Source organism: Pelecanus crispus, chromosome 6, assembly GCF_030463565.1.
Source record: "Pelecanus crispus isolate bPelCri1 chromosome 6, bPelCri1.pri, whole genome shotgun sequence".
Classification (NCBI taxonomy): Eukaryota; Metazoa; Chordata; class Aves; order Pelecaniformes; family Pelecanidae; genus Pelecanus; species Pelecanus crispus.
Genome location: NC_134648.1, coordinates 28,318,663 through 28,390,064, shown reverse-complemented (window position 1 = coordinate 28,390,064; position 71,402 = coordinate 28,318,663). Strand labels below are relative to the sequence as shown.

General features: G+C 46.6%; 2 protein-coding genes across 3 annotated transcripts; one reads left to right on the top strand and one right to left on the bottom strand.

Moving 5' to 3' along the window:
• The first annotated feature begins 2,833 nt into the window (after nt 1-2,833).
• Nucleotides 2,834-16,869, top strand: SYT13 (synaptotagmin 13). 2 transcript variants are annotated; one of them, XM_009481105.2, is made up of 6 exons: nt 2,834-3,016; nt 8,088-8,310; nt 10,163-10,297; nt 11,705-12,018; nt 16,165-16,294; nt 16,565-16,869. In XM_009481105.2, the coding sequence occupies exons 1-6, from the start codon at nt 2,834-2,836 to the stop codon at nt 16,867-16,869; spliced, it is 1,290 nt and encodes a 429-aa protein (XP_009479380.1). The 2 variants fall into 2 exon arrangements, with proteins under 2 accessions (XP_009479380.1, XP_075569125.1); XM_075713010.1 differs by having other exon boundaries at nt 10,157-10,297.
• Nucleotides 16,870-34,331: 17,462 nt separating this feature from the next.
• On the bottom strand, nt 34,332-60,496 carry PRDM11 (PR/SET domain 11). Its single transcript, XM_009477787.2, has 7 exons — nt 60,381-60,496; nt 59,693-59,796; nt 58,466-58,728; nt 57,408-57,475; nt 41,112-41,299; nt 37,337-37,987; nt 34,332-36,496 (listed from the first exon to the last, which is right to left on the bottom strand). Exons 1-7 carry the CDS (start codon nt 60,494-60,496, stop codon nt 34,332-34,334), a joined length of 3,555 nt encoding a protein of 1,184 aa, XP_009476062.1.
• Between the last annotated feature and the right edge of the window lie 10,906 nt (nt 60,497-71,402).

The window sequence follows — 71,402 nt, the reverse complement described above, 5'->3', positions numbered from 1 at the left end:
TTGAAATACGTTTATGGTCCTTTTTTTTTTAGAACAGGATGTGTTAAAAACAAGCAACCATGATAGATAGATGCAGTGAGGGTATGTGCCAAAGCTACAGTTAAATTATGTATCTGTACCACTTACATGCCTCAGTGCACACACAAAATTCCACAAGCTTTGGCCTGTCACTTGCAGGAGCTCACATACTGCTAATATCCAATGTTTAGCAAGAGATGTTTTGTTTTCCTAGTAATAGCAGTAAAAGGCTGCTGCATGACTATTATTATTAAAATATGATATCTGATGATGATTCTGTACATCTTACATTTCACAGCATATACAATTTCTGGCAAGGAAAACAATTTTCATATATAAGCAGCTAGAAAACATCTTGGAGAGGTATACTATTAAATTATTGTCTTGCAGAGAGATTTTGATGTAGCCTTCCTTCCACAGCCTGTTGTAAGCAGTTTTTATATAATTCTCAGAACAGCTTGTAGGAAACACATGAAGATTGCATCTCATGGATGGACTGAATGCCTTCTCCATTACAAATCTCTGTCAATGTATTCTATTCTTAACAGCACCTTCTTCCTTTTCATACGGTTTCCAAATCTCAAGGGCCTGTGATCTAGCTGTGTTAGATTTCATTAGCACCTTGAGGAAGAACCCATCCTGCGGAGAAAGACAAAGGCATCTAAACAGTGTTTCTGTCCTTTTTGTCCTCTTTCAGACTCTCCTCTCTTCTGTTTCTCTTGAGTGGTGGTGGAAGTCCATAACAATATGGTACATTCTTTAAATTCAAGATAAGACCTCGTGGACCTATGATTATGATGTTACCTGTTCAACTACAGGCTGAATGAGGTAGTTGTTAGGTAAGTCAGCAAATGGTTGCAACAGTCTACCTGTGGCAGAGGAAGTTCAGCAGAGGTAAGCACAAGGATGCTGCTCAAGACTTTGGAAGCTCCTGAGCCATGAAAAGCAAGAAGCAAAGGGAGCATTTAGTCAGATTTCTCAGTCCCCTCTATGATGTTCTTCCCATTAGTGAGCACAGTGGGATGTGCCAGTGGTCCAGCCTGGTGTGGCCACTTTTATGTTCTTGTATAGACAGAAGACAAAGCTCAAGGTTTTCCTTCTGTGGGCTGAGCTGAAAGGCCAGTTTCCACGGGCTCAGCAGTGTATTGGGGAATTGTCTCTGCTTAAGGAGTCTATTGTGATTCTCTTCTTGATGAGGGGTTGAGAGTGTTGGAAGTGAGGGGCAAGACATGTGTCTGACAAGCCTGGTAGGGTGAGGAGAAGGCAAGATGACGGAATGCGTGCTGCATCCATAAGGATGCTGCAGTATTAAAGAGGAATCTTTAACAATTAAAGTGAGAGTTGGGTATGTGAGGGAAGCTTTGTGCCAGGGAGGTGAACATGTCATCTATAATGAAACAAAGTCTGAGTGAGTTGTCATGAGTAAGATGTGAAACATCAAAAAAAGGTCAAGAAAAATCCATGGCATAACCTGAGGTGCAGAAAGGTAAAAAACCCCCTGAATTTCTAAACATTTCTGTGTACATGTTTCATTTTTTCATGTTCCACAGGCATCAACTGTATTCCAAAATAGAAAGACAAAGAAATTCCCAGCAGAACTGGGTATTTTTCCCAGAGCCTTATAAGGAATATTTTGCTTCTTCCTTACTAGTTCCACTCTGGCCCAGATATATAGTGACCCAGAACTGTAATCATCTTCTGGCCAGTAGGTACTCCTTATGAAGTACCCAGAAAATCTTTGTATGTGTCACAAGAAACACATTGAAATATGGCATTTATTCTCCTCTTCACTAAGTTGGGTGGTCTGAGAAATAAGGCAAAAATAAATGAAACAGAGGAAGTTAATCACTCTATCACCTCAAGACAAAACTGAGATGGACATGTAGCCCTTCAGGTCTATTTATGTAGGTTCTTCTACTGTGCTCACCAGCCCACCACCTGACACCAGTGTAGTAAGCAGTATGAGTAATACCTAGCATATGTTGTTTGCTCTCTCATCCTCTCCAGAGGAAGCAGCATATGCACCACTGTGTCTTGTTTGATAGGATTTTCTGCTCTCTTTTTAAATAGAAGTGCTGCTCTGCATTGATGCCACAAAAAGCAGCTCCAAAAGATTCAGACCCTGCGCTATGAGGGGAAGCTGGTGAGGTATGGGACAGTGCTTAATTCTTGCATGTGTTTGTTCCCCAGACTCTGAATAATGAGAAAGTTTTGCCTGACTTACACACAGTCTTTACTCTGACTACAGTGCTATCATGCAATGCTATCATAACAGGGCTTCTGAGGCCAGCATCTTTCGGCAATCGTTATCTTTGCCTTAAGACAGAAAAATTCGACCTCTTGAGCAAATTAGCAAGCTAGCTCTCAGAAATATTGCTAGAGAGCTGATCAAACACTTGGATGCACTTTCTGTGAGTTAGCTAGCAAGGCCCAGCCCCTTCTGCTGACGTCTTTCCTCTCTATCACACATCAGACTTTTCCCAGTGGAGCTGGAGAACAGGCTTCAATGAAAACTGCCTGTTTGCAGCTATATGGAGATTGCAGGCACCACAATCACTATTTCCTCTACCTGACCTGGAGCAGAAACTCCATCATCAGGATAGAACGGTAGCCTTGTTGCCTAGCAAAGGTGGGATGATTTATCTCTGTCTCTAGATTGGTCCCTTTTCTTTGCTGCACAAGAGAATTGTTTTCAGACTTCCAAGGAGAATGAAGCCAGGCTAGAAATCAGAGTGGATGTGTGAGAGCTGCTCTCCCAGGGAGGAGAAGGAGTCACAGGGTTTCTGTGCTTTTTGTTCCTGTGCAGCATAGGACAATGGTTTTGTCTGCCCCAGTTATAGCCCTGGGGGCTACCTTAGGGACTGCAACTAGCATCCTTGCCCTCTGCGGTCTCACCTGCTTCTGCAAATGCAAGCAACCTGGGAAAGGACTCTCAGAAAAGGACCAAGAGGAAGACACGGAAAATACTAAGCCCAGTGTGCTTCAGCCAGTCCAGCAAGTAAGACACAGTCTCTAATTTACTCTGTGATTTTTCTTTAAATGCAGAGGGTGGGAATGCAACTTCTCTGTTAGGCTACTCAGCATGTGATTTATGCTGCCTATTTATCTGCTTACTGTGTTCAGGATGTAACAACATGTTAATGGGAGTAGGAGTGAGGGAAAAACAGAGATGCACTGGGTGACCCACAGAATTACTGGAGCAGGAGACAGCTGCCACATTGCCAAAGAGAAAGCTGCTAATGGCAAAAATAGGGGAGGATGACTGGAAATGCTGCTTAGCTGTCAAGCTAGATCACAGGGGAAATCATTTCCTGAGGAGAGAAGACTGGTCTTTACCAGGTGGCATGCAGTGTTGTAAAGAGGAGATGACTCCTGCTGGGCTCTCCTATAGCAGCTATTTCTCTAACTCTATTCACAATATCTTATGTTTCCTGCAGGATAGTTCCCTGTCAACAGATGATTTCCTGTGAAAACCATCCCTCCTCCTCCCTCTGCCCCTCTAACTGAGGGGATTAATTATGTGTGAAGTTAAAACAAGGCACTGAAATGAAAATAAAATGCAAGTGAGAATCTAGAGTGTGATGACTGGACAATCTCATCACACTGTGAATTGCTTTTTCACTTACTATAAGAGCAATGTGGAGTACGGATAATGTCAGGCATCCCTGTGTGGTCTTTCTTTCTTTTTAGAATCCAAAACCCCTGATTTACTCCTCGGCTCAGTGCAAGAGAGAGCAAGGGAAATTGTAGGACCCTTCTAATATACTTATCAATGCGAAGCGCTCCTTCAGAGAGAAATGTTTGACAGATTTCCTTGCTTGACTGTGGTCTTTAGCATGAGCTACAGCACTGGTCAGTCTCTGAAAGTATTACCTGTTGGCTGTTGCTCTTGGTGTTTGTATGTGCCAATGTCCTTTTCACTTTCATCTAGCCATTCAACCAAATGTTATGCCATAGCAGCCAATTCCAAAGGCCATTGATCCATTGTATAACAGTCTTTCTTTGCCCTTTAGTTATCTGAGCTGCCTATTATTTTTGTATTCTTAAAGAGTGTAGCAGGAGCCCTAATTGAACTTCTCTGTAATGTTTGTAATTACATATTCAGTCTCTCTCTGGCTGCCACTCTTAGGCTTTTAATAGAAAAGACCCCTGGCATCCTCATGCTCCTGGTGCAGTTCATTCTGAGCAAAGATGACCAAATCTACTAACTGTATTGTAAGATCTGGTGTAGATACACATAATCGCATTACCAGAGCTTCTGGTTGATGAGGGGTGGAAGGATGGCCCCACTGACCATGGATGAACATCTGCACTGAGCTTAGGACTTCTCAAGAGACTGCTGCTAATTCTGAGTGTTCATCCATGAGCACAGTGAATACCCCCTAGTACCTGTTTGGATTTTCCTACGATGTATTTCACCCGTTTGATAGTTCTGTCATGTCTTTTCCAGGCTCCTTTCTTGTCTTTTCTAATCCATACTGGGGATTTGCCAACTGCTATATATAAAGGTGTACAATAATGCTGAGATTTTCCAAGTTTACTGTTAAAACAAATGAGAAATGTGTAACTTTGACAGTCATATCACTTTGCATAGCATTTTTTCTAGCTGTTGTCTGGAACAACACTACCCACAGATAACTTTACCATCAGTCTCTTTCTACAACACTTTTCGTTTTTGTAATCTTCTAGTTCAGAAACCTCCCAAATCTTTACTTTAACTCCATCCTTGGACTGGACATTTTTCTTTCATACAGCTTTTTGGGAAACATCTTGGGAAAGTGTTAATCCATCCTGGAGCTTGTCCTCCAGGGTGTCATCCTGCTTGCATGACTGAAATAAGCACTGTCACCGTGAAGTCCAATTAAGCCTCCAGTACCCAGCAGCTACTCACAATATTTCTACATTCATCAAGTTTTACCATAACTTAATCCAGTATTTGACCAACAGGGGATCAAAATATTCAACCTGCCCTCAGTGTATCACTATTACCTGAGTGATTGTATTCTTTTAGCATTGTAGACTTTCTAATTAGAAGTATTATTTGTAATGTTACTGGTTACGGGTTTTTTTAAAGAAATCTGGCCAAATTATAGCAGCCGAATGAACATTCTGTCACAGAAAGTGCAAAATGTTCTTAGTTTGCATATTCCGTATGTTTAACAATTCTTTCCAATTAAAATAGTTTTCTTGCCAGGAACATGCATTCTCCTATGTTGTCAATGATTCAGAATCAGTCTATATACCTTGAAGGAATGAATCTCAAATTGAGTTCTGAGCTTGTGAAGTTTTATTATCTGTGTCTATGTTTATAAATTGTCCTGTCGGGACTTTTTTCCGACTACATTAGCACACTGTATGTCCTAGTCAGTGCTTGACATACTTAATTATTGAAGCCTGTCAGGGACACTGATTCTGATAAACAGAGATGACAAAAGAAAGATGAAGCAAGACTGCATTTTATTCACTTGGCATGTCTCCCATGACAGTGATGCTTGTATTTGCTATAGACAGAGGTTCCCCATGGACATGCCCCACATACATGAGGAGGAAGAGTTCAAACACAAAGATACATCTAAAGAACAATTAAAAACTGCTGTAGATTTGCAAAGTCTCAGCAAAGCATACAGAATGAAGGTTCCTAAACACATCCAGGAATGGCAACAATCTGGTGCATTGTTTGAGTGACACTGGGCAGGGACCCAGAAGGGTCATTTGCAGCCTCCTTGCTACATTTGGTTTCTTTGCTTTCACACATTTTATGCAGAACTGTCTGAACTCTTCTGCTCATCTCTTTATTTAAGATACTGCTGCTGATTTGCAAAGGGAACTTCCATAGGGCACTGCTATGTAACTAGATTAGCAGACAGCACTTGGGAACAGAGCTGGTAGCAAAAATAATAAACAGAGGCAGATGCAGTTGGAAGAGGGGGTGGGCTAGTCCCACTGTGCTTGCATATGTCTCTCATCTCTGATTCTGCAGAGCAGACAGAGAAGAGGAATATTTAGACCCAGTGGAGCTCTTAGTTGCTGTGTGCTGATGGATTTCCTGACTAAATCTCTGGCTTTTAGCAAGTGGAAGAAAAGATTCTACTAGCAATACCTCACATTTGCATGGTGTTTTTCATCCCAAAGGATCCCAAAGTGCTTTATGTGCTAGCAGCACACAGCAATGCAGGCATACTGCTCTGGTGTGATGGTCAGTGACTGGTAGGACAGCAGCCTTATACAGCGGCTTCAGTAGAGAAAGAACAGCAGAGACTGACAACCATGGCAGGCACTGCACGTGTACAGAAGTAATGCATTTGCAGAACAAAAGCGACCTGGTTTTTCAAGCTGTTGTCTAGTGATTCCTAGCATATTTTGCTTGGTTGGTCTGCTTTAATTTTAGAGGAATGGAAAACTCCATTTAAGCTTTGGATGAGTAACTTTGAATTTCCTATGTATTTTAGGACTGATGAGGCTCGCATCACTAAAAGAGGGATCTCACTTACAGACCCACACCATATGACTTACATAATATCTAAACTCAGCTGAATGCTAGGTGAGGACTGCACACAGTGACGTCTTTCTTTCTCAACCCACTTCTCTTTCAGAGCCCTTAGTGGACTTCTGAAACACTGATGCACTAGCTGCCTTGAAAAGATGGAGTCGCTGACCTCCTTAGTTCTTTACCATTGCCAAGTGTATGTAACCATAGTGCTATGATCTCCATAAGCAGAGTATGACTAAAGAGCTAAAGTCCAAAACTGCTCTCTTTCTTCAGCTCTATTTCTTGAGGAATAGGTATGCTCCCTCAGGACATGTGAACTGGGACCACAAAGTCCCAACACAGATAAGTGCTTCAGGGCATCATCTACATTCTTTATTAATAGGAAACAATGAGACTAATGAAAAACTTTAATTACAGTTACGAACATTTTCTGGCTCACCCTCGATCTAAACTTAACACAGAATAGGTTGGCAGGCAGCAGGTTTGGAGACAATCCCACTGCACAATAATCAACCAAAATGGCAGGTTTACTTCTGCTTTTTGTCTCTCATGTTTTGGAAACATTAATAAAATCTGTTGCAAGGGTCAGGGTCATTTGCTAGTCAGCTTTTGTTCTTTCCCATTGATGAATCCAAATATAAATGAATCAGGAATGATTTCAGTTGTGAGCAAACAGGATTCTTTCTTGGGACATAAGGAAAAGAGGACTGTTATATTCCACTAAAATATTTTTCATTGTTTTGGGAGAACAGTAATGCCTTTGTCACAACCTTTGCTTGGGCTGCCTGGGCATTACACCATCTTTCAGGTTCTTCTGCTCATTTCATGTTCATGATTCAGCAGGGAATTGAAATGCTAAGAACAAACTTGGACATAAATCCAAATTGCAATGCTGGTACAATAAAGGGGAAATGTGTGTCTGAGGGTCAGGTGGAACTCTGGTACACAGACCCAAGAGATAGTCCAAGAGGCTGAGATGACCACTGAATCAACTACTCTTGGTGTGCCATTGCAGGGCTCTTTTGTTCAACCAGTTCTCCTTTGTCTTATTACACAGCGGTCGTACTTGCTCCAAGTGACTCTATGATCCATGCCTTTGCCTTTCTAATGCTTACTACATACTCATGTAAAATGGTCTGAAACCTGTGGGTGGCTATACCCTCTTGATCTTGGATTTGACTTCAGACATCAGGGTAGAAAACACCATACCTCATTCATAGCAAAATGAATTTCATGGTTGATTTCTGTGCTAAGATAAAACACAGTCTTATGAAAGGACGATTAACTGGTACAGGAACAGGGGAATAATCAAACAATAAGAACATATCTTTTTCTTGTTGCAACCAAACAACTGTAGAAGAGTGAATCTGAAAAGACATACATGAAGTAGAAGGGTATCAGCTTTGGCAAGAAAATATCTGCACATACAGGCAGTGGTTTCTACTACCTAAGAAACAATGATGATAAGAATGACCAGAGTCACTGTCTTTTCTCCCTTTGTCTCAGCTCATTTAACACTGAGAGAATCAGAAGAATTAGTCTAATAGTGCAAAGTAATAAACAAGGTTTTAATTTTCAGTTCAACCTTAAGAAAACTGCAGAGCCAGTCCAGCCTCGAGCACTCCTGAAGTTTCCCAACATTTATGGCCCCAAACCAGTAGTAACTTCACCTGAAATTGTTAACTACACGCAGTACTCCCTGAAGACAACAGAAGAACCAACTACCGGAAAACATGCTGGTTTGGATGAAAACAGGATGAAGATACAAGTCAACGAAGAGCTGTTTGTTCTCCCTCAAAACGGTAGGAGCATTTGGTCTTCAGACTAACAATTGCTTTTCTGGGTGCAGATATGTAATATTAGTGAGAATAATGTGATTGTAGCTAGAGAAATAAATGTGAAAATGAAGCTTTTTGCTCTCTTATGAGCATTGTGAGTTCTGTCTTCAATGCATGTGTTTAATAGAAAGTAGTCATGGAGCTCATCAGGACATTCAGATAACAAAGCTGTAGTTGTGTCTGGTTGTAAAATTTATTACCTAAACATCTTTTGTGTTGAAGAATCTGGCTCACTGGAAGCAGACATTTTGTAGAAAAACATGTATTTAGTGCAGTTTTACTGAAAGCAGTTGCCAGAGTATGGGTGAAATATCTGGCCAAAACTAGGCAGAGTATCTGCTCCAGGACAACTGCTAACTGACCAACAACTGTCCTTGTCAGGGACATCAGCAGCAGGGGTTCAAGCTTCTACTTTATTTTCTCTGCTACTTTTTTTCCCACTGCTTTGGTGAGATGGTCTTGGCTTGTTGTAATGTGCAGTGAAACCAAAGGCTGACACCTCAGACATTTTTGCCAAACAGAATTTTTGTTTTCCAGCCAGCCCAAAGGGTAACCAGCCAAAGCCTGGAACATAAGATTCCTGGAGCCTGAGAGAAAATACAATGTTAATTATATACATCTGGCAGCATGTCTGGGTTGCTTCCATACTGATTTTTACCTTCACAGCTGTCTTTTAACAGGATAATTGACTCTTACGGCTACCACATTAATAAAACCTTCCTGAAGATTTGCCAGAGACACAATGACATGTCATGATTTTTTTTAAGAGGATTCTTTTTAGTTTTTCAAAATTGCTTGAGATTATATTTTTGTCCTTCTGGGAGGACAATTGCTACATTCACTGTGAGTATGGAAAAGAAAGTACCATGGGAAGCAGCTGCATTGGAGGAAAAGACTGTCTGAGCCACATCATTAGGTGTCAGAGAGAAGATTATAGGGTGGAGATACTGAAGGATGATGGCTGGATGTAGGCTAAGGCTTTATATAAGCATGTTGGTGTAAGAGCCTCTCTGCACTGCTAATGGCACAAGCAAGTTTGCTTCCTGCTGTGCCTGATTTCATAGCTCAAGTGTTGCTGAAATAAAGTAAGAATTGCATTCTCTTTTTGGTGCTGCATTGAACTGGTCTGGACTGTGGCTGAGATTTTTAGGAGGAATTGTGCTGGTCCCACTATTGTTTTCTATCTGAATCAGAACCGACCTTGCAGATAACATGTTTTGATGATAAAAAGCTGTGGCTTCCCTTTTAGTCCTGCAACTTGCTTTATTTCAGTATGAAATATGTACTCATCTTCAAAATCACATGTGGAGAAACTGCCTCACAGCTTCTCAAGCTCATTATCTTCAACCTGGTAGAGCGCTATGGAAATAGATGTCTTCTGCATGACACAGACTGTATTGTTAAAATTAAAAAACGTTTAGAGAGGTCTGAACTAAGCAGACTTAAGTTCTCATTCCAAAGAACACAAGATTTAATTCACCAATGTGAGTTAAAAACAATTTAAAACAATATAACAAGTAATGAGTGCAGTTTAGACACCTAGGCACAAGGTGAAAGAGCAAGTGTGTGAACCATCTTAGAGCACAAGGTGGTAGAGAGCAGAAGGCTTGCCCAAGTGCTGTAGAAAGAGCTGAAAGTGTGAGAAAACAGAGAGAAAAGGAGATATGATGATGGAGGAAGAAGGAACATAAATGATAAGCCTGCATACAAGGTGTAGGTATAGTAAAACATTTAGAGAAGTTGAGTCAAGACAGGGTGGATTTGTTCTCCTTGGAAGGTGAAGACCTGCTTGCTAAAGGGGTTATTTCAGTTCCAGGTGTAGTAAAGGACGTGTGTGTCACAGAGCACTTGAACCCCGAGAGGGCAGCCAGCTGTAACCAGGCCCCTGAGCTGCGCTACTCCCTTGTGTATGATCAACAAAAAGCCGAGCTGCGTGTGGCCCTTCTGGAAGGTAAGGGGCAGAGATCTTCCACTGGTGATTCTCCATCTGGAGGGTACAAGACACCTGTTGATTTTATAGAGAGTTCCCCTTCTGCCTTAAAATCAACACGTGTCCCCAGGACCACTGGATGTTTTACTGTTTCTGGACTTGCAGAATAGAAATACCTGGCAATGTCACTGCTTGAAGTAAGCATGCAGGGCATGGCTTGGGAACAATTGTTTGCACAGCTCAAAAGCAGAAGTCGGGAACCAGGATGGGCTCTTCCAGACCCAGACATGGTACAAAGCAACCTTCTTTTTATTTTTTGCTTTGGGGGCAGGGGGAAGGAGGCTGCTATCTCCTTCCTCTCTATAACGTTCATTGACCCACTCCCTGCTGCCTCTTCCTCAAGTCAAGTCAAAGGCTGAGCTGGAGATACTAGACATCTTGTAGGCCACTGAGGAAGGTCCCTCTGGCTGTGCCTGGCCTGATGGCCAGGTTCTGTGTCATTCTCTGAAGTGGGAACTGACAACTATAACGGCTTCTCCTCTCGGCTGGAGCATCATCAGTTCCTCTGGGAAAGTAAAACAAGCTGACTGAATAATTCATGCACAGTGCAGATCTCTGTGGAAACCTAATCAAATCACACCATCTGAAGCGAGAATGGAAAGGGTGCTAAACGGCAGCCGCTGCTGTGGGTCGCCTGCCAGCAGCAAGCCCACAGCTTCCCTCCAGGGCGGACACCCATGCCTGTGGGCTGCCACCCTGGCTCTCCTGCACGCATACTCCTCCCTGGGTGCACCACTGACACCTGGGCAGGATCTGGGTCTGCTCCCCAGCTCCACTCCCCCAAGAAACCAGGAGACCCCTGTGAACCATGGGACCTGGAAGCTCAGGAGCAGATGTCCTTGGACTGGCTGCAGCAAGGACTTCAGTTTTGCCCACAAAGCCATGCTCTTTCATGACCCCTTGAGGGAAGGTGATCTCCTCTTGCTGTGGAGAAGGCAACGCAATTCTGCTGATGCAGCTGAAGAGGAGTGTGAAATGTCATTCTCACTCTAGGCTTTTCAATATAAAAAGGACATAAAATTAGGGATGAATGTCTCTTGACACAGATCTTTTGGCCTGTGGGATGGCTTCTGAAGGAGTCATTTACCAGAGGCTGGACAAGCAGAATGTAATAACCCTTAGACATATCCCACAGTGGCCTGCAGGGATGGATGTGTGCCAAGAGAGAGGTCTCTCCTATCTCTGATATCTGTGACTGACCATCCCGCATGGGGGTCATGGCTTAGTCTAGCCTGTGCAAGCAGGAACAGGGGTCAATGTCTATGCAGATGTTTTATTTTATTGCTCTCATGAAATAGGCAATTTAGCCACAGATATTTCAGGGCTGTCTTTTGTGAGAGGTCCTTACAATCAATCTTTCTTTTCCAGCTATGCATGGCAGAATGAGTGGGGACCAAGATGCTGGCTGCCATTGCTACATACTGGGCACACTGGTGAGCAAGTCCGGTATTGCTGAGGCCCAGACAGAGCTGAAGAAGAAGGTGCTTCACACCGTCTGGGAGGAGATCCTGCGATTCCCGTTAATAGAGGAGGAGATACCAGAGGGGACACTGACTCTCACCCTGAGAAACTGCGACAAGTTCTCCAGACACAGCATTGTGGGGGAACTCAAACTGAGCCTTGCTAACATGGAGGAGTCCTTTGGGATGTCCCAGTGGGAAAGGCTAAAGACCCCAGAGAAGGTACGGACTCAGTCCGTGTTGGTAGTCCAGAAACTCTAATGATTTATTGTTAGGACAAGAGAAGCCCTCTTCCAAGTTGGCTGCATGTCAGTGTGTGGCTTTATTTGTTTGGAGCCAGGTTTAGAGGGGTGATGTGTGACTGCAGAGGTCACTCAGCACTGCTCTGTGTTGGTCTGTAGCTAACCATTTCAAAAAGCAATCAAAGGCCCATCAAACCAACCCTTCCATCTACAGCTCCCGGCCGTTAATATGTGTCAAAACTCCCTCTTCTCCTCCCTCAATTACATGACAATCTGACACTGATATCTGTAATTCAAAGCCTATGTCTAGAAAAAGTTACGTGAATTTCTGTGAATTAGCAATGTGGGACTGTGGTGGCAACAGCTGAAATATCATAGAGTGCCTACAGAGCAGGACAGAGGAACTCGGAAGAGCTGGGTGCAGGTAGCACATACGGTGGCACCCCAGGGGGCCTTAAGCTAGGAGCGAAACACATTGTTGGGAATGAAATGTTTGACTGAGGACCCCTTATCCTTACTGGGATCAATCCAGCAGTGCTGTTCATTCTGGGAGATGTCAAAATATCACTGACTGCATTGTGTTGCTTTTCTAAAACATCAAAACCTCCCGTTTCTTCCTTATCCACACCTTCCCAGATGCACAGCCAGGGAAAACGGAGGGAAGGATTCCAACAGTACTTGAAGTAGGTACAGGGGATGCTTCATGTGCACTAACTTTTTGTGCATTTCCTCAGGAGCCTTTTCCCTGCCGTGAACTAGATTATTCTTCTAGCAGCAGCAATACTCTTAACAACATGGTAGCAGGGCGCTCCTATTATTGCTACTAGTACATCACCACAAACAGGTACCTATTGTACTCTTGTATGGTACAGGGTGATCAATGCAAAACAACACCAGCATTGTTGCTAAGCATGCTGAAATAAATTACTGCCTGTCACCATCAGGGGTGAGGGCTCTCCACTGAGTTGGCCACAGACACAGAGTACAAGGTTAACATTTCTGATTTCCAATAATGCAAATCTATCTGATCACCACTTGAATGCCAATAGGGCTGGCCACTCTATAAAATCTCTGGCAGAGAGAGAGGCAGCAGAAACAAATAGGTGGTCTGAATCAGTTTAATAAACCTCAAGGACAAGGCTAAATACTTGCCTAATAGCTGTAAATTGAAATGAGTTCCCAGTCTGCTGCTGTAAAAAGAGATGTCCAAAAGGTATTATTCCAATATAATGATTTAAATTCCTAAACTGAGATAGATGGATCCCCCAACCCCCCTAATCTACTGCAGTAGCTGCTTTGTAAGCAACACCAAAGGAACAGCCTGTTCACAGCAATGGTCAGTTGTCACTCAAGTACACCTGATGGACTCCTGACATACTGGGTACTCGGCCTTGGTCCAGCTTCACAACTATGCGTAGAAACAGGGCAGCATTCATTTCTTTTCCAGGCTGACAGCACAAGGTTAACACTAACAGTACTGCTGAACAGTGCCCCAGTTTGAGCTGAGGATGTGCAGTGAAAGCTGAATTTGCGTCATCTGGGACCTGAGAAAGCCAACCATTGCACAGATAGCTTATACACAGATCCTGAATCATTCATCAAGAACCAGAGCGGGAGGGAGTGAGGAAGAGCTGATCAAAAAAGAGAAGCTATTTTTGACAGCATCCATCCAGGAACAAAGTTACTGGGCTTTGTTTAAAGTCTGACATTTCCTTGAAAAGCCATGAGCTGCAGAAATTTCATTCTTACCTTCCCAGTAATTCTCCCACACACAAGGGAAGGAGCTCAGGGGGCAGCTTACAGCTAACCAGGTAATGTAATTAGTATTCAGGAATTCATGGACTGCTGTGAGCAATGCAAAGCGTAGATATTGCAGACTGATATCCTTATCTTGTCTTCCTTCCCTCCCAGTGCTTTGCTAATGACGGTGATGATAGTGGCTCCTTGCATAGCACCTTCCCTTTTGTGATTTCATGGTGCCCTGCACACGTAATTCATTGATGACCCTCTGATGCTTTTTATCCTTATTGCACAGAAAGGAAGACTGAAGCTCTGGTGGTTGTATGAATTTGCAAGGTTGCAGCACAAAGTGCAGCTTATGGATTTAGTAGGAAAAAGAAAAAAAACCCAAAACCCAGAAGGAGGGGGAAGGAAAAATACCTCTGACTTGGTCTCTTCACACAAAACTCCAGCAGATACCAACCACTGTAGGTTTTGGTTTCATGTGAATACAGGCTGGTCAAAAAGTTGACCAGAATATGAGGAGCTGGAAAGCCATAAGCACAAGATATGACGTGTGTGTACCATGTGTTTGTTTGTGTGTGCGTGCATGCGGGCATGTGTGTGTGCACGTTTACAGAGCCCTGCCACCCCCTATCCCCCACAATCTCCACTGTATCTACCTGTGCCTGGAGCTACAGGAACCAAATTCTAGCCAAGAGCTATAGAGTGGGATGGGGTGAGATGTAGAGGGGATAAATAAACAAAAGGAGCTTATGACTTGCCTAAACAGTGTTTTTGTATTGACATGGTATTTGTATTTGTCCCTCCATGTACAAACACCTATTGTTTTGTAGTGGACATACAACCATTTGAATCTGTCTCTGTTAGTTTTTATGTGTGGGTTTTTTTAAGATCCACTTAGATTTAGCACAGGATTTATGTAAGTGAAATGCACATGAGCCCTTCCTTGCTACCTGAGTGCATGAAAAAAAGATTTACTTCGGCTGATTTGGGATTGAATTTCAGGCTTCCTCGCTAATGGCCTCCCACCTGATTTGTGCACGACAAATAAGTCATTCAAACCAGACAGCGATGACAGCCATGTTTTCTGGAGAGTCAATCAGCTCATGTGGAGTATACAGGGGCCTGTCCTTGCCTGTTGCGAGTAACCGGGTGAAAACTTAATTTGAAATATTTATGGCTCACTTAGAAGCGAGAGTGCAGAGCACAGAAATGGCCTGGAGAAGGGCTTTCTGTCCTAAAGTGTGTAAATCATGCTAAGGAGTCCAAAGGGAGTCTATTGAATTGACATTGGCTTTCTGGGACTCTTCTGGGTCATTAACCTCACACTAAACCAGATTTCTGTCACAAGCTCCTACTCACTGAGAGAATAACTGCTCCCCTTTTGCCCCTCGCCGCAGGCTGGCAGCCCTGCAACGCTGGCGTGGGCTTTCTCTCCTTCCTCTCAGCTCCCGAGGAGGAAACGGCACCGTTCTCCCCTGGGAGAGTGATGGGTGGTGTGGTTATGTCCCTCTGCTTCCCCCTCCGGGGGTGCTTGTCCAGGGCAAGCGGGAAGGAAGGGGAGAAAGGTCAGGAGGCTAAGAGGCCAATCACTAATGGGAAGAAAGGAATAAGAAAAGAAAAGAAAAAAAGAAGTGTGGCCCCCTGAAGTGAATGCCTGATCGTGCAGAGCATTTCCCCTGGAGGAAATCCCGCAGGGGCAGCAGGGAGAGCTGCTCACAGGCCTGAGGGAAGACAGGTGGGGAAGGAAGAGTAAAGTACTGTGTGGAGCTCATGGAGGATTTCAGGTTGGCTGGGTTTTTCCCATACCAAGTAAGGGTGTCAGAGAAGGTTCAACTCCAGCTTCAGGGTCTGATTGTGTGGCACAAACCCGGGTATCGCCTAGTCTTTCCCAGGGAGCCCCACACTCCTACTAGGCAGTGTGGACCAGGGTCCACGTCTGGTCAGAGCCTCCTCACAAAAAGAGCAGCTGAAATGAAGAGTGAATTATGAAAAGCAGTAAAGGAAGTAGGGGACATAATTAAAGGGCAGCTAGATGATCTCTCGAAAAAGGAGTATCTGACTACTTGCATGTAGTTCAGCCCCAAATCCTCTTCTCCCGACTAAATATTCCACTAAAAGTAGATGTTAGGAAGCAGTTACTTTCCAGCAACAAAAGAAAGCAGTAACTCGCATGATCAGGGCCTTATGAGTGGAGGAGCCCTCTCAGACACCTTTGCCAGGTTTATTCTCATCCAGTGTAACTGGAAAGATCTGTACAAAGACAGGGACACAACTCGGTTGGTCCATGACCTTCCACCCATCACCTTGTACTATTTAGTTTTCCTAATGTTATGGCCAAGACTGTATAAAAAATTAACCCCTCCTGTGTCTCCATCTCTAGGAGCCATCTACAGGCCATGGGGAGGTTCTGCTCTCTATCAGCTACCTGCCAGCAGCTAACCGCCTGCTGGTTGTGATTATTAAGGCTAAAAATCTCCATTCCAAGCAGCTGAAAGATCTACTTGGCAATGGTGAGTAGAACAGCAAGAAAACAGAGACTGTTGTTTCTGCTATTATGTAAATCTAGAAAGAAAGTGGGAAGGGTGGTGTTTGGCAGAAAAAAATAGATGTTTGGCTTAGAAAGCCAAAGAGATTTGAATAATTTCTAAAAAGTGAAAACCAAGCCCACCAAGATCAATGTTTCTTATGTTCTCTCTCTCAGTCTGATGTCACCAGTTAAAATTCTCTTGCGTTCATTTTGTTGCATGCTTATTAATATGGTGTCTCCACTTCCTATACAGATGTTTCTGTCAAGGTGACACTGAGGCATCAGTCCTTGAAGCTGAAAAAGAAGCAGACCAAACGTGCAAAACACAAGATCAACCCTGTGTGGAATGAGATGATCATGTTTGAGGTGCCTCATGAGCTCCTGCGTGCCTCCAGCGTGGAGCTGGAAATGCTGAGCCAGGATAGTGCTGGGCAGAACCACGTGCTCGGCAAGTGCAGCCTGGGCTTGCACGTCACGGGCACAGAGAGGAACCACTGGGAAGAAATGCTGAGGAACCCCAGGAGACAGATAGCCATGTGGCACCAGCTCCACGTGTAGGCTCATCATGATTACTGCCAACCAGATTTCCACCAGGCCTCTGAGCCTGGGGGAATAAGCTGCATTTCACTTTCCACCTTCCCCTCCACAAAGTTGCTCAGCACAGCACTCTTCTTACACCACCTTCTCTGATTTTCCTGCCTCATCCAAGCCCAGGAAACTGTCTGGAAAATGTATTTAAAGGACAATCTCTCACCTAATCAAGTGGTTCTCTCAAACAAGGGATTTGGCTGCCTGGATGATTTGAATTAATTTTATTAGCCTGCCCAGTGTCATTTCTGTGAGGTCTCTGTTTCTGTAGAGGAGCAGAGGGGACCAGAGGTATCATGGAAACGTAAGCCACTCGTTGGCATCTGGCACTGTCACCCAAGTCCATTGATGAGTGCTGGCTCCATAATCAGAAACATGCAGCAGATGTTTTACCAGTCACTGTTTCACATAATACTTTACAAGACTGTGAGAAATGAAGATCACAAAACTAACTTTCACTGCAGACCCTAAGTATCAGTATGAAAGAGAAAGTGAAGCCAATGTGCAGTAGATGGATACCCAGAAAAAGATACAGAACTAAGGGAGAGAACAGAGGAAGAAGGGAGAGCAAGACAGTCAACAGTATCATCCTGTGCAGTCTTTGAAGCAAACACTGCCAAAGAAGACGACAAATACCTTCCTTCTCTTTTGTTTTCTGGAGTGTTTGATACCTCGTATTTAGGATTCATGAAAACTGCTGAAAATATGAATGTTTCAGGATCCTGTAGCAGAATATCTATATCTTCTATCTTTCTACAGTGTCACCCAGGAAGACCGTAAACATGGACAAAAAGTTATTGTTGATGTTACCTCCAAAAAATTGGACCAAACCTTTCTGCTTATTGCCATCTTTTCTGTTTGGGTTTTTCTGAGCTAGAAAGTTTCAAGTACTCTAATATTATATTTCAGGCAACATCTAAGACTAGACAAGAGAAGTGGGATCATTTCATACCTTAGCAATTGATTGATGGTTTTGGTTTGACAGTTAACTATCTCACTCAAGTCCTCATACCAGCATTACTCAAAGACAACCCTTAAGAACTGCCATGTATTTCATCACTTCCAGACAGAAGGAATTCACTGACCAGACAGACTCTCCAGGGCTTGTTTTCTTGTGTGCACTTTCAAGATTCGATGTGGCTTAAATGTTACTCTTTACTGTCCTTTTTTTGTGTCTAGATGGACTGAAAGTCTGGCATTGGCAGTGATGATGTTATGACCCCATAAGCACACTGCCTGTCCTACTGCTTTATTTCAAGTAGTAGACACATCTTTAAGGGGCTTGCATGGGGACAAGGCATTGAAAAATCTGAAAACAGAACCATATAGTTTGTAGCACTGAAAAACTCAGAGAACTTCATTTTTGCAGGGTCAGCTTGATCCTCTGTTTAATTCAAAATACTAAGCTAGGCTTTATCTAGTATCCATCCCATTTTGATGACTTAGTCAAACAAGTCTAGAAGACTGTCAAGTGAAGGCTGCCATCCTGTCAGCAAAGGGAAACCAGAACCAGTGTCTGAAAACTGGCTGAAGCACCAGGCACAGAGGGCTATGAAGAGAGGAATGAAGTTCAGATGGAAGCCAGTCACTAGTGGTGACTGGGGCTGGTAGTGGCACTGACACTGTTTAACATTTTCATAAATGGCCTGAACAATGGGCAGAGCGTGCCCTCAGCAAGTTTGCAGATGATACAAAACTGGGAGTAGTGGTTGATGCACCAGGCGGTTGTGCTGCTGTTCAGAGGGATGTGGAGAGGCTGGAGAAATGGGCTGACAGGAATGTCCTGAAGTTCAACAAGGAAAGAAAAGTGCAAAGTCCTGCACCTGACGAGGAACAACCCCATGCACCATTGCAGGGCCGGGTGCTGACCATCTGGAAAGCAGGTTTCCAGAAAAAGACCTGGGTGTCCTGGTGGACACCAAGTTGAACATGAGCCAGCAATGTGCTCTTGCAGCAAAGGCGGCCAACAGTGTCTTGGGCTGCGTTAGGAAAAGCATTACCAGCAGGTCAAAGGGGGTGATCCTTCCTCTCTACTCAGCACTGGTGAGGGCACATCTGGAGTGCTGTCTAATTCTGGACTCCCCAGTGCAAGAAAGATATGGACTTACTGGAGAGAGTCCAGCAAATGGCCATGAAAATGATTCAGGGACTGGAGCATCTCCTGTAGGAGAGGCTGAGAGACCTGGGACTGTTCAGTTTGGTCAACGGAAGGGTCAGAAGGGGAGTTTATCAATATGTATAAATACCTGATCTGGGAGAGGAGAAAAGAAGATGGAGCCAGACTCTTCTCAGTGGTGTTTAGTGACAGGACAAGAGGCAAGGGCACAAACTGCAATACAGGAAATTCCATTTGAACATATGAAAAAAAAAATTAAAAAACCTTTTTTACTGTGAGGATGGTCACACGAGTTGCCAAGAGAGGTTGTTGAGAGTCTCCATCCTTGGAGCCACTCAAAATCTAATGGAATACAGTTTATCCCACTTTGAGCAGGGGTGAGTTTGGACAAGATCATCTCCAGAGGTCCTTTTCATCCTCAATGATGCTGTGATTAGGTGAAGAGACTGATAAGGTTGATGCACACTAAAAACTCTGTTATCTTTACACTGCTATTCCCTTTCTAGGTGGTGTAGCCAGGAGTTAGAGGATCATTCTGAAGAGAGCGTTAAAAACAGCTTTGACCAAACAAACAAACAAATAAACAGAAAAGCAAAGTATGCCAATGAATTTTATACCCTATGTTTTAATCTCTGATATCGCTCCACTGGCTAGAGGGGATTTAAACAAAAAGAAAATTGACTTCTTGTTTTGCTCTATGTGTTTTTGTTTATTAACAAAAACCTGTAGGATACCGTGAATAAAATAGACACAGGGTTTTAGTTGATAGTGAATTCTTAATAGTTGCTGTGTTCATGATTTGCCTGTAGTTATTCCTATAGATTTGGAATCATTATTTCCATTTAAGTGTAAAATTTATTGTGATGTTGGCCTATTCTACAGATAGGTTCCTGGCAGTGCTGTGATTCTTCCTTCTTTTTAGTATAATGATAAGAAGGATAACTTCATGGTATGATGCTATTTGGCTGGCACTGGAAAGCCTGAAGGGCCAAATATTTGCCTTGCTGCCAAGAGATTTCTCTAGTTCTGCCTCTTGCTTATTTTAATGAGCCTTTTATAACATCTTGGTGACTGATTGTAAACAGCATTATCTGCCCCTGCCCCTGGTGATTTTGGCACACCCTGTAATTAGGTAGCAATCCTATAGCATCTAAAGGAATAGCCCCTTGCAATCTGATTTTGCTATGACAAAATAATGTCCTCTTTTACAGCGGAAAAATACACGTATACACACTACTTAACCACAAATATGTCTTAGGAGCAAAGTGGTGCCATCAGTATTCAAGTAGGGTGTTGTTCCCTCCTTTGCTGCAATGGGATTTAAATGGGGAAGAGAGGAAGGGTGAAAATGCATGCATCTTTCCTGGCTCCATCATTTTTGTTGTCTGGCATTTTAGCCTGGAAAGAATGTTTCTCGCATTCAGCGCAGCCTGAACAAAGGCTGCCAGGTGTTTATTTAACGAGGCGGCCATTTGCTGCGCCGGGGCTGAAAGTAAGCGCAGTTAAGGGTGCTGGCTGTCCTGAGCAGGAGGAATGCTGCGTACGTGTGGTACCGGAGGGGCAGGGACGCTCAGCCCGGGCCCTTTTGAACTCTGTTAATAGGAGCTGTTTGTCATCGCATTCCAGCTCCTGCCCAGGGCTCTGCCCTTATCCCTCTGAACCTCCTCTATCGCCTGTTTAGCAATGTTTGTATGTCCCTGAGCCCCAGCACCCCAAGGGCCGGAGGTGCTAAACTGGCCCAAGCAGACAAACCGTGGGGAGTTGTTGTGGTAGATGACAACGTCATGAATATAAACGCAAAGACTATTTGGAAATGCTCAGTGCCATCATATCAAGTGGCTTCAGCACCATGAGCTGTAAAAGTATCACTTAAGTGCAATATGGCCAGAGAACAGAGCCAGACAGCCCCATGGTTTTCAGCTCCTGAAGCTGTAAATACAGGAGCATCAGTGAGCACCACAAACATGGCTTAGATTAAAGTGTGCTGCTTATAAACTGCATCATAAGAGAAGAAGCAAAAAACCAATTATGGCAATTAATGTTCTTAAGCTATATGTGTGATCAAAAATAGCCATTAGATTCCCCAATGGCTATTCAGTGGTTGCACTGATTATTTTTCCTACTATAACCCATTAACATGAAGAAGCTGGAAGCAGACTGTAGGGAGGAAGGGGAAAAAAGGGGGGATGTGGGGGGGTGGAAAGGAGGGCAGTCTACCTGGTCAGAATGAACAATCCTTTTCATAAAGGTCCAGAGAGTTGCAAGTTTTAAGGACAGGGATTCACAGTCCCTCATCCAGTGACAAAAACCAAACAACATGACTACTGCAAAACAAAATGAGAAATGCAGCTCCCATATTGCATCCAACATTGCCTGGGAGAGATGGTCTCCTGCTGTGGCCTCTGTTCAGAGGAGGGGACTGAGAGAACAGAAGAAATAACTTGTGACTACATTAAGGAGATACCTGGGTAAAATGTAGATTGTAGCTGTATGTTGCTTTGCCTCGACCTGCTCTCATAGCTAGATCTTCCCAGAGAAATGATCTAGTTTGATTTTAGGCAATTTGTGCTATAGTAGAAGAGATTAAAAACCACAGATCATTGACAGTCACTAAAACATCGATGTTTTAGACCCATTACTACCCTCAGTCCCCTTCCCCAGTTGTAAGGGGGAGTGGTTGCAGCTGGTCTCATGTAAGGGTAACGCTTTTTCAGTGCACAGTTTTCCCCTCACTTCTTGTCCCAAATATCCTTGCATGGTGGTAGGAACTATGTTTGCTTTGCCAAGAGGTAATATATCAGAAATTAATGCCAAATTCCCTTCAACAGGGCTGGGAAAATTTTCAGGCTCAACTATTCTCCCAGGCACTACTCTGTTTTCAACACCTTGAACGAAAGTACTTTGCATTTTGCTAACACCTGTCATCAGTATTATCTGGCAGTAGTGTCCAAAGACACCCATTTTTTTTTTCCAGAATGGAGGAGGCTGTAATTTGGGCTCTAGAAATACAGCCCAAGGTTTGCCCAAATTTTCCTGATGTCTAAGATGAGTTGAGCACAATGACATTTAGTAAGAGCTGGGAGCTAAGGTGGCTTGGACCACGCTTCTTGCACTCTTCTAAAGGTCAGTTTGAAGTTTGATTGAATTGAAGGGCAGAGCTTTGGCAGCACTTTTTATGTGTTTTGGAATTTAACTAAGTCTCAAAATGTATTTGGTTCATTTGCTGAAAGATAAGCATGATGAGTAAATACCAATACTTGACACTTTATATTGTTTCTTCTGTTGGTAATAACCAAACTGAGCAAGAATAGTAGCAAAGTGAAATATAGTGCTTTGTGGCCTTCCAGCATGAGAAGGCTTTTCTGCTTACTTGGTCCTTTAGCGTCCCAGTGTGTTTATTGTACAGAGCCAGATATTGTTTGTCAAGACTATATTGTTCTCACAGTCCAAAGCACAAAAACAGAGCATGAGGCTCAGGCATTGTGTCTGATGTTACAGCACAACTTGTAAATCACTGCAAGTAAATAATTCCAAACTGTATCAACAGTGTGTCTGCGTTGTTTCCTCTAGGGTAAGTCCCCTCTGCTTGCAGCTCATGTCAGAGGTCCAAAGTACTGGGGTGAGTCAACAGAAGGTCCTCTGAAGGGTGTCATCAAGGGATGAGAAGGGGAGCAGTCAGCAATGGAGTCCTATCCAGGCCAAGCATAGGAAATCTATTGGCTTTTTCAGCAAGGCGGCAGCTAAACAAAGCTGTAAAGACTTTTCTGCAGCTGCGAGGAGGTTAGGGAACGGGATCTGGGAATCAGGTTCCTCCCAGATACTGGCTCTCTCTCCGAAACAAAACTAAGGAGTGAGTTTGGATTCAGTGTTTTTGCCGATCTCAGTACTGTCAAGGTGGTGCTGATGATACTCTGTAAACCGTGCATCTGTAAGGAGGAATACTTACTTAGCTGACCTAATACCATCACTGGAATTAGCTGGTTCCTAACAAGACATAGAGATCAAAAACTGCTCATAAAAGTAAGATAAAACAGATTTTTGGGGCAGGAGTGGGAAGTGTTTACCTCATTGACAGTTTGGGAGCACTCTCTCACCCATCACAATCAGTGTTAAAGCACAAGGAGAAACAACAAAGCGAGTCTGCTGGAGCCCCAGGCTGCTGCTGGCTTCACAAAGAGGGTTGCCACCGGCCTGTCAGCTGCACAGCAAGGCTGATGCTACTGAAGCATTTGCCATAGAGGTGGAGGGAAAGGAGCTGTATTTTTGCAGCACAGGGAGTTGAACATGGATGGTACATTTGCCAGGGACAATCCTTCCCACCTAGTGGATTAGCGCTGGGTTACTCAGTAATTCCCAGGCCAGCATATTGAAAAGTAGCAATAGCCACCGCAGAACCATTCTTCTCTTAACCCTGCTGTTCGTTGTCACTTCAGATTTATTAGAAGCTTCTTCCCCCCCCATGGTACTTAAAAATTTAAATGGGACTGGCCCATAATCCTCTATCTGCCAGGAAAGAGTGGCACCTAATCCAGCAGCTGTGTCGCAGCCATTACCAGTGCTAGCCCTGGAGGTTTGCAGCTGGTTCCTCCGCTTCCCTGAACTCTTAGTGACCGCTGAACTGCTGTGGAATAAATCCAGCAAGGAAGTGGCTCCAAGATGCCCCTGAGAAGACAGATCAGACCTGAAACCTACCTGCTACCCAGTCTTCCAGGACAGCTCTCCCAAGCGTCACGAGGTGCAGCAGCAGCCCGGAGCGCAGCCCTGCAAACCCCGTCCCTGCACCACACACAGCTCCCTGTCCTGGACCCAGCACCTCCACACTGCTCTCCCACTGCTGCGCGCCTCCGGAGGGACCACCAGTCTCCCCAGAAACAGGGTGGCTGACAGCAGTGCAGACAGCACACTTATTTTTCTCCTTGGATCAAAACAACTTCAAATAGGGGACTTCAGAGAGCCGAAAAGTCTCGTTAGCACATATGTTGTTCTGCGGGAGCCTTTGATTATCCTTCAGATATTTTTAGAGCCCCTTGTTAAATGAGCTGAGGCTCCGTTCAGGTGGCAACAGCTCTGTGAGAAGCAGCCTCTGGTCCCCTGTGCCCACTGCTCCATGCCACCACAGAGCCAGACCGGGCACCGCCCTGACACCTGCCCCAGCCCTCCGATTTAAACACCTTGGGGGGACACCCGCTTAAACCCACTGATGTGCTCGGCTGCCCACATTTTCCTTCCCACCTCAGGAGAGGCAGATAGGGAAGACAGCCCCCAGGAAGCACTGCAAACCCCCTCTGCTGATGCCTGCAAGCCCTCAGCACCACAGTCCTCCTGTTTCTAGGAAGAAACAACACCTTGGGGTTTTTTGCTAAATCAAGTTTTAAGTGCCAGCTGTGAACAACAGCCATCTCCGTGGCGCATGTCCAGGACACCAGCAGAGCTGGGGAAGAGTGCGCCAGGCTTTAATGCTATGACAACCATCACAGAGGAATTTTTCAATTTCCTTTTCACTCATATTGACACGAGAATCAGTGGTCCTAAAAATGAAGGGCACCTTTAGCCCTAGATCAGATAAATTTGTGCAAGCTTCCCTTCCTGACACCGGCTCAGATCGTGCATTTTGCTTGAAAGGATCTTGCTTTTAAGTACTTGGTTTGAAGTTATCAGCAAGGAGACTGATCACTGCCAATGGCAGCGGTCAAGTGTCCACAGCACAAAACCACATCTAGGAAACTAATTACAAATCAACAATGCATTTCACATGCCGCTCTTACTCTTTACACACGGTTGAGCTGCTGAAACTGAAGCATTGTCCTGCTTTGTGTGCTGCTAATTGACTAGCAAAGGCAAAACCCCAGAGATGAGGTTTCCACCACTGGCTGCCGGGTGCCCAGCAAACCCAGAGCCTGTTAAGTTGGAGCTAAGCCCTGACAACCACCAGGATTTTGCTGGGCTTGCTTACTGCTCAGAAATAAGCAATTTTAAATCACTACAGTGAAAGCTGCCAGAAAATGGCAAATTGTTTGTAACGCTTGGACTGCTCGATGACTTCGAGGAAGTCATTAAAAGCAACCTTTTCTATTGGATCACTAATTTTGGGCTATTTTCACTTCTGAGTCTGGAAATTGCCTCTTGCTTCCAGCCCCTGTGGCTACTGTCCCTGGTTAGAATTGTGGGGCATTCACTCTGAAACCAAAGCTTCTGCACAGCCCATCACCCGCAGGGACTGATGCATCCGCACGCACGCTTCCCCCAGGCCCAGAGCCCTCTAAGCCCAAACCTCCCTCAAGGCCAGAATTTCCACCCAAATTTCCCTTCCTTTGGGAGGACCAGCAAGCTGTGTGTAGCAGTAGCACCTTGCAACCAGAACAGCCACCAGTGGGACACAGCTGGTCATCAGGTTAAAGTCCAAGTCTATGAGCATCCACATGACAGTGGAGCCCCAAAGGGGGAGCAAAAACCTTTTTATACCATATGCATCCATTGCATTAAATGTTTCCTAGAGGGCTAAACTGCTTGCCTACTTCATGCAACACTGGCTGGCTTATCCTCTGGTATCCATTCCCAGGTATCCATACCCAGGATCAATTGGAAAACTGAGATCCCTCCAGACCTGGTTAAATTAAAGAGCCAGTCCTGTTTATGAGAGCTTTCACCTCTACATTCTGAAGCTCAGCAATACTATCAGTACCAACACTCACAGTACGCAGTGCCAGATACAGGATCCATACAGTCAGCTGCACAGCTTCCTCCTGTGTTTTCTGGTTCCCCCCCACTGACACACAGACACATTTACAGCTGAGCGAGCAACTGTTTGAGCTGGAAGGGGTTTTTTTCCTGCCTATGTCTCTCTCTAGCTGTGGTTGGCACCCTGTAGCAGGGTTGGCCTAAACCTTTGCAATGTCCTCCCTGCTTGCACTGCCGTGCAAACCTGAACTGCAGCAAAGAAAGGATGGACCATAGTCTCTGCTGTGCCTTTGCTGCGGGACTATCTCCAGCAGCAGCTAGGCTGGACCCAAGGAGGCAATATTTTCAGCTTTAACAGCTGTTTGGTCAGAAAACACAACTCAGAGCCCAGTGCTAACCCACAGACACTCATACTTGTTTCAGAGGTTGGCTCTCTCACTCATGCTGATTTAGCAGATGTAAGAAACTCCATGTACAAAATTACTCTTAGTTCATTGAATGGTTTTAAAAGTTGCACCTTTAGTTAATCCACCGTGGACCCAGCTTCAGCCACAACTTTGATGTCAAAGAAGAAGAATCCAGAGTTAAACCAGCCCTTTCTTTTAAGAGTAGAAAAAGTCCAGCTTCCTCTGGCTTTGGAGCACATAGAACTCAGGGAAAGACTCTCCATCCTTCAAACCAAACCAGGCACACACGCAAGATTTTGTCAATGTGTGCTACAAGCACAGCCCACCACAGCGAAGCCGATACTGCCACTGTACCCAACTAGAAAGGGAGCACAGAGGCTGCAAGGGCACCCACTCTGCACCCCTACCCAACCGTGGCATGTGCTGACATGCCTGCGCCATCGCTGACCCAGGGCAGCTGCGAGCTGCTGGGAGGTGGCAGCTCCTGCTCTGCACCGTTGCAGCCTCAGAACAGCACGGGTATAACACAGCCCATGGTGAAATGATGCAGCTCCATCACAGGACATGCTGGACCTGCTCTCCGAGGTGAGGACATTGAGGGGCTTGCACTTACATCCAGCACATGAGGGAGCGAGTCAACCAGGAGGGAGAGCTACCAGCACCTCAGGGGGCTGCAGTTCACCCTTCTGGATAAATTAGCACTGGAGCCGCTCCTTCCAGTCGCGGGCTGGGGAGGAGGGAGTGCATCAGCTTAGATGCCCTTGCTCTGGGAAAATGACATTAACCTCCAAGAACAATGTAAAGAATTAGCAACCAAACTTGATAAATTTAAATGTTTTTTTATTAACAATCATTTTACATTACAAGGATAATATGACAAAAGAAAGGTTCTCGTGTACATACTATGATATATCAACATAGCTCTATTCGTATCCAGTGTCCTAGGTCCTTTCACACAGGTACTATAAAGCATAGTCTGTAAAGTAATAACATTTTAATGTTCTCCAAAAGAGTGATATTAACATATTAATACATATGTAGTAATAGACGTCTAGATATTTTTCTCTCATTTTGTGTGTGTGTGTGTGTGTGTGGTTGGTGGGTGGGTGAGAGATCGCTTGAAACAGTTCAGCAGGGCTGTGCTTGGATGTGGATATGGAGAGGTTTGAGACAAAAACCTCTTGTTTTCTGGAAGTAGAAATGCATTTTTGCCAACAGTCGGGTGAGTCTATGAGGATGCCATGACTGGCAGCAAACTCCGTAGCCCTCCTATAGCATTCGGGGCATTACAGCATATGAGACATGGTTCCCCCACGCAGCCCAGCGAGCTTATTCAACATGAGGTGCAGTGCATGGGAGCCCCTTGCCGGGCAGCAGCACCACCGGCATGGGCGGGCGGGCGGGCGGCGAGGCCGCAGGCTGAGCCTACGTGAGTGTCAGTGGCATCTGAAGGAGGGGGCTGGGAGCAAGGGAACCGTCTCTGAGGTTTGTGAGGAACACGTGCCGGGGAGCTCCCCACCGGCGCTGCGCAGCCGAGGGGCTGTGGCAGAGTGGGGAGCCGCCGGCGGGTGGGTTGCAGCTGAGGTGGATTACCAGTTGTGTGGAGGAGAGAGGCCTGGGAGAGGCCGCTGAGGTGTGTGAGAGGGCTTGGGGGGAGCTTGCACAGCATCTGCTCATGCAATACCAGTGTAACGAGTCATTCAGCCATCGGAATTACAACTCACCCTCCTCCCAACCAAAGCCAACAATTAAAATAAACAGCGAGGAGTGCAGAGGTTGCCAAGACCGGCGTGGAGCTGCAAAGCCAAACCTCCATGCCTTCCCTTCAACCCTCATGGGGAAGCAGCACGGCGACCCACCGCCTGCTGCCAGCCCAGCCAGAGGCGCCTCTCGGGTCCCCCCTATGTGCCAGACGAGGTCTTCACCCTGCAGCGGGGTCAGTGTCCTACGAGTGGCTGTGTGAAGGGAGGGATGGAGGGATGAGGCAGCTGCCTATCCCGCAGGCATCGGCAGACACTCAGGGAAGGCTGATCCATTGCCCGGATCCACCCCCCATCCTGGCATGGAAACGTCTGTCATACGAAAATAGGTGTCTCTTTGCACGGGCAGGGCAAGAGGCTTGCACCCTTCGGTGCTTCAGTCCGGCAAGGTCAGCACGCCGTGTGTTGGGGCCCAAAGGCACACATGCACCACTGACCATGTCTTCCGCGCAATCACATCGTTCCCTTTCCTCCAGAAAAACACCCGGGCCGCCGGCCAGGCAGGCTGCTCACTGGCCGAGGAGTGGCTGCGAGACCTGAGGGAGCGGAGCGGCTCCTGCAGCAGAGCAGCGGCCAGCCTGACCCGACAGGTGCTGCATGTGCCTCCCCAACAGGGCTTGCACACTCCCATCCTCATCGCTCTGAATTCGCGGTCCCTTCTCATTCGTGCTGCTCCAGCTCCGTACGCCACCCCTGCCGCCTCCAACCGTGCGGCAGCGGCCCTCCCTCCACTCAGTAACGCCTTTGCTCTCCTGCTGCCATTATCCCAGTGCCAAGGCTGTGTCGCTGACCGATGCCCGCAAGCGAACCCACGCTCTCACTGGGCGCCACGCGAGCGCCTGCTGGCACGGGGTCTCCCGGGCAGCATGCCGGCGACTGCCGAGGAACGCCGGGCAGAACAGCAGAAAGCCACGTTTTCATGGCACCAGTACCCGCAGTTGCCAACCGCATTCGTGCAGAGAGAGAAAAGTGCATATGAGGATGGGATATGTATCTGTCCAAGTGTGAACACACAGGACCTCAGCCAGAGGCTTACTCGGGAGAAGACAAGGACACTCGAGCATTTTCCCGCACCAAGACATTCCCCTATTACACAAACTTTATTTAGCACTTGGTTAACATGCCAGCAAGGAAACCCCTTGCCCTAACCACAGCAAAGCCCCTCTCCATAGAGTGCTATACACGTAAATGTAGGCCTCCGTGTATAGCTAAAACTATCCCAAAGTCCAAAGTTTTCAGTGTTACGTGCCTTGTGCCAGAACACAGGGCCAGCCTTACACAAGGGTGGTTGGGTCTATCTCTGTATTATATCTTTATATCTATCGAAAACATAGAAATATATAAATATATAGGATTTTATTTATAGATATATAAGCATGTGATTTTAATCTTTTGTACTGTGTGTATATGTACTGGGATGTGCGTATATACAATATATAGACCATATGCATATGTACTGTATACATACACTAGCTTACATGCACACACATCATACGTGTCTCCAAGGGAGACAGGAATTGCATAGGCATTACTGCATTGAATACAATGGCTGGGGGAGCAACGTACCATTTCTCTGCTTTTAAGACCTCTTTCGACAGGGCTGAGAGGGGAATCTGCAAAAGCAGAGGCTGTTGCTGCTTATTTGCAAGCCGGCTGTCTAGGTTGTCTTACCCACTGGCCAAACAAACAGCAATCCTCGTGAGACAGAAAGAAAGGGGACCCCGAAGACCCCGCGGGCCACCTGGTTGAGTTTGTGCTGTGAGAAAGAGATGGACCGAGCCTGAATCACGTCTGAGGAGTCCTATCAGCAAAAGCGCGACCAGCAAGGGGGACATCACCGCAGTCAGCTTGAGACCCAAGGCAGACGACGCACCAGGACCCTGCCCACCACGTCCCCTTGCAATCCCCAGAGGCTCCCGCGTGCTTTTGCTGGTATGGGAAGAGCTTTGGTCTCTTGTGAGGATTATCCCTGCTGAGTTCAGTCTCATGGCCGGAAGGCCCAGACCCCTGTGGCCACTGGTGAGCCCTGCAGAAGGACATATCTGCATGTGCTTCACGGATTTCTGCTTCACAGCAGGGTAAAAGAAGCAAGAAGCCTGAGCAAAAAGTGGGGAGGGGAAATTGGCAACCAAAAAGCCCACGGGCTAGAACTGCAAACCCGAGAGTCTTGAGAAGTGTGCATTATTCAGTCAGATGCCATAGCTAAGACGCAGGGGGAAGGAGAGAATAAAGAGCTCATTTGAGAAAAACTAAACCCTTCTCTCTTTGCAGCCGAAGCAGTTCAAGATGCTGTGAACAACACGTTCAAAACAACCTCCTCTCGCTCGCTCAGCGCAGCAGGAAAGGCATTCATTAAACCCGACACACAGTGATCTCTGAGCCAAGGAGGCCTCCCTCTGTGCCACGCCAAGCCCTCCCCATGCCTGCCACTGCCCCCAGGCCGGCTGCCACCTGGCCAGGCCCTGGCGTTTGCAAACAGAGCACAGAAAAGCACCCGCTCCTGGGAAAGGCTGGGCAGGCGGGGCACTGGGAAGCCAGGGGCACTTTGCATTGGTATTCCTCCCTCCTCCCTATCTTGCTCATGCTGGCAGTCACGTTTCCATCCACAGACTATCCATGGGAGTAACAGCTACAGATCTGAGATAGGCGGGTGGACCTAGAGGAAAACCTTGCAAAGCACTTGCGTTTGTCTAGGACAAAGGCTGGGTTTATTTTCTGGCATGGGAGCGACAGGGAATTGTTTGTGCTGGGGGAGCTGGGCCAGGCTGGGCCGGGGGCTCCACCAAGCGCTCGTTTCGCCCCCACCACCAGTGCAAGGGGTCTCTGACCTTTCCCATGACAGGTATCTGTAACATCCCGTGGCGGGGAATCACGCTTCCTATTGACACCACTCGCGGGTGCATGCAAAGTTACTTGCAAAAGAAACAAGGGCTTTCCCTTTGCCAGCTGACTGCCTGGAGAAAAAAACACCACTCGCTGCATGTTTCGCTCTGCCATCAGGAACATCAAGAACCGGCGGTGAAAGATGTCACTGATGAGAGCGCGATTTGCAAACAAATCAAAGGAAAGGAGTGACACATGAGAGGAATCATTTCTGAACGAGCCTCTGGCAGCTCTTACCTCGCCGACAAGGCAAGGCACCGCTTTCTCCCCAGTGGCAAAAGTAAAGAGGCTCAGAGGAGGAGTTGTAAACAGGCCTCTCAGGCGGCTCAGCACAAGTCCTGGGGGGGCAATCCTGTCTGCAATGGTGTCTGGGGACTGTCCGCAAGTGTCCCTTCCCTCCACATAGGCCAGGCACTTTGACGGGCCTCTGTGATGTGGAGAGCCACGTGCCGAGGGTCTCTCGCTGCTGCAAACAGAAAGGCAGGTGATTTTTTTCCCCTCAAAAAAGAGCTACAGAGTTGAGCAAAGTAAAGAGAAATTGAAAAAAAAGGGGAGGAGGGAAACCGTCTTTACAGCCTCTCCAACGGCCACAGCAGCTTGCATCAAATATCTTTGTTGCTCTTGCTCCTGCTGCCGCACGCGCACTCGACAAGGAAGACTCTCCCCCACCTGCCCATTCCCCTTTGGTGCGTCAATTCACTTCTTGTCTCCAACAACTACGTTCAACTTGCCCATCTCCAGGTCAGAGACTAACGGAGCAGCCATTCTTCTATCTTTTTTATCTTTTTTTTTCTTTTTACATCTCCTCAAATTTTAACTAAGGAGGGAGCCTGCCATCTCCCTGGCAGCGAGCAGCTCTGTGCTTTGTGGCAGCCCGCTGAGCACAGCTGACTCGCCAGGCCTGGAGGGCTACAAGCACCTTGCATGGAGATCCCTATTTTACAGTCAGGCAAACAACCGCCCAAGTCTGCACAGCTGGCGGAAGGTTTCCAGTTGAATTTTTACTCCTCTGGATGAATGGGTCAATTCGATCACATCATTTATTGGGAAAGGCAGGAAAAAATGCAAACAAAGCCATTTTTTTGCTTGCTAGGTGTTGCATATCAATGCCCCTGCACTGCGACGGCGCGATGCCCTGATCTGGCTCATGACATTTCCGTCAGGACCGCAGGGAGAAGTGCCCAGTGCCTGCAGCCCCGCCGGCGGTTCGGTGGCAGGCGGGTGGCCCTGGCACAGGTGCCCCCTCCTGCCCGAGCCAGCCCACGGGGTGCACATGCCATCTGAGGTAAGGCAGAGGGGACAGGGAGTAAGTGCTACAGGGAGTACGCCGCCTGCCCAGCCCTCGCCGCTACATTCGCAGGGTCCGGTCTACTTCCCTCGGACCATCTGGCTTGAAGAGCCCCATTTTACAGCAAAGGGGGCAGAGTCAGGACACAAGGATTGGCCACTGGTAGTGCTTGGGCAGGCTCAGTCCCTCCTCAGTCCCATAGAGACAGAGGGGAAAAACTTCCGAAACTCTGACCAACACTGGTCTAGCTGTTCCTGGGGGGTCTGAAAGCTGAGCCAGTACGTAGCGGCTTGGCTGCACGCCTCTTGCCCGGCACTGGCTGCGTAGTTCTGCTGAGGGCAAAGGGGTTAGCGGGAGGTGAGCGAGACCTAGGTAGAAGTGCGTGTTTTCCCGGGGAAGACAGTGCGTGAACCCTGGCAGTGAAAGTGACTCCGAGAGAGATCGGTTCCAAACATGCTACATCTCCATTGAAAACAAACAAAAAAGTTTAAAAAATAAAATAATATAATATATATATATTTATATAAATGAAAAGCTATCAACTAGCAGCAACGGTTCTAGAGATATCTTAGCACCAAGACCAAGGGCAGGGGTGTAACAGGAGAAAGGAAAGGTTCAGTGTTGCTGATACCACCGTCATGTTTCCAAACAACACAGCTTGGCACAAAGCTCATCCCTCTGGGAAGTGAGAACATGTCGGCTCGGACACCTTCTGGACAACAGGTTCTCACTTCCACGATGGTCTGGTCAGGTTGGTGCTGTCCATGCCACATCAGCGGGGCAAGGCACTAGCATCTGTGGAGTTTTTGCACCTTTTTTGTTTGTGGTTTGTTTGTTTTTTTTTTTTTTTTGGTTTTTTTTTTGCTTTTCTAACCTGAAGTGATACTGTGTGAATGCCTGGAGCTCATTTACTTTAAAAGAATAAAACAAAGAAGAACCCCAAGCCCACAGAACAATCTCTTTGTGATGGAAGGTGCAAGTCCCCCATTCACATTTCAGCTGGACTCCGCATCCCTTCAAGAAAGGAAGAAATATTTTGCGGGAAGAAGCAGAGCATCCCTTCTTCCTGGTGTCATCAGTCTGCTGTGCTGTGGAACATGTTACCTTGGTCACAAGAGAATACGTGAACCTTTGTAGGACATCATCACATGAATATAATCCAAGATAATCTTGCATTGATAGCTCCTGCCACCAAACCGCAGCAGGTTTTTCTTTCAGTCATTCCAAACAAAACAAAACAAAACAAAACAAAAAACCCACAACAATCTAGGATTATAAAGACATAGTATAAATAATGTAAATTAGAATATAATTTTTTAAGCCTTTGAATCTCCGCCCAGAGATGGCTCTTGACTCATTGGCTGTCTAGCTTCCACAGCAGCCCTGGTTTTGAATGAATAGTTGTATATATATATATTTTTATCTCCTACAATATAAAAATATAAATGCAAAAATTTCCCCCTGCCTTCTCTATTTTGCTATTTTATAGTCTGCACATGACATTATGTTATAATATATGTATGATAAACTGTACTACGGTTATCATAAAAGGAGCTGAAAGCCAAGTATTACTCTACAGCCCAAAAGTAGGGAGAACTGAGAAAAGGGCATCACAGTTTAGTGGAGGCATTTGTCTCTAAATCAGAAGAAAAATCCAAAATCACGCCCCCAGCCTTTCCCTCCTGCCAGTAATCTCTGTGAGTGAAGAAAGCTCCCACTTGAGCGAAGAGAACTGGGTGGAGCTGGAGAGCCGAGGGCAACATAAACGCACGGGATGCTCTGTCGGAAATCAGAAATCTGACGGTCATTAACAAAAGGCTCAAATGGCTCAATAACTGGACTGAACAACGGAAAGAGAGGCAGAATTAAAACTGTGGGGAAAAAAACCAAACAACCAACCCCAAAACAAAACAACACAAAAAACAACCCAACAAACCAACAACATACATACAAAGGAAACTGCCGGGAGGATGAGGCTGACAAAGACCCGTCGTCTAGCTTATAGATCATTAGGTTTGAACATGTAGAGTATGGCCCCAGCACATGCTTTGAAAGAATGAAATGTTGCCACCTACACTGCAGCTGCCATGGTTGGAGACACCAGTAAATGTCTAAACATTGTCTCAATCTTTAAAATTCTGCTTAGCTTCTATCAGACGCACATCGTCTTAACTCTTAAATTTTCAGTGTGGGTTTTTCCTTAATATATATAATATATATATATTTTATATAATATATCAAAGTTTAGAGTATAGATTAAAAAAATTATTCAACAGCTTTCTGATGTGAGGCATTCCTTCCTAAATATCGGGGTAAAACTCAGAGCCATGGTCCATGCTCTGCAACATCGGCTTCTGATCAAGAGACGACATCCTGCTCAGCATTTCAGCTGACAGCGCATAACTATTGCCCGACTTCTCCTCAAACCAACTATCTAGCGCCCTTTTGCAATCAAAATTGGCAATGGGCGGCCCGTTAACGGCAATTGTCAAAAGATCACTGAGCTGCTCCAGCGTGAGCCGAGAGCGGTTGTTTTTGCGCACTCTCTGCAGGGCAGTGCGCCCCTTCTCACAGCAGGCCGATGAGGTGGGAAGGACTTTGAGGATCTGAACTATTTTATTTAGGAGGGGGAATCTCTGTTTGTATTTACAAATGTGACTGAGCAAGTCTTTAAAACCGTTTTTGGTATAATAATCCACCTTGAGTTCTCGCCACTCCATCAGCAGACTCCCTCGGGTGTCCATCCCCTCTCTGCAAACCTCTCTGGAAAATGATGGGACCGTCTCCAGGTGTTCAAATATTTGTACCATATCCTCCTTCCCATAGCTCATGAGCTCATCAGTGCTTCTGGGCCAAGCTGCAAGGTCAAATACCTGACAGGCCTTCACAAATGTCCGGCTACGGGAATCGAACCTTTGGGCTAGGATCACCTGGGTCTTCTGGCAGATCTTTTCTCTGATCGACTGGAATTTGGCTTCAGCCACCCGTAGGTTTTTCACAGCAATGCCATTAAAGCTTTCACGGAAGTTTTCCTCAAATTCCTGCAAGTACTCCCCGGGCGAGTCTGCTAGCCGGCTGATCTCCTGGATGGCCTCCTCTATTTTATCGTCCACCTGTGACACAAGAAGGTACTCCCCTTGGAAGACGTAGGCGAGGCGTGAAAGCACAGCAATCACATCCAGCAGGAAGTAGATGAGTTTAATCGACTGGTAGTCCATCAGGAACTGCAGGAGGGCCAAGGCAATGGCGGAAGCATCTGCCCTTTGGGTCTGGCCACTGACATCTTTGAGATGGGCCACAACTTCAAGGTAATCCTTGATTAGAGCGTTGAGCACATTCTGCTCACCAATGATCCACTTCACTGCTCGAATGTCCCCCAAGAACTCGGTCTCCTCACACAGAGTGGCAGCAGTGACCCTCAACTCGCACATGAGTCGGGGAGAGTAACGATAGAAACTGAGCAGTTGCTTCAAATTGTTTTCTAGCTCCTCCAGGCATGGCAGTTCCTTCCCGCTGATTGCATCCAAAATTTCCAAGTGGGGCCTGTGCACCATAAAGGGCAGGCAGAGAAGCCAGGGCAAGGTCTTTCTGATTGTCATGAACAAGTTGGCTCTCAGGCTGGCCGTAATGTTAGCACCATCGACTCCCAAGCCAATAGTTGGCTTCTCATCCTGCAGTCGTATTCCGAGGCTGGAAAAAGCCCTGTCTAATGCTTGGAGGTAACTGTCTGTTGTAGAAAAGCCCAGTTCCTGAAGAGACAAGAATTCGGTTGCCGGGGGTCCATCACTGCTCGTGTACTGTACATAAACCGCAACCGTGTCTGCAAGCAAGTCATCGCTCTGCCCATCCAGAATGATGCTGAGGAAGGGAGACTGTCGGATGCGTTCAACCAGGTCCTCTCGAAGAGCCCGGGCGATATGGTGGATTAGGATTTGGCAGTCTCCCTCGTTCATGTATTGATCCACCACCTTAAGTTCACACTTTCTCAGTAGTTCTGCCAGAGGCCGAAAGTCATAGTAGGGCCTGCCCTCCAGGGCCAAGTGGTAGGCTGTATTGAAGAGCAGGGTCATATTTCGGCACATCTCTTCTGTCTTCTCTGGGTGCATCCTGAGCTTGTAAAGCTGCAGGCACTTCTTGTGGAGGTTGCTCTGGCTGTGAAGCTTTATTGTGTGTATCTTGAACTGCTTTGAGCCAATGATGAAGGCTGAAGTCCGAGAGGATTGCACTGTGTACTGCCTACAGACGTGGCACCACATTTCATTCAATGTTGGGGAGTACCGCAGAAACCAAAACTTTTTAAGCCACTCTTGCTTGAACCGCCGTATCCTCCTGCCTGTCGCAGAAGACATCTTGGAAGGCTCATCTGTAGCAGCAATCATGTCATTGGAAACCGATTCATCAGCAGAATCCACCTCTTGGTCATCGTCCTCCATGATGGTGGGAACAGAGATGATGCTTTCTGAAGCTGGAAAAAAAAAAAAAAAGAAAAAAATATGGTATTTACAAAGTTGCTGAGCTAGAGAAGCATCCTACTGGTGACAGTAGAGCATTGCCTGACGAGCTGGCCACAATCTGCCCTCTCCTGCCCGCAATGCAACTATGGGTAGAATTTGAATCATGGTTTTGAAGGGGAAAAAATAAATCAGTGTTTCTACATATGAACTTTGTCTCCAACATGCCACAATGGACCGCAAGAAAGGACAGTACATCCTGGCCAGTTGCACAATACATGGTGTGACCCAAGTATTCCCTTTGGTGAAGGCTCCTGGCTGCTTGACTGCACGTTCCTGGAGGAAATGAAATACATCTTCAGAAAGGGACACATGGTTGTGCTAAGGCAGTGGAGCAAACAGAGAGGGCTTTCCAACAAGGGACACAGCGGGACATCATTTCATACACAAAGAGCACACATTTCAGTGTTACCACAGAGTCATTCAGACTTTCTTGGTAGCATGTGAGGCACTGCGGAGAGGCTTCCGCTGAAAGAGAATGCATCAAAAATACAGCAAACAAACTGTCTGCAATGGAATGTCTTTTTTATTGGCAGTGCATTATCGGTTACAATGGCAACAAATAGAGTAAGTTGTCATACAGAGTCTTTCCCTGACAGTGTTTTCCACTGTGTCCACAGCTGTGTCAGCTCCTGGCCCACCCGGTCACAAAACCTGACAACAAACCTTCCATGGAACCACGTGTTCACCTGAATACTCAGAGCAAAATGCTTTAGATGGGTACACAGCATACAGGAATCTCACTACTCTCCTTAGGCAGGGTTTGGAGAACGCTGTTACTCGGCAAGGCTTACCTGTGGGGTCTGAGAACTCTTGGAGCTCGGGTACCTGGGGTGGTAGCACAGGTGGCTCGGGTAACTTCCCAGATCTCAGCATGTCTAACTCAGCCTGCAGCTCCCGGATCTTCTTCTTCAGCCGGATGCAGTTGGGGCAGAAGGAGGTGGTGGGGATTTCATGGGAGTTGCCTTGTGCAGAGGCCAGTGACAGCTCGGTCGGGCTGTCTGCTTTGAGTGACAGGGGCTCTTCTTCCTCATCTTCAAGGATGCCCACCTCTTTGGCTGAGCTGAAGGAGGAACCGTGGGGGACCTTCCATTCCCCCTCACTCCGGTTTCTGCTGAGGTTCAGGGAACCGTGCTGCACGGCACTGCCACACCTCTCAAAGATGTCTTCAGCCTGGTATTTAGATGCTTTTCTGATGGAAAGTGGTGTACTTGTTGCTAACTGGTTCTCTTCGAATTTGGCAGACTCCAAGGAAGCCTCCAGGACGTCCTTGAAGATGAGGTCAATCTTTTTTTTCTTTGTTTGGGGGTGGGATTCCCCCTCGTCACAGCTGCGCTTGTAGGGGCTCTTCCCTTGCTTTAAGGTGGCAAGCTGGAGTGGCGCCCTTGCATCCTCTTGATTTTCCACATTCTTTTCTGACTTCTCCCTCTGCAACTTTTTGTCTCCTGGAAAGGAAAATGAGGGGTGGGGATTATCACCGGGAACGGAGCAACATCCCTCAATCTAAAACTCAAATGAAAAAAGAACAAAAAGGCAGGCTGAATCCCTGCAGGTCTGCACATTGCATTACAAACCAGGGAACTGACACAACTCAGTGGAAACCGAGGCTCGTGAGAGGAGGAGCCCTGCTAATGGGCACGTCTGCAAAAACAGAGACAGTCCTGGGTAGCCACAGCGGAGTAGGACCCACACACTTTAAAGAGAAGAGAAACTACAGGCAGCTTGTTTAACCTAAAGGTATAACCAACCTGCGCTGGAAGAGGACTACAAGGTGAATGACTACGAGGTGAATGACTGATCACAGTGGAACCTAATGCCCAGAGCCCAAGCGCCGTTTTGGCTGGCTGGAAGACCTGTGCCTGTTTTGACTTGGTAAAAGGTATCAAGTGTACAGCAGTGCAGCGAGAGATTCAGACCGTTTCATGACAACCCCAGCGTCTGTGCACAACACAGCACAAAGTTTGCAAGCCCCTTTACTCTCGTTCAGTTTGGAGGCTGCTCCAAGTAAAAATAACTTGCACTCTTAAACCCCAAGGTATTCATTGTCAACTGAGCTACAACGGGTGAATGCCCTCCAAGGATGGGACATCTAGCTTGTCCCGGTGGAGTCTAAGAGTGTGGCCATTCAGTGATTAAAAAAAAAACAATAATAAAAGCAACCTCATACAAATTATCAATTGCTTAAAATAAAGGGAATAGCCAGATTTCCTTACCTGGAAATTCAAAAGACGATACGTTTGTCTCAATTTCCATCATTCTTCTATCTTGTAAATAACTTCAAGCATTGATGGCTTCCCAAACAAGACGCTGCTTTATGCTGATTTTTGGTTTTGTTTGCTTTTAAAGTGTATTCGTGCTTTCATAAGAGTTACGGAGCAAAAGCTACCATTCCCTCTCTAAGGAGAGCAATGCTAAGAATGCAGAAAAGATGCAAGACTCGAAACAGTTAGAGTAAGGCACCGTAAAAAGGGCTGGCCCAAATGGCAGGGATTTTGCACTGGGTTTTGATGCTGGCTGGCAAACCTAGCCACTTCTTGAGTGAATCTGTAACAACAGATCTCATTTTCAACACATTGATGAGAATTTCTATGGGCAAAGCTTTGAGTCTTTATCTTAGTATTTCCCCTGTTATGGACTATAATGACTACTGGCAGAGGCAGGGATTTAGGGAATGGATTATTCTTCTTTTTCAGTGATTTTTTTTCCCCCAACCAACCAAGTGGTTCAGCCCTATGGAAAAGCCAGAAATCACAAGACGATCCCTCATATTATTGGTCTCAACTCTATTGATGAGGTGGGTCAGAAACTACCAATTGAAATAAAACCCAGGTACCATGTTGTTTTACTGTGAGTTAATAAACCATGCCACTTCACTCAACAGGCTCATCTGCAGGGGATTTGAAACCTTTTAAATAGAAAGTGACTCAACAGATTTTGGTGCCGCTTCCCTGACCGCCTCCCAGTGCCCTCCCAGCTGAGGCTGTGATATCTTGCAAGTTGCTAGACTTGCCCAAGTCGCTAGCAATGGCCCAAGTGATGCTCCGTTTTAACAACATCTCTGTGCTCCTTTTATGAACGCAGGCTGAGCCCAGCTTGCTGCAGGACGAACTCACTGAGACATCAGGGGTTTCTAGCATGGTCTCTGCAGTCACATGGGTTTCTACCTGAGTGCGTGGTAGGCTATGGCAGGTCCTGAGGAGCCCAGAGGCAGATCTTCACCACACTCGTAGCACAGAGTAGGCTGTGAGTTACCGTTTCCACTCACACAAACCATGACACCATGACAAAGCATGACTAAAGGCATGTCTGTATGGCAGGGCAATTGTTCGTAGCCTTGGTGCCCCTCCAGAGCAGCTGCTCCAAGGGCATAGTCTTTCTCGTGCCGTACTTTCAGAAAGTACTAAGCCATCTGGACAGCTAACGTGTGCATGGGATGCAGCAAAATCACTGCAGCCTGTACCTAATCACTCAGTGATGTTTATTAACATAAAAAAGCACATTCACACCGATGTTAATTCAGAAGTGGGAATTGCCCAAGTGCAGCCATCAAGATGTAACACTGCAAGTGCTTAATAACTCCAAGGTGATGGAGGATAACCAGCTTTTTCAGGACATCTTGTCCACCCCATGATTAAAGAGGAGACACCTTTTACCAAGTCAAGGCAGCAACAGCAGCTGTGTAATAATATACACGGGAATCTTAATTAGGAAGTTATATTTAGTGTGGCTGCCCCTCTGAGGCCCTGCCATTTTGTGGCTAGGCTTGGAAAGAAATGCCCTTAATTAACTTCAGGTCTCAGCATTGTATAGATGAACAGATGCATTAAGAATTTTTGCCTTCCTCTAAAGCTTCCTGTATTGCTGACATTACACTGACCTAAAGGACCGCTGGGTTTGTTCCAGCATGGCTACTCTTAAGATAAGATAACAATTTTTATCCAGGGAAGAATCAGTCTGACAAGTACAAAGCCTCCTGTATGTTGTACACGCACTCTAAGGTTGTGAGACAAAGGAGTCTCTAGCTGATGTCGCGCTGATCCCAAATTATCTTTCTGAAGAAAGAGGAGATAAATTAAGCGAGGAAAACGGACATACAAACACACCAAGGAAATCTCTCTTTCATATGCACACAAAACAAGCCAGAGCTCCCTCAAACAGGCTGCTCACAGGAGCCAGACAAAGCAGCACGTTCAGAAGAAAAACCTAATGCCTGTCTGTGGGACCACCAGCTTGGCCATCTTCGGGCCAGAAAGTCTTGTGACAGAGGAGCTCTGTGATCCCTGGGCTTTGCACCCTTGCAGCACACACATGACATGACACAACACGACACATAACATGACACGACACAGCACAAATCTTTCATGATCTCCATGACAGTAGTTGTATTATTCTTCTTGTACACTCATCCATCCATGTCGTGCAGAGCTCTCACCCAGGGGTGCTCTGTTTCTAGAAATGCAGCTCTCCTCGCATAGCCTGTGCATCACCTACTTCGCCCACCACGCTCGGTACAAAAACTGTGGCAGCCCAAGGGGATCAGGGGAGAGGGTGGAAAGGGAGGGGACTCACCGCTTGTGAGATTTCTGTTGATGGTCTCCTGGGACATACTATGCAACCGCTTCATGTAATCCTCGCTGTACCAGACCCGCAGCTTCTCCCCAGGGCGGATGTCACGGCAGGCACGGAAGTAAATCCTCTCGCTGTGCTGGAAAGCCATCAGATTCTGCTCCCTCTCCTCTCTGGAGATGATCACATACCTGAGGGTGAGGTGACAAGGCAGGCGTGAAGCACAAACTTTTCTCCTGTGCCCCCCCTTGCACCAGAATGACAACCATGAAGAAGCCAGAATGACCTTCAGAGAGAGCCATCAACACAGCCAGACTGGAAAGCATGGAGTTATAAGTAATGGTGTGCAAACTACCAGAGATACAGGACAATGAGCATGGACACCCAGGGAACACTAAGCCAGTGGGTCCATTTCTGCTGTGGAAGGGATGACAGCAATGTACATCCAATCTGAAGGAGTATCTCTGTCAGTAATGGTGACACAGACTCTCATGGCCAGAAATTTCTTTGCCTAGTGATGGAAACAAGGACTTCTGGATTCCCCACCATCACTTCACATCCCAGGGCCTCCTCCTTTGTTCTCAGGAGCATCCGGAATATGGCAGGGTCCTTCTGCTTGTCTCTTTCCCAAAACCACCATCCTCCTTTTTAGCAGAAACCAGATTTCCTTGCTTCTCTCCCCTTGGACAAGCAGAATCGATATACTCAGGGCAGAAACAGGGACACCTAATGTGCATGGGGATATTCGCCGGTTGTCCAAAAGGAAATCAAGGACATGCCAGTACTGGAAGGTTTTGCACTTGGGCATTCAGCAGGGTGTGACATAAAAATACAAACAGCCCTGTAAATCTCAGGAAAGAACAGCACCACGTTGTGGGAATCTTCTGGCAGTGCTGACAGAAAAATCACTTTCTGGGCATGGGGTTTGTTTTCCTGATTCAAAACAGCTATATTTCAGCTCAGCAGAAATGTATTAATTCACACTCCAAACAACTGGCCCTCTGTGCAACTTGGTAAGACAGAGATCTATAGCTAGGATCATATTGTTTGCTCTCACACTCCCCATGTTCTTGCTAGAGGACATGGAAAAGGTTTGGTAATACTGGTTCCAGCTGCCACCCACATGAGCTCGTAACACGCACCCAGGACCAGGGGGAGGCCCTGTCACGGTACGTACAGACCCAAGAGCAGATCTGTACAGTTCACAGCTAAAAGCTTTTTATTCTCTTATGCCATTTGCCTCTATTATTCAGCACTCCCTGCCACAGTACCATTAACAAAGGCGAGCGGCATATGGCTCCTCTGACATCTGCTGCTACTTGCCCTTGCCCAAACGTTCCCTTATAGCTCACAGTTATTTCTTCAGCTTAAGAAATCCGTCAAGTTTTCCTTGAATGCTCTCCCCTTCTCTGGCCATGTGCATACACAGATAAAGACACAAGCCCACCTGCATGTGATTACACCAACCCACACACATAAGGTCACAAACTTAGTGAAACTTCCCGCAAAACACAGAAAACAAGTCTGCAGTGTCTCAGACTGCCCGAGGCTCCAGCAATTCTGGTTTTAACATTAAGCAACTGTGCATGTGCCTGCAATCAGCTGTATTTTTCCTAATGTGTGCTACCCAGGATGCTCCGCAATCTTCAGTAATTATTTCAACAGCAGGCTCTGGCACTGCCAAAATTAGCCGAACGTTGGCTTTTGTTAACCCTTATTTTACTTTTGATCACAAATCAAAGGAACTTATAAACCTGCAGTTTGTGTATTTGAGAAGGAACGGAGGCCTGGACCAGCATGATGGGAAGGAGGTCCTGCAATGTCACACAGCTAGTACTGCCATGCTGTCACTTCTGGGTGTTAGTGATCACTCCACAAAAGGTGTATCAGGCATTCAGCCAGCCATGAGATACACAACCCCTGAGATAAAGCAATGTGCTGTGGTCAGTCCGATGCCCTGCATCACAGGAGATCCTAGAGGATGCTCTCCCCAGTCCAAGCAAAATGCCAGGATGTTTTCTAGTGGCAGCTAAAGAGAGCCCCTGCAGCCCCCCTGCATCCCACTGCCCAAACATCAGCTGGAGCAATGACAAGATCAGGCTGCCCCTGTGAAGGACCCCAGTTAACTGCAGAGATTTACCACCCCCAAGTCACTCACAGCTCCTTAATACAACATACAGGACCCACATCCCCACAGCCAGTGGCACTGAGGAATTCATGGGGCAGCGGCAGGATGGTCTGGTGCATTCCCAGCAAACTGCATTTGACCACAAGATTTAGAAAATTCTCTAACACACAACTCTGCGTGGGAAGGGGAGAGCCTGGTTAACTATTCCCACCAGGGCTCACTTTTATTACGAACTATTTTATTAAGCATGAGCATGCTTTTCCTGTTCACTCTCTCCCTGCCTGTAAACCCCTCCAAATTTCTGCCTCAGAGCGTCCTTCAGCTCTGCTGCCTGCGTCCTGCGGCTCCAACGTGGTGGGGAGCGGGGAGGAGAGCGCAGGCTGGAGGGCGTGAGCTGCAGTACTGCTGCAGCCCTGCAGCACACCGCCCAGCCGCCTGCTCCCATCCAGCGTCCTGCAGTGACTGGCGCTGCCGATTTCACCCGGAGATATGAAGAAAGCCCTTAACAGACAGTTGTGGAATAATCCAGTCACAAACACATTTCTTCACAGCTGCTGGCAGCTAGTAACTGGTTTGTGCTCTGAGAGGAAGCTTTACATCTGTGATACTTCCCTGGGGTAACATAAATGGAGATGAGATCATCCACACAAATGAACCGCTTTCAAACCAACACTGCCCAGCCCCAGCTCCAGCAACCCCAGGGGCAGAAATGACACAGGTTACGAAGGATTGCATAAAACCCAAATTCCACCTGTTAGTCTAAGACACCTCATGCCGCTGCATGCCACCAGTTAGAGGCAGGTGCTTTCCCAAGGACAAAGGAAGTCACTTCACAAAACAGCAGCCTGCTTGGCATGGCAGGGGCACAAACTGCTTGCTGAGGAGAAGAGACACTACCAGCCTGCCTCCACTGACATATCTTCCCAAGGCTGAAGAGCTCACATCCTGAGCAACCCTTCCTGCGAAGGCTGGAAAGCGGCCAGTCCCCCCCTCCTGATGCCAAACGCTCAAGCTGAATTGAAGCAAGAAGGCTACCTCGGTTTAGATGCCCAGGACAGGCACAGCTAGGCTGACGGAAGTACTGCACGCAGACGGGCACGGCCCCACTTGCACAGCAGGTTTCCTAAGGGACTGCAATCCCCAGCGTTGGGACTGCTGTTGGGGCAGAACCCAGCCACCCAGAGCTACTCCTGTTCCTGCAGACAGGCATTGCCACCAGCCGCAAATAGGTCATTTCATATCCTGCTCAGTCCCTGTGATGAGCCAGGCTCAAGAACACCACAGATTCTGCCCAGGCTACTCAGGATCAGCCATTGCACCAATGGAGATCATTTATGACCCATTTGCAGCTACTGGGACTTGGATCAACTCCATGGCTGTCAGAAGCACAGCTCCTTGCTCAGCAAGGCCACCTTTCCCATAGCCTTTCTAGCTAGCAGCAAAAAAACATCCTCATCTCCCTTTTTTCTAAGCCACAGCCCACTCAGTACACCAAATTGCCAAGTTTTGGGATGGCCCAGTGAGCATGCCCAGAAAAACATCAAGGTATGTTTTGGCAGCTGGGACCACTCCTCCCCAGGAGGGGAACAGAGCAGCCAGGAGAGACAGCAAGGAGGAAGGAGAGCCCTGCAGCCGGAGGGAGGCTCAGGCTTCTGCTCCCGCCGCCCACCCCACATTTGCCCCATGCCTCCCCCCTGCCCGCTGGCCCCTCCGCTGCTCACCCTCCAGCTGGCCCCAGGGATGCTCCACTGACCCCCTGCCAGGGCAGAGCACCGCAAGGAAAAGGCCACTGGCCTTTCCCAAATCACTGTCAGGCACAGAGCTGAGGCAGGAGATCCTGCGCCAGGGAGCTGCCACCAGCCCAGGCAGACGCCACAGGGTGCTGTACCCGCAAACCCTGCCTCAGCTCTCCGATGCTGAGTGCCTCCGGGAGACCCAGCATCTCTGACAGGCTTGTTACTAGTTCAGGCAAAAATTATATGAGAGAAACAAATGACTCAACAGCAGCTGTGTTAAAAGTGTTATATATTTATTGCATTGTTAATAAAAATACTTTTAAAGAGAATTTTTTCAGCATGTACAAGACATGGAGATACTGGGGTTGAGCACAGCAGTTTTCTTTGAAACGGGCACTTACTTCAACAGCCAGTTAACATGATGGGTGCAGGAGGAAGTATCCTTTGCGAGCCAGTACAGAAAAGCCACTCCACCGAGGGGTCTACACAGGGCAGGAGACACGTCCCCAATCTGGGCCAATCTGTAATAGTCCACAGAGGAAACTGGGGGAGACATCAGGCAGTTTATAGTACAAGGTCCTTTCTCCTGAGCAGAGCCCAGCCTTTGGGGGTTTGCATTGAAGGCTGCACAGCCTGCGCCAGGACAACAGAGTTCTCTCTCTAAATGCGTCCGTGTGGGCAAACTGATGGCAGCGACGATGCCAACTCCCTCCAGCGCCCAGCACCTGCAGGAGTCTCCTCCTCTGCAGACCTGAAGGTTCCCGGAAGGGATCCCCCCGGACAACATCAGAGGAACTAACCCTATCAGTACATCCATGGGAGAACATCAGCAGGGACCAAACATTATAAAAATATAAAATACTACTTCTACTATATAGCAGCAGCATTGTATTGACTCAGAAAGCCTTTAACATGTATCACCATTTTTTCAGTTCTCTGTGATTCATAAATTAGATCTGCTTCTACCAGATTTCCCAATCTTCTCTTCAACTGAAGAGAGACTGTGACTTTTGCAGAATACAAATGTTACAACAGAAGTAAAATGACATTCTCAGGGAAGGTGAGCGAGTACTGCCCTGGTCTGGCATCAGCACTACGAGGAACGTCTTCTGCATGAAACCAGCGTCGGTCATTCCTCAGAAAGGAGTTTTTTCTCCTTGCCAGACCTCTAATTCCTTGAGCAAGGGCCTTTTGCCGCACCACTAAAAATAAATTAATTGAATTAAAATTACAGACCAATGAAAAAGAAAAAAGGAAAAGCACATCAGGAATGCCTGACATAGCAGACATACAGTGAGCTTTCCAGAAGAGAAGCTAGTGCACTATACTTTCAAAGGACAGGCCAGACAGATTAAAGAAGATCCTTCAAGATCACATAAAACAAGCCATCCTCCTGCTATACTGCACTGCCTATGTTCAATTCCCGCTGAAGTTTATACAGCTTTTCAGCCAAGTCTGTAGACCAGACATGGCATGACAACGGGCATTCATACTAACTTGAACAGTTTCCTGCAACCCACCTCCACATACAACAGGACAAGCCTGGAGAGCAGCAGCATGCTAACTGCATGGGTAACACCTTGGCCCTTTTCCCTGCTGAAGCATGATAGGGTAATGGTCCAGATTTTTCCAGAGATGGGGGCAGCACGGTAGGTGCAGATGTGCAAATCAAGCAGAAGACAGACATGTTGTAAAAAAAGCTGCCACATATATGTTATCACCACCTGAGGTGACGTTATTAAAGCCTAGTTTCAGAAATCAGGGTTGTACATGGAAACCTCATGCAGCACGAAAGCAATTCAAATGTTATCACACAGTTCTTTCTTGTGTCTGTATGGGGAAAGAAAGCAGTACAAAACCAACATGTCTAAGATTTTAACCTATACAGCTGTGAATTTAGATAGTAAACTCTTCACGATAGGAGAACATGTACAGATCCCACCCTAAGTAACACTAAGTGCAAAGTAACTATACTGAAATTGACAGAATTACAGTGATACAAAACCAAACTGTTCCCGAGGGCAGAAGCAGGCCCTATATCTTTCCTTGTTTCTGTGCAGTCTCTCACATTTTGAAGAGGGTGAGGTGGTTCAAAACTGAAGGTTATAACATGCAAGAAAATAATACGATACAATTCTCTTTAAATGTTGTCATATTACGAAATAATTGTACTTTAACTGCAGTTGTGAAGGGTAGGTAGGGGTTTCAGACCGGAGCAGACAAAGACTAAACTCTTTGATACAAGTGCATGTGGTACTGCACGATCCAGGCACGTGCCACAGCAGCACTTCTCAGCAGTCTAAAACCACACAGTGCTCAGACCTGTCCTCCTGTCCTCAGCATTGTGCCTTCTTCCCTTCCCTGCACAAGCTCTGCTTTTACACCCCCCTCCCCAAACCTGTGCATAAGTCACAGTAAGCTAAGCCCTGGATTGCCCATTATTGCTGAACACAAGACAAAAATAACGAGCAGTAAGAGTCTTTTGAGCTGTAAGGATGTATCTGTGCACAGTGCATATACTAATTTGCAGGAAGATGATGGGAAGGCAGTAGTAGGGTAAATTTGTGGGCTGATTGCAAAGGGAGTTCTGTAGTACACTGTCTCAGTAAATAGCATTTCACAGGCACAAAAAGAGATCATGATAATGATTCCTATTGCATCTCAGCTTATAGAGCGTGCAAAGCACGGGAAAGCCAGTGAAAACTCCTAATCTCTATGAACGGAAAGATGTGCTACATCCCAAGCTCTGTAAGATTTGGGATTCCTCTTTGCCATTGCAGAGGGCCAGCCCTACTATTCAGCTGCCATAATTCATACTGCTCTGTCAGCTAGCAGGGGGATGGATGGGTTAGGGCGGCTGTTGACCTTCCACACAGAGTACTGATATGTATGGAGAGGCCATGTGAGCATGCAGCAGCTCAGGAAGGGGCACCCTTCTTTGTATGAAGCAGACTAAAAATGGTGTTTTCTCTTTCGTGACCTGGTAGTCCGTGCAGGAGGAGTCTGTTTCGGGGGGTTTTGGTTAGACTCTGCACTGGTCTCAGGGGGCTGTTTTGAGCAAGCTGCTTGCAGAAGAGCCCCCTGCATGACACTAGGATCCTGTATCCTATGGAAAGCCTGGACCCCGTCACGGATTTCTGACAGGGTCTGGCACATCTGGCCAACCTGGCTGGTGAGGTCAGCCATCCTCTGACCGATGACATGCATGCTGTCTGCCATGTCTCTGTGAATAGCCACCAGCTCCTGGCAGAACTGCCTGAACAGGTCTGTTTGCTGCGTGTGGGAATGGAGAAGCTGGCGATCGAAGCTGGAGAGGGGTGGGCTCCTTGTGCGGGGGTGCGGGGTTCTGCAGGATGAGGTGGTGTGTGGGGATGGACGGTGCAGTTCCTGCCTTTGGCTGGTAGCTTCCAAGTGCTCTGATGAGGAAGAAGTGTGGAGGAAGGAGGGCCCAGAGAGCTGGTTAACTCCTGCTCCGGCCCTCTGCAGCGACGAGAAGCGGTGTTCCCGAGAAGTGCCTGGCATCTCTTCATCTTCATCAGCTTAAACAGAAGAGGAAGCACGAATTATTAATGTGAAATCCCTCACAACTCTGACTTCTGTTTCATGGTATCTCAAAGCACATGGAAAAAGGGTTTTCACATCCCCCCAGTCTGCCAGTTGAGACAAGCCTGTAGCTCCTGATGCGTAACTCAACATGCACGTGCTGCAATGTTAGCATCTGGGTGACAAGCTTAGCCATAAGAGGCCTGAAGAGCAGGCGAACCCAGTCAACCGAGGACGAATCCAAGCTGCCATGGTATCCTGTACACAGCATTGTTCATTACTAGAACATAAATCCATTTCAGGCAGTAGCAATGACTCCCCTTCCCCAAAACCATAACTAGCTAGAACACTCCAACACTTTGGAGGGACAAAGGCTCCTGGCCTTTGGTCCAGTCTCCGAACACCCTGACAAATTTGGTTCATCATGCCAAAACCCTGTTCCCATGTCATTTCTTACATCCTCCACACCGAGAAAAGCACAGACACAGTATTTGCTGCTCGCAAACTCTGTACTGCAAGACCACTATGTGGCTTGGCATCACTAAGAGAACCAGGCAGTCAGGTGTAGCAGCAACAGGACTCTATATTAATTGGGAAGTATACTTGATACAAAACCAAAGCAAAACACCATGGGAAAGTTCTCATTGGTCTGACAAGTATCTAGTGATGTGCCAGTTCACGGGTACAGGCACATCAAGTGTACGAAGAGATGATACTTCACTTGTTGCAACTGCCCACTAACTCCTTGCACAAGCTGTATTCATTTTACCTCTGAAATAGCGCAGCTGGCTTCCAAGATAGATGCAAAGAATGACCAAGTCCCACTTTGTCAGTTCTTTAAGATTTTTGTCCTTGCTTTCCCACTGACAGCATTACTTCAGATACGAGATAAGACCTAATGCAGTAGGACAGTGCCACCCATGAAGTGTTAGTTGTCTCACTTCCCAAGAAGTTACCCCCTCTTTCTTTCCTTTGTATCCCTAAAAGCTCACAGACCCAAGAAGTTGCACCTCCACATAAGAAAGCTGTACATACGCAACTGGGGAAAGAACCTGCAAAGCTTGTGGTTCAGCACTGGAAGGTGTCTGAGAGTTGTGGTGTAAGAAGATTTAACTTAGAAAGCGGGGCCAGTAGTTTCTTAAAAAACAGTGAAGAAATGAGTCATTATCATCTACCTTTTTCACAGCACTTGAGCCTTCAGAACACCAGTGAGAAACCATTAGTGGCCTGGCCTCAGAGCATAAACAGCAGTGATCACTGAGCTCCCTCAACAGCCCTCTTGGAAGACGGTTACCATGCAGTGAACCGTTAGTGACTGGCACATGGTTTTCAGCTTGACAGCATTCCCGTTTTACTGGGGTGCATGTAAGATGAAGAATTCCTAATCCTTTACAAACACTTTTTCACAGACTGGAGGTAGTTGGCCTTCAACTACCAACATTCTCTCATTTGTAGGATTAGCCCAGACTTACAACCCATTAAGAAAGTGGAATCTGAACAACACCTACCCTTAGAAGACAGTATGGAAAAGGACTAGAGAAACAGATAAAGAAGATGATCTTAACCTGGAAACAGCTTTCCCTCAATCCACCTCAACACCCCATGATAACCAGAGTAGGCTGCCTTGAAACCAAACACAGCAGTCGGACCTGGCTTGACAGACAACCCAGCATCTCACAAAACACACAATGCTCTTCTGGTGTCAAACTGAGATATGCAAGCATAAGACAAAGAGGTGTTAAGGCAATGATACTTACAGCTCGTTGACGGGCTGTCAACCACGTCCAGATCCGCTCTCCGGAAGCCGTGCATCTGGCGTGACGAATGCAGCGTCGACTCGATGGCTCTCTCGTGGGCGGTCAGGACGATGGCCGAGGGCCGCCCCGTGCTGCCGGGGCTGGAGAGGGACCTCTGCATGAATGCCAGTTTGTCCTTGGTCCTTCTCTTCATGTCGTCCCATCTGTGTTTAATGTCTTTTACAGACCTGGGGACCTGGCTGACTGATGTGATCTGCCTGGCTATGCCTTCCCAGATCTTGTCCCTGTCAGCATGGGATAGACGCATTGTCTCCCTCCCAAACAGCATGGCTTCATTTCGGGTCACCTCAGTGACCAGAATGTCCAGTTCTTCCTTGGAAAACTTGGGCTTCCTCTTTCGTTCAGCCATGTTCCTTGGGTTGAACATCCCACAAAGCACAATTGGGTAAAAGGAAATCAGCGCAAAGCATCCCCCTGCATCCAACCACTTGGCACTGGGGCAGAGGAGTTCGGTGGGATCCAGCTCCCCCCACCCGCAACAACCTCTCAGTTTTCCTCAATCGCACCAGGAAAAGGCAGCCGTTTTGTTTTTAAGAGGCAATTTTCAAGCTTAAGAAAAAAAACACCAAGCAACACTAGTGTGAAGGAGCCTTCTCAGCTTTACAGTTAAAATGAAATTTTACACTTTGTCTGATGCCCTGACTTACATATCAGAATTTCAGTACAGCCTCACATCACTTGCAGCAGTTTGTGCACAGAAAAAAGCGTGAGAACTTGCAATCACGTTGACGAATTAGCTTTTAAGGTGACATTGTTCAAAAATGGGTTCATAAGGAAATTTAGAGGCCTGAAACATATCTTATTGTTCTGCCTGGCACAACACACAACAGAAACTTTTACACCACCCTTTCTGTTAAGCCTTGCAGGATGTCATGCAGAGGCTACATCAAATTGGGACTTTTTTCAGGGGAGGGAGATTTCAACTAGACTCAAGGGCAATTTCTGCAACTCACTTTTCCCAAGGAAAAGTCTTGTCTTCAGCACCAGAGGTACTGCACGTCCAGTGTTTGTCTGCTTCACAGCAAGCTCTTGTTTCACCCAGAAATAGTTGCCATTTCCTATTGTTCTCAAGAGGAATGAGGCCACCCACTTGCTTTTCCTGGCTAGGCTTTGCTGTCACTGCCACTGACAGGAGCCTGCTCCCAGTTCCTGGTGCTTCAAACGAAAAACTCATAGCCTCAGCCCATTAAGAAGAGGCAGCCATCCTGAGAATGAGCAGTTTTGTCCAGAGTTGTGTGTGTATGTGTTAATTTTTCCAGCCACAGTCGAAGGAAACTTTAAAAATAAACAAAACATTAGTCCTAACTAGGGCTTTTTATGGGGAGAGCGGGGGGGAAAGAAGGCAGCAGATGTATTCAATAGGAAAGGAGAAAACAAACTGTGTGAACACACAGTTTTACACATAAACAAGGTAGGATTGCGGACAGGGGAATAATCCGCAGTCTGGGCAATGGACTCCTGTGTATAAGCACGTAGAAGAGCATGGAAGAGATCAGAGGCCACAGAGGAGCAGAACTGCTGGGAAACCCTAGTGTGTGCCTTGATTTGAATTATAGCAGAGTGAAGTAAAATGCCAAAATGGTTATCCTAGTGCTACATGTTACAAAAGACTGCTTTTACACATCTTCAAACAACTAAAAGCTGGGGTGTCGGGAACTTTTTTGAGAGAGATCAACCTTTTTGGTGCTCATGTCATACAGTCCTTTAACGTTTTAAAAGGAAGTTCTCAGATAGAAATCTACATGAGCATGGAGTTATGGTGGAGAACACAACACTCATCTGAGGTAGAAGACTTCAGTGTTCATGTAAACCACCCCAAAAATCTGTCACTACAAGCCTAGAAAATTAATGTTTAAAAAGGATATTAAGATGTAACGTACAAGAAATAAGACATCTTAATGGTTAGGACACCTAACAACTGTAAGTCTGAAGTAACACCATGGGAGGGGAAACCTATTGGCTTCCCCATGTGTTAGTTTTCTTTCTGCTTATGGTCCCAAATTAAATGAAACCAAAGATGCTATCTACTAGTAACAGCTAGTTAGCTATTATACTGTTAGGATCTTTGCAATGTTAGAGGAATAAACTGGCTGGGATAGCTCAGACCCTCCTCTTTCAAAAAACTACATTTAATCCTAAAATCTTGGCTGAATGCCCTATCTCTCACAGGCAGACTTTAGCCACCCCAAAATACTTTCTGAAAAGTTGGTATAAGCAAAGGCCTCAGCATTTTTCCCACTTGCTCCACGTTTGTGATGGCCCTGCTGGCACCTCCTCAGAAGTTGGTGCCTTTCAGCACTGCCGTGGCCCAGCAGAAGAGAGGTGTTTTGGGGCACTCTCATGTGAAAGGTGCTTGTGGGCTGCAGACTAAGAAAAACCTACAGGAAGGTGGAGTGACTCTTGTCAGATGTCATTCTAGTTTTTCCTTACTGCTGTTACACTGCTGTTTAATGAATCTCACTGACACTGCTGCCTTCCAGTGTCAGAAGCTGTTAACCTTGGTTAAAGCTGGAAAACCAGCGTGAAATGCTGCTCAAATCCAGGCCACATACAGGGAGAGCTGGGAGCTAAGTGCACAGATGCACTTCACTGGGACAAATGTAAATGCATCCTTGAGATACTGTTTTGGTGGAGCTTCATTTATGGAGGGATAGAAGGAGCGTTTAGGGAAGATGGTAATGAAATGATGGAGAGCCAACAAAGCATTTGCTACACTGACCTCAAGGGAAGAAAAACCCACAAACTTAAAAGTAAAAAGGGGTTCTCCCATCTGAATACTGGAAGGAGGGAAAAGGCTACATGGAACACTGAGCAAGGGAACATTTACGGTTTGATTTTTATCCCATTCAGCAAAACTGAGCTTCGTGTATATTCTCTGCAGGTACCCACAACTGCACAGTATCATCAGTGCCTCCACGTGGTGGAAACAAACCTCCACTGACAAGCTGCTCTGGTGAAAAGGAGTAACAGGATTTTGCAAAGTGCCTCTGCGTAGGGGTGAGCTTGCAGAACATAAGTCTCTCCGGAGCTGCTTAGAGCCACTGGCAGGATCAGGAAACCTGCAACCCCTCTTCTCTGCTGAACCCATGGCTGCTGTCACAAGCAAGCCTGCACCGATGGGGAATTAGAGCCCTTTTTGCTCTTCCCAGACAGGGTATCCCATCAAGTGCACTTAGGACAACCTGTGGTAGACCTGGATATTCAGATTTCAGCATTTCCCCTCATTTGCTCCAGCATAACTTGGGTCAAAACTATTTAAGATAACTTAAGTATTCCAACAGCAAAGTCACCAGGCAGAGAGTAATGAGTTCTGGCCAGTTTTAATCACGAATTCAATTAATGTTAGGTTCCCAGCAGGCACATTAACCTCCTCCTTACAAAAATGCAGACAGTATTACTGTCAGAGAGATCTTTTTCCCCTCATGCATTCCCTCTAGCATGCAGGATGCCTCTAGGGGCATTCACTGATATTTGGAAGTACCTCTCTGGGGATGCTGTGTGGGTTTTAGCAAGCTCCAGAGGAGCCCCGGCTGTGGGTCTGTGAATCCACACCTCAACCCAGGTCAATCTGAAATTGCAAGACTGTACAGCTATTTCTTTAAAAACACATGTGACATTGTAAACTATGTGAACAGTGGGCACTTAATGATCACCCCACAAAGATATCAGCTGACTCCACTTTTCTTGGCCTCTAAGAAGCAAGCATATAACCACTTCAGAGCCCTGGGGAAAAATTTTTTACGGGGATCACAGTCCTGCAGTACTTTAGAATCCCTTTGCTCTGCATAAATTTCAGTCTGTAATGCATAAGAACATTTGCTCCACTTGCTGCAAGGTAACACGAGACCAGTTTATGAAGTTCAACAAAATGACTTGTGCATAGGCTGGTAGTTTTTACTCCCCCTGAGCACATGGGCAGCCACAGTAACCCTGAATTTTTTACAATTTTTATTTTTAAAAGGTCCTGTAAAGTCAAACCAGCAGCTCAGTACTTAAAAGATCTACTGATCTAAGTTCACCCTGCTTTGAGCAGGCCATTGGAGTGCTCGACCAGAGCTCCCTTCCAAGCTCTATTATTGTATGAGGATCAAATCGTGGACATCTCCATTACAAGGAGACACAGGAAGACATGCAGAACAGTCTTGCTCCCCGTGACATCTTTGTTACTATGTTTGGAGGGGAAAGCAGGCAGAGAGGAAGGCAAAGGAGAAAGCCTGCAGCCAGCCTTTTCACATGGGTTGAGGGAAAGGATGAATTTGAACTGTGCCAAAAGCCTGAGAACTCGGGTACTCACATGTAAGAAGGAATACAGACTATAAATGCCAAAACTAGCCGGGAAACCCCACACGTGAGGCACTTCACTCCAACAATTCGGTTAGACACAACCAGTTTGCTGGTGCTTCCTATCCTACCTCTCACTCTGGGCCAAGTGATATACACATAGAAGGATGTTTCCTGGACTTTCTGAATTACTTTCATTTTTTGGTCATACCCATTTTTTGTAAAGGTCCCCAACAACTGAATAACAGAATTTCCTCAGAAGTAACCAGGAACAACAGCTGGTTCTGTGCAATCCTTCAGAAGCCCCAAGAACTCCCATCAGCAGCAGTTTATGGTTTGTGTCTGAGAAAGCACCAATATTGCTTGAGGTTTGCTGCTGCAATCCATGGTAATCAGTCACCCTGAGCACCCAGAAAAATAAAAACAGAGGAAGAGGTTTGCACACATCCCTCCAGGTCAAACCCATGGAGTTTCACAAAGTATTGGAACAACAGCGCTTTACTCTGGACAGAGATGAAGGGTGCATTATTATTTTGTGCCAGCAGCCAGCTTAGGAGAACGTGCTCCCAGCATCAGGAGTTTGTCTCGACTGACTGACTGAAGAGGGAAAGGGCAAGAGGATGTTACCATTGCCATGCCATCTGCTACTCTTCGTACTCCTCCTTCCCTGTCATCCACCGCCCTGGGTAAGCAGCCACTTGAAATTAAACCAGCAAGTGCTGCAGCGTACACATTGTCCTCAGCAGGAGCATGAAAATGGACTCAGACGTGGTAGTCAAACAACAAAAACAATAGCCAGATCTACAAGAAGAGAGGGGAGTCAGCCCAAGCTGCCCTCCCCGTGCCATACCCACCTACCCAGAAGGTGAGTAGATCTGCTTTGCAAAGCACTCCATCTGTGAGTGATGGCAAAGAGCACCATCTGAAAAACAAAAAGAGCGCTTTCTACAGCGTCCTGGAAGTACGGTTAATCTCCATGACAGGTAATGTCCTATCACAGGACATCAAGTGCACCTCTGTTTGAAAGCTGCTAACAAACAAAACCAAGGCTTTTAGAGGACTACTATCTCCACTTGAACTGTCAGTCAGACTCTACATAATACTGCTATTAGAAGCAATTTTCAAGAGTAAAACCAGAAAGATCAGTAAGACTGGTACAGCCTACACAGGTCCTTTGATATGTCCTTCCCCAGAAGAGTTGCAAACATCACCCTTCCACAAAACCATAACCTCCTCACCTTTCGTGGCTGTACAGAATGGCTTAGACCACACTCATCTTGAGACTTAACCAAATACATACTGTATAGGCAAAAACATTCTGTTCTTTGGTGCTGGGGCCATGAATAACACCCATTTAAATCCAGACATCAAGCTTATGTTCATGGCACTAGGAAGAAGAGTTCATCACAGGTTTTTTTGCTTTCCAAAACTGTGTCTTCCCCCAGTTTCACTGTCATCCAGATCACATAAAGATCCGGATCTAAGCAGAAAAATCTCACTCTGTTTTTTGAACTTTGCAGTCTTTACTTCAAGATACATGTCCCCCTAGCTAGCTGTCCACTGTACCACTGCTTCTTTTTGGAGTGACAACTCCAGCCTCAGCCCAGGTCTAGCATCTTCTCTCATCCAGTAGTGAACAAGTGTAACAGCTGGAATTCTTACAGAAAAATGAGAGCCTCTGCTGAACTTTATGAACGTAAGCATCAGAACAGCTGCTATCCATGTGAAGACTCAAATGGAGCAAAAGTGGTGCAACCAGCTTTGACCAACTAGGTCAGTCTTCCATCTACCTGTACTTCATGCTCCCTCTTCCCTTAGAGAGTGACAACTGAAAATCCTAGGCATCCAGGCCAACGAACCAGTTAATTGCTATGCTGCTTTACTCTTGTATGAATGCCTTCTTGACAACAACCGCTTCCAAAATTCACCCCTGAAAGCAGGATTGGTTCTAATGCGGGACAGGTCACAGTATGCAGAGATGTTCCATTCTGGTGACTCACCATAGGCATGAGGCACTTCAGTGCTTTGCCTCTGCCTCAGGAAGCTGCAAGTGACCTGCGTTTTGCTGATATATGCCAATACTTGAAGTACTGCATCATGGTTAAACATGTTCCTTTACTGCTGCAGTTAACGAACCAGAGCCAGCCCCACTCCTGGTTCAGTACCGACTAGTATTCGGGTTCTGCTCTGTTGAGACCCGGGGCCGGCAGAGGGAGCGCAAGCACACGCATGATTTCTACGTTCAGAGCTGCTGCAACTCACTCCATGTTTCTCCTAACACAGTAAAGCTGACACTACCAATGACAGCCACCACAGACAACTGTTTCAAGTGAAGCCCAGAAAGAAAAAAAAAAAAAAAAAGCATCTCTTTCAATGTCTATGTCTGTCAAATGGGAAAGGACAAAAAACCCCAAACAGAATAAAATGTTACCTTGGGGATAATGCAAAGCATTTTGCAAGTATCTGAACATGAAGTCAAAAAAAAAAAAAAAAAAAAGCAGTGAGACCTGTCAGCATTTGTAAGAGTGGATAAATAGGATCATCTTTATCATTTGTCCTCATTCCAGAAAATAACCATCCTCCATGCACACTTCCTTGTTTTAGTTCCTTTCATTGAATCTGACTCCAAAGGATTCTCATCACAATAAATACTGAAAGAGCACAAGCGCACCCTTTACAGAAGGGGTTGTGGCATTTTGGTTTGTTTTTCTGTCACACAACATAACAAGGAGTGTTTGATGGCCTCTCTGGAAGACAGAGCCCCAAAGGGGAGGCAGAAGAGAACTGGACTCACCTCATCCAGTTTGCTTTGGTTTCATCTGTCCCATCGATGGATTTGTAGCGGTTGTTCTTATCAACAATCTGTGGAACAAGAGAACAGATGCAGCATGTCAACTAGCTGGTCCAGACAGGGGAAGGTTTATGACTCTCAAATCACTGCTTCAGTTCCAGCCTCAAGTCAGGACATGAAACTCTACGCCATGAATCTCAGCTCTCCTAGTACTACAGGCTGCTGCCCTGGATATGTGTGTGGAGGCTACTCTGAACTGCCTAAGAGGCATTTTGCTATGTACAAATATCCGTAACACAGAACTATGGATGCAGCTGACAAAATTGTTAACAGTCCTGAGATATAAAAGATTAACTTGTCTTTCAGGACAGGGCTGAGACGCACATTTATTTTACAGACAGAAAAGTGTGAGCAGCATTTCATATCAGCAGCTCTCAATTTTTTTCCCACCTAAAACTCAAGTCCTACATCTCACTTCTCATAATAATTAACATTTGTCGATCTAGTGACATCTCTATCTCATAGGCTAACCTAGGCCTGTAGTACTAGGGTAAAAAAATACAGGACTTGGTACTGAAGTCTGCACATAGATCAGTTCCTGATGGACAGGATCTCCTCTTTCCTGGCTTCTTGGGTCATCTGCTCTGCTCAAGCAGGCTGGGAGGGAGCACTGCAGGCCCATGAGAGAGCTCTGCAATCTCTAGAAACAATCCTTCCTCTGTCCTCAAAATGATGACCAGAGCAGAGAAAGGTACTGGAGGAGCCCTCAAGGTTGAGTGGGGATGGAAGAATGTGTCAAGGGGGAGAGGAGAAGCAAGCTCTGCTTCCTACAGCTGTGAACTGAACTCGGGTGCCACGGCACCTGGTCTCCTTTCCATATCTATACCCTTAAGCTTCTAATAATTATGGCAGGTCTGTGTTTGCCTACTGCCCATGTGGGTCAGCGGAAGATCTTCAGGGAAGGGGAAAGATGGCTAAGGTCTGGGTCCACAGGCCACAAGTCCCCCAGCTCTGAGGTGCACGGCTGGGACATTACTTCGTTGGGGAGACACGTCACTCACCAGCCACGAGAAGAATCCTGCAGACTTGTCCTGGCTAGAGATCTGCCCCTCGTACGGCCCGAAGATGTGACCTTTGGGGATCACCTCGTTCATACAGCGCACATCATTCTCCCCATTGGGCTCTTTCACCACCTCCATTCCAGGCGGGATGGTGAGTGCTGCCCGGTCAGGGATGCCAACGGGCACTGGAGTGTCAGACACGAACACCGGGGGGCCGTGGTTCGGGCACTCATCCACAAAGTACTCCTGGCAGGACTCACAGACTGCGGGTGCAAGGGGAGCAGGGGTTAGGTTGGGCAGACGAGATGCCTGTACAGGCTCACGCAGCTCACAGGATGCACCGCGCTCAGCACAGCACACCCCAGCTCCCCACCCTCCCCTGGTCCTGCTGAGCCCCTTCCCCAAAGCCTCCACATGTGCAGACGCTTCACAGGCTGCTCCCTTGTTTCGCCACACGTCTCTCAACAAGGGCTCTGCCCCAACCCACACCTGCCCGACCAACACCTGTGCTTGTGTGAGCCCTGGTGCCCTACACAGATTCGCCACTGACGGCAACATGCATAGGGAAAGGCCCTGTCACTGTCTGCGGAGACAGAGGCTGGGGGCTTCTTGCACATCACCAGTTAGCAGAGCGGTCCTCTAGCCGAAGGTTTGATTCCCCACCCACCAAAGGGGAACTGAAACAAATATCCCTGAAAAGAAATACCCTCATCATACAGCCTTCTTTCTGTGCTTGGGAGAGAGACAGCACCCCCAGGCACTTGCCCTGTGGCCAGACAGGGACTCAGGACTACAATTTGATATTCTGTAGGTATGCCAACATAACTGGCACCAGTTTGCTCTCACAGAATATGGGGGAAGGGAAAGAGTTGTCATCTGCACAATGCTCCCTCCCCAGCTTCTGAATTCAAGCCTTTGACTCTTGGGGTTTTCCCATGTGCGTTTTCATGTTTCCAGCATGCCTTCCACCTACCTCCCTATTGCTGCATAGCCCCATGATGGACAAGTTGCTTTTGTGCAAGATCTTCCCTACCAAATGTTCCAGTCTTTTCAGGAGAGCATGCAAAGTTGTCCCTGGCCTTTTAAAGGTCTTTTCCAACCTAAACAATTTTATGATTCTATGACTAATTCCCTGCTTCCCGCCCCAAACCAGCAGGGCACCAACTAGGAAGACCAAAGTCTATACAAGCAGTGGTATTGCTTTTCCCTCACTCACAAGACACTTACACCAGAAATCCACTTGCTGAAAGGTCTTGGTCATGATCAAATCCCGTTTCCCTTTCAGTTTCTTGGGCTCGACCTCCATGGACTGTGGGTCAGGCCTTCCAGAGCTGAGGAGGGAACAACAGAAAGATGATGTTAACCTACCAAGACGTTGGGACTGCACACAGAGAGAAGCAGAGGCAACAGGGTCTGAACTACTCTCTTAGTCCCCACTGCAGCAGAGAAATTATTCAACCGGCCATTCAACCTGCCAAAAGCTGGTACCTGAGACAGCTTAAGGCCAAAGCCTACAGCAAGTAGTGGCTTCAGCTAGAGCACCTCCATGCATGGTACACACCTGGCATGTCCCACACTAGGCAGGAGAGTGGCAGAGGCAACTCCTACCAGCAGAGAGGCAGCGCCGCTCTGCTACAGCCTGGGAAACATGCTGCTCAAAGGCAAGGCACGACCCTCAATGCAAGCCAGCACTGCAAAGCCTGATGTGAACTAGCACACGTAGCAGACACATGCCTAGAACCACCACCACGTGCCTAGGTGACCACCCCTGTCGTACACCTCAAGGCAGACCTCGCAAGGGAGGGTTTTAATAACTTTGAGAGGTTCAAGCATATCCGTCAAAAACAATTTTAAGGTGTGGGGGAAGTGGAGAGAAGAGGGTTAGAGTACATCAGACCAAAGTTCAGCCGCGTACCAAGGCTGTCCATACTCCTGGTCCCGGCGCGGAGAGCAGGCCTCTGTTTTTATTGTCACCATCTCCCCTAAGGAAGCCTGGGTCTGGATCAAACAGTCCTTCAAGTTTTCACTCATGTTCTGAAAAAGAACGAAGGAAGGGAGGAGAAAAATGAGCAGCCAGGAAATCACAACCTTCCTCCCCCAGGCCAGAATACAGCCAGGAGAGCACGCTCCCTCCCAGCACCAAGAGCTGCCATCACGTGCAGGGGCACCTACACGCGCACATCAGTGGAAACCCCTTCCCACACCAGGGAGGAAAAAGCAGTTCAGTCGCAGGTCAGATGAAGAGCATAAGACACCACAGAGCAACCTGACGCACGGGGAATCTGAAGTATGCTCCACAGCGCCCATTAAAATTGTTGCATGTGGAATTTAAGACTGATGGGTGGGATGTGTTATGGAAACACGGAGCACCACTACCTCAGAGCAGGTCTTTGGGGACAGAAAGACAAGAAAGAGGAATGCAGGTCATGGCATGAACTAGGATCCGTCTACAAATATAACATATGCGAGTCTCCGTCTGGGAACAGAGCACAGCATACTACACCCTTGCAGATGGAGTTTTCTGTGTGCTCCGGACACCTCTGACAAACAGGTAAGTGCCTACCGCGCCCTGCATGACTCCACCAAAATTGCACAAGTCATGCTCTCGATCTTCCTGTTGCTTGTGATGACCAGAGCTGAGCTACCACCATGCTTCTGGCATGCAAGCCACTGTAATGAAAACTCTTCTCCCTCAGCTCAGCGCAAGAGCCAGGAACCACTTAATGATGTCAAAGGAGAGCAAGCTCCAAAATGGTAACACTTCCTTCCTCCCCCCCATCATGGGACGGTGCTGAAGAGAAAATATTGATAAGGTGAGTGATGATAATTCGGAACTGGTTTCATTAATATTAAGATTTTTGGAAGGGCCACTAAGCTCCAGAGCATCCCAGCTTGAGAAAGAAGAAAGCAGAGCACTTCCTCCAAGGCACACAAACTGGCTGCTCTCAGGTACCATACCAGATCAGACAGACTTCACAGCTGCTCCCCTCGAAGTCCCCTGTGATCCCACTTTCCATGTCTGCTGCCCAGTGGCACACTCCATTACGCTGCATACTCGCAGCACCTGACGGAGGGGCCTCAGCAGCTGAGCAGACCCCTTCTGTCAGGGGAGCTGGTGGAAGAGCCTGTCCCCATTGTGACTTGGCTCTGGGCATCCCGAAATTCATGTTCTGAGGCCACAAACCCCTGAAGACAGGAATTTTCTTATTCCACACGTGCTTGTATGGGACTGAGCACCATAAAAGTCTGATCTGCATTTGTGCCCTGTTTACAGCACGAAGGAATGCTATTTCCAGCCTCTGTGGCTCCTCTTTGTGCCAGGGGACAAATGATTAATTTTTCCAGCCCAGCTTCTCATGTGAGAATGTGCCAATGTGCAGCCTGAAAGACCTTTATCGAGCCTGTATCAAGGAAGCACTAGTTAATATTCATATAGTGCTCTGAAAGCAAAGCCTCAGTGTAGGTACAACTAGATACATAAACACATGCACTTTTAAGCCTTTACAAGATGCCCAAAACAAGACACATTTTCTTTCAGAATTACCACAGCCAGCCAGAAGGAAAGTGATATTAAAGGCAAGGAGGGGTTCATTATTTTGGCAGACTGAGCCCCTGGTCTGCGCTCTCTGGAGCAAGAGGGAAGCTCTCCAGTCCTGTCCCCATGCACCAACCAGTGCTGCAGGCAGGGGCTACTTGCCCTTCCCAGAGGAGAAGGAAAGGTCTCCAGCAGCAGCTGGGGGACGGGGAAAAAGCTAAAAACCAAGAAGAGACGGGTGCTGCCCCAGAGCTGGTTAGCTGTGGGGCCTGCGCTGGCACAGGAGAGGTGGATGCTGGCTGCAGGGCAGATGCTCTTGGTCAGAAAACCCACCCGTTTGGGAAGCCTAGCGTACAAGGCACCTGGAGTTTAAACACCCACAACCCCAAGGCTTCAGTAGGAAGAGACGCAGACATCTGTCTCTGAAGAGACAATGGCTTTTCCTTTCCCACTCTTCCCTTGTGGAGACTCCTCTGTTACAGACCGAGAGAGACCCTGTGACAGCACCGTCACCTCCTGCACAAGGCAGGCCACCGCGCTTCCTTCAGTGAACTCCTTGTTAAACTACAGTGTACCTCCAACAAGGGGAAAAAAAAAAAAAATAGTCGTCCAGTGTTTATTTTACACATGGAGCTCCTCATTTTACTGTATGGCACATTTTGCAACCCTCCCCTCTCATGGTCCTCCCTGAACTCCCTCCAACTTATCAGCAACATTCCTGCGCAGCACCGGCTGCAGTACTCCTGTGCTGACGGGAGCAGCACCTTGCACCGAGATAACAGCCTCCCTGCTCCTGCTCAGGATTTCCATGTTTGCGTCCAAGTACGGCATTTACTTTCTGGCCACCGCACCCAGCTGGGGTTTTGTGTTCAGTGAACCGCCGTGCTGCTGCAAGAGCCCTAGCTCCTGCAACAGCTCCCAGGCCACCACGCAGTCCCGGCCAGCCCTCCTACCTGCTCTGCGACTAGGTGCCCGCTTTTAAGATATTCACACAAATCCTTGTTGTCTCACCCACCATACGTGTGTCACAACTCCACCAGTAACTTGCCTCTTTTCATTACTTGTGATTTGCCCAGACTTTGTGTTGCCTGCAAACATAATCCAAATTAACTTTGTGTTTTCTTCCAGGACACTGACAAACTTAGAATCACAGAATCATTCAGGTTGGAAAAGACCTTTAAGATCATCAGGTCCAACTGTAAACCTAACAGTGCCAAGTCCACCACTAAATCATGTTCATAAGTGCCACATCTACAGGTACTTTAAATACTTCCAGGGATGGTGACTCAACCACTTCCCTGGGCAGCCCGTTCCAATGCTTGATAACCCTTTCAGTGAAGAAATTTTTCTTAACATCGAATCTGAACCTCCCCTGGCGCAACTTGACGCCATTTCCTCTCGTCCTATCATTTGTTACTTGGGAGAAGTGACCAACACCCATCCCTTGATCAGCATCAAGCCAAAAAACCCAATTCCCAGTTGACACTACTAGAAATACACTATCAGCAACGGCTCTCATTTTGTTGTCACACTGTGACCTTTCATTTAGCCAGGTTTTTGTTTATTCATAGAACCACAGAATAGTTTGGGTTGGAAGGGACCTTTAAAGGTCATCTAGTCCAAACATGCTGCAATGAGCAGGGACACCTTCAACCAGATCAGGTTGCTCAGAGCCCCACCCAACCTGGCCTTAAATGTCTCCAGGGACAGGGCATCTACCACCTCTCTGGGCAACCTGTTCTAGTATTTCACCACCCTCATTGTAAAAAGAAGTATTCCTTATATCTAGTCTGAATCGACCCTCTTTTAGTCTAAAACCACTACCCCTTGTCCTACCACAAAAAGCCCTACTAAAAAGTCTATCCCCATCTTTCCTACAAGCCCCCTTTAATTACTGAAAGGCTGCAATAAGGTCTGCCTGGAGCCTTCTCTTCTCCAGGTTGAACAACCCCAACTCTCTCAGCCTTTCCTCACAGGAGAGGTGCTCCAGCCCTCTGATTATTTTTGTGGCCCTCCTCTGGATCCACTCCAACAGTGTGTGACACATTGAATCATTCTAGCTGCTTATTCTAATGACCTGTGGCACAACTTCAGTGCATTAAACATGCAAGACATACCAACACTTTCACCTTTACCAAGCAAAATTATAGAAACATCAGAAAACCACACCATGTTAGAAAAGACCTATTTAAAAAAAAATCTGCACTGACTGATTATTACAATTATCACCCCCTTAAATCATGGCCAATGCAATACCTATCAGCTATTACATTATTTTACTGGAAGCCAACATCAGACTGCAGGTAGCCTAGTATTCTAGTTTGCCCAGATTAACTTGATATTAGCTTACTTGTTTATGACTAACACACATTTTTTTCAGTCTAACTCATTACGTATACTTTTTTTTTCCCCAAAAAAATTATCATTTATAGCCCAGAGCGCACTACTCGGCCAGCCCTTTTAAAATCCCTGGATGCAAGTTAGCCAGAACAGCAAACTTAAAAATGTACTGCTCTAGTAGCTGCTGTTTGGTAATTTCCCAAGCTACTGCTACAACAGAGGACTTTACACTGCTGTGCTGCTGCTGTAACTGGTACCATCACTGAGCTTTTCCACCAGCTACAGGAAAGAAACAGTCAGCATTTCTCCAGTTCCAGGCATCAGTAGATGACTGTGCTTTTAGGACTCTTTTAGCTTCTGATCTATTTAAAGCTGCTTTTAATTGTTCCTAGTTTCACTGCCCATTCGTTTCTCTTTCTTGCCCTTTCTCCTCCCCCTTTAGTTTACAAGAGCCTAGTCCACATTCTGCACTCTTCACTCCCTCCATTGCTTTGGGGTTTTTTTCTGGCAATTTTTATAGTTGTGTTTGCTCTTACACCTAAATATGAAGATCCTCTAAAGATTCCAGATGATGTGGAGAAGCATCATGTAAGCATAAGCAAAGCAGGCTCCTTGGTTACTGCGTGCGTGTCTGTGTGGCCATCAGGACAGACAGTCCTCCCAGTGTCAGTGCGCACACAACCTACTGCAAAGTCCTAGCAGCATGTGAGAGAGGGCAATCCCCAGGTGAGAGGGATGCTATGAAGATCCAGGTGCTGTTTGCACACAACATCAAGTCCTTTGTACAGCAAAGGGAGTCATGGTATGAGGCACAATGCCCCTTGGCAGGCCCAGGACACCAGCGTGACTGCTACAAATCCCAAGAGGCATCCTTGGGTTCACAGGCAGTGCCACATAACCTCTCCCGTTTTCTTTACGAAGTAGGCAAGGATGTGTCACGTTTCTGCATGACACGTTAAGATCTCCAGTGGCTTTACCATGTTGCTCACAATCAGGCAAGTAGAAAACACAAGAACGTCTGAGCTGTTAATCTCTAATGCAGGAAAAAACGTCCAAATGGGGTTAAGCATGAACGAACCTGTGAATTCCTGTCCTCAAGTATGCCGCCTTTATCACTGCCCCTCTTGTAGTTATTAGTTAACAGCCACAGACTCTTATCTGTGTGGATCAGCCTCCAAAACAGAGCTTTAATTTTACATTTTACTGGCACATTTCCCAGATTGGGACATTCTTGCATGTGAAACAGCCGTATAGGAATCCATCCCCTCCTCAGCACACAGCTCCTTCACTCAGTTTCTCACTGCCAGCCTTCTGGAGGTCATCCCCTCTTCTTTTAAGAAAGATCTTGCGTAGCTTGTACCCCATTTCAGTTTTAAAGTGCAGGCCCACGGTGAAAGATGGACTTGAATTCGTATGCTTTTTCTACAGTTGCATAATATTACCAGAAACAGTAATCCAGAACAGTCAGCTACTGATGAGCCGAGAAGGGGGAATAAAGCACAGCATTCAAGGCTCTGAGCTTCCCCCTAAACTACCACGAAAGACCCAGGACGACTGTTTTCCCCGAGGTGAATTAACTTATCAAGGTCCTCAGCCATGCCAACCATTTCAGGTCACTTTATGAAGTACCAGCTGGCTATGCAGCTCCCGCTCGCAGCCAATGCAAACAGCAAAAGATCCCACAAAAGAAGAGGGAGAACCAGTTTGCTCAGAGGAGGACCACTGTCCACAGATAGACTCTAACCCCATGTTCCAGTGGGAAAATTGCTTTCACCTTGGCAGTTGCCACAGCGCTGGCATAACTCCCCCCCACCCCGAAGTACGATGTTCCTGTGGGCGAAGCTGTCCTCTACCCGGCGGTACAGCAGAGCAGCGTCCCGGCACAATGAAGGCTGGTGGCAGGGCAAGACCCGATGACCTGCCGCCCAGCTTGATGCAAGGCCAGGGCTCTTCTCCAACAGCCGCAGAGCAGGGCTGAATGTGCAGGCAGCTGGAGAGAAGCTGGGGCAATCACAAATTCAAACTTAATTAGTGAAAATTATAGCGCATGGACAATGTAGGATTTGAGCAGCATGGGCTGCGACTAGGACTTGTTTAAATCGTTGCCAATTACTCCAGTACAATTGGTAGCCATAAATTCACCAGAAGAGAAGTATGAAACATTTTATTTGAGTTTTAAATTCTCAAAACACTGAAGAAGGTCCGGACTACAAGAAAGATACCTGGAAGCACCACCAGTTTTGCTGCAGCTTTCTGAAGAAGCTTGGGGAGCAAGCTTCAAAACCACCAGACTTAAACCTGGTTTACAGCAGGGAGGGCTGAGAGTTCCCAGTGGTTTCAATGACTTGCTCAAGACCAGCAACTGACACGACAAACAGCACCGGGGTGCCACAACACTAAGTTCCTGGTGTCATCCTGACTGCAGACAGGCTGGAGACAAGGAAATGCCCATTTGCCAACCTGGAACTCCTCCTGTCATTTCAAGTGGATGCGAGATGCGTTCACGCTGTCACTCTTACACAGTTCATTGGCAAAATGCCATCAAAACCTGCCATGATCTACTCCATGACAGACGTGTTTCAGAGGGGGAAGAAGGAAAAGAACCTCTGCACTAATCCCTGAACTAGTCTTAAGTTTGTCTTATGGTGGCTTCTATTGAAGGTGGAAAACGCTGCTGACTTTACAGGATTTGACAAAAAATTCTGTATTATGGTGAGTTGGGAGCATTTGCCCTTTGTTGATCTCAGAGTAGGAAGCTAGTGTCATGGATCAGCACTAGCCTCTGCAAACCGGGTATTATTTCGTGCAACTTCTCTACGTTAAGTGTTGCGTAAGGACTCAACACAGCGGGATGCTGACAACATAAAGTTCCTGCGCAGCCTAAGCCTCTGAAACAGCGTGGCATGCCACAGAGCCATGGCAGCTAAAAGAATAAGCAAGTGACTTGCATTTTTAAAATACATTAAAAATAATTCCCTTGAATGGAAAATTTCTCATTTTTGCTGTATTCGGCTCTCTGCATTGATCTCACAGATTCATAGCTTAAGGGTGGAAAGGAGAATTAGGTCAACCTGATCCCCTGTACATCACAGGCCCTTACCTTTAGCCTACAAACAGGACAAAATCTCCATCTGAGTCTAGCCAGGGTAAGAGAAGCCAACACTTCATCAGAAGTTCATTTCAATTGTTAATCCCCATCATGGACAAACTATATGTGAATCTTTCTAGTTCTGGGCACCAGTCAGCAATTCTTTCAAAGGGCCCTGCAACTCGGTGGGAAAGGCTGAAATACCCAGCATGTTGGGACACCGCTATGAGCAAATGAACAATTGCTTCCCAGGTTAATGGCTGTAACAAACCTCACCATCTTTGGTCAGGACTGTCAGCTGCACTTCTTTGCCTTCGGCTTCTTCAACATAAATATATACCTACATTAATAAAGTTAAAACAAACAGGCACAAAACCCCAGTACTAAAACAAGATCCTATTCCACCAACATTTTCTCCCCAAGGGCAGAATAAGAGTACAACCGAGTGGGAGATGTAAGCCTTGCTCCTTAAGGCACTACTGAAAGGTGTTTGGATTGCAGTAGTGATAAGCACTGAATAAAAACCCATACATAGCAGAGCCCTGGATATGTAGCCATGCAGTATCTTCTCAGCTTTCCAACAACTTTCATCATTCTGTGTAACTCTTCCAATTTTCTCTACATTATTTTAAGATGCTGGCACCAGAAAGCCATGCTGATGTAAGACTGAGTCTGAAGTAAATATAAGGGTTACAGACATAAAACTACCTCATCACGCTGATTAATTACCTCCCCGTTTGTGTGTCCAAAATCACAGTCGTCTTTTCCAGCAAGGACCTGGCACAGAAAGCTCCCCACAGCAGCCTTCCCATTCCAACCTCCACGTTCTCACATGGGACTGCTTGGGACACAGCCCCCCCCTTTGCAGATCACGTTCAGGGCATGCCTTTCCAGGTTCATAACTCTCCGCTTGTCTACAGGAAAATGATTTTGTTTCAATAGGTCCATTTACCAAACAAACTGCATTACTCCGTCCTGCCCCTATCAATGGCTATAATTCACCAAACTCGCTTCATCTACACATTTCACCAGTGGCGAGTCATGCTTTCTTCTGCATCACTGAGTAAGTGTCAGGCAGAATTGGCTTCTCCTTTCCCCTCGTTTGAAGGGAAGGGTCATCGAGTCTACTTCTTTGAAAATGCAGTCTCCACATATCATGTTGCAGAGACTCTTCTGTAAAATGATCAAGCTCTAGCTTAAAATAGCTGGATTATAGCTCCCCTCATCTAAGGTGGCAATGCCAGAGCCTTGATCTTTTGGTGCTGAAAAACCATTTTCTACGTTCATCTTAAAGTTAATCCACAAGCGGTTGATTTATTAGTGTGCTAATACTGTGCTTTAGCTTAGAGTATCCTTCCTCCTCCTTACTGTTTATACTGCCACTTCAGTTTATTTATTGGATGCTGACTCTCTATCAATCACTACCTCCACTTCCTAAGCCACTCGTATCTTATTGATATTCTTTGGCATTAGATATTAATTGAATTCTCATGCACTGAATTAACTGCCTCATATACCTAAGTACATCACATCTACAGATCTTTCTTTAAACCAATGGTAAGCTTCTCAAAGAACAAAATCAAACGTGTCTGAGAAGTACAGGACACTTTCCATAACATTGCTTCAAGCATGAATTACTTTATATTTACCCAGGATTGGTGTCATGTTACACAACCTGTAATTTCCTGGCCCATCCACTTGGCCATTTTCAGAACCGTCCCAATGCAATCACTCTTCCAGCCTCCTGGATTTGCTGTGATCCACCAAGACTGATTAAAAATGAACATCAGCAAGCTAGAGACCTCCTCTCGTTTAATCTAGGGCTCGCGTTGTTTCAAGGGAATGTGCTTTTTCCTAAGCGCAGCTGCCAGCAAAACTTTGCTTACCCAGAGGACCCATGCTACGCCACACCTGTGCGGGTCCCTGGATCCCTACTTATAAGGCTCAACTTTTGCATAATCAACTTATCCTCTCCTTGCTGCTGGCCCAGATGCAGCCTCGATTGCAATCAAGAGCACATAACAAAGGAAAGTTATGTTTGGGTCTGGAAAAGTTGTGTTTTTCATCACAGAGATGTTTTTATAGAAAGCAGAGATGTGAATCTACTGCCTAAACGACCTTCCGTGGACAGACAAAAAGGCTAGAGTGAAGAAGCGCTTGGTAGGCATGCAGCAGGCTGGGCCACTGTGGCACTCCTGCTCTTCTGCTGTGCTGGGAGAGGGAAAAGACACTGGAGTGTCTTTAATGTTTTATAAGGCACACGCAGAAAATTCAAGATGTCCTGGTCAGGTCCTGCCAGCCTCGCCGCGTGCCTGGGACCCCACCACATAGCGCTCGGCACCCGCCCGCCACCAACGCCGTCCAGCTGCCCACCGCGAGCTCACGCGCATCCAGAGGACCCCTGCATTGTGCAGGCTGGCCAGCCTAAAAATTTCCGTGGGTGAGTGACACCAGTGATTCACGTATTTGAACACCGACGGAGGTAAAAAGGGAAAGGGAAGGGAAGGTGTGGGGGTGGGCAGGAAGCAAACCCTAGACACTACTTTCTAAATAGCAGATGTGGCTATTCTGGCCAGCAAACTTCCACTTTAATTTCTAACCCACAGAGATGGGAAATGATTCATGAAAAATCAACAGGATAAAATTAGCTGGAAGGCAGAGAGATAATTCATGCAACCCAACCGTCATGGGCTGAAGTGCCAGCACTACCAGCGCTGCCTGGCATTTCAGCCTCCGGTGCCCTTCAGTGACTGGCACCCAGCCAGCAATCGGCTCCACATATATTTCCTTAGTGTCTAAATTAGCCCCTCCGGAGAGCACATCCATCTTTTAACAAGACGGCCTTTCACTCAACACTTCTCTAGAAGTTCCAACTTTTTCTTTTTTTTTAAAAAAGGACTACCTGCAGTACTCTGTCTTTTTCTTCCACTGGTGAATGTGTAGTGGCATTAGAGGGGGTGGACTGATGGGACAGACAGGCTTGCACACACATCTGTAAGCCACGGCCAAGCTATGCACAAAATTCAAACTGCTCCACTGAGTCAGAAAGTTCAGCGCATTTCACCACAGTGCCCTTTTCCTGCACAAAGCCAACAATGTGCTCAACAGTGACAACCGAGCGCTGGTCTGCCTTTATACACACTGGTGATTTTTGTAAGACTGCCCTTAAATTCTGTCACGTAAAAAGCATGACCAACAAAACACAGTTTCACCTTTGATACGGCCACATGACAGCAAGTTTCTTGAGCAGATGGTATTACTTACAAATTGCAGCCCAAAGCTCTTTACCCCAAAGGCAGATGAGAAACCCCCACCCCTGCTAGAGACCTCTGGACTTCCAGTGGGCACTTGGTTATTGAGCAATGCCCCTTCCCACCACCCAACTCAAAAGGTTCAGGAATCAGTCGTCAAATTGTAAAGCCTCTGCAGCACCAATACCTCCAGGCAGGCAGTGTCAGCTGCAGGGGAATCCCCATTCAGTTGGGACCTATGGGTACATAGGCAAAATAAAGATGAAATCCTGCTTTAGTACCATCTGTCCAATTGGTGCCTGTTCCTTCCTGTTGAAGGATGTTACATGACGGTTCCTCTATGTTTGTTACAGTGGTTTGACTCTAACTTGGGCTTCAGGACCCAGCAAGTGGCTCCTTTCTTTTTACTTGGTCAGCAAAAAGGGAAAGAATATCTGTGGGGAGGAACAAGAAGGTAGGAGCAAATCATATTTTAATTTGTTCCTAAAATTCTAACAAACTAGCTCAGCCCTTTAAAAGCACTAATGAACACACCAGGCAGAACGAAAACAAATCAACTGTTCCACAAAATGCAGAGGAAGCAAAAGCAAGAGCCATATTTATTTCTCCTCATTTGTACCCTCTTGCAGGCCATTAGGGAGATAAGATCTCACAGTACAACAGACATTATTCAGGGCTGGTAAATCTGTCTACAGGTTAGGGGCTCAAGTTACACCGCTTGGA

Bases quoted from the DNA above. Each gene is read 5' to 3' on its own strand.
- SYT13 (XM_075713010.1), top strand. From the start codon at position 2,834: ATGGTTTTGTCTGCCCCAGTTATAGCCCTGGGGGCTACCTTAGGGACT. The intron at 10,298-11,704 runs GTAAGGGGCAGA...TTTCTTTTCCAG, and splicing joins GCGTGTGGCCCTTCTGGAAG to CTATGCATGGCAGAATGAGT. The intron at 16,295-16,564 runs GTGAGTAGAACA...CTTCCTATACAG, and splicing joins GAAAGATCTACTTGGCAATG to ATGTTTCTGTCAAGGTGACA.
- PRDM11 (XM_009477787.2), bottom strand. From the start codon at position 60,496: ATGAGTGAAAACTTGAAGGACTGTTTGATCCAGACCCAGGCTTCCTTA. The intron at 58,729-59,692 runs GTAAGTGTCTTG...TTGCACCCGCAG, and splicing joins TCAGCAAGTGGATTTCTGGT to TCTGTGAGTCCTGCCAGGAG. The intron at 57,476-58,465 runs GTGAGTGACGTG...CTTGTTCCACAG, and splicing joins CAGGATTCTTCTCGTGGCTG to ATTGTTGATAAGAACAACCG.